At 37.9% G+C, this 68,404-nt stretch overlaps 5 protein-coding genes across 5 annotated transcripts in view; 1 reads left to right on the top strand and 4 right to left on the bottom strand.

Annotated features, from left to right (window-relative positions):
• Positions 1-7,066: 7,066 nt before the first annotated feature.
• On the bottom strand, positions 7,067-10,561 carry LOC105057467 (large ribosomal subunit protein eL22z). The gene is made up of 2 exons (XM_010940082.4): positions 10,222-10,561; positions 7,067-7,413 (listed from the first exon to the last, which is right to left on the bottom strand). Exons 1-2 carry the CDS (start codon positions 10,461-10,463, stop codon positions 7,269-7,271), a joined length of 387 nt encoding a protein of 128 aa, XP_010938384.1. The 5' UTR covers positions 10,464-10,561; the 3' UTR covers positions 7,067-7,268.
• Positions 10,562-15,923: 5,362 nt separating this feature from the next.
• On the bottom strand, positions 15,924-19,911 carry LOC105057468 (UDP-glucuronic acid decarboxylase 2). Its single transcript, XM_010940084.4, has 6 exons — positions 19,151-19,911; positions 18,255-18,402; positions 17,776-17,855; positions 17,567-17,650; positions 17,335-17,409; positions 15,924-16,583 (listed from the first exon to the last, which is right to left on the bottom strand). The coding sequence occupies exons 1-6, from the start codon at positions 19,766-19,768 to the stop codon at positions 16,260-16,262; spliced, it is 1,329 nt and encodes a 442-aa protein (XP_010938386.2). The 5' UTR covers positions 19,769-19,911; the 3' UTR covers positions 15,924-16,259.
• Positions 19,912-33,498: 13,587 nt separating this feature from the next.
• Positions 33,499-37,986, top strand: LOC105057469 (peter Pan-like protein). The gene is made up of 7 exons (XM_010940085.4): positions 33,499-33,675; positions 33,782-33,967; positions 34,050-34,280; positions 34,373-34,465; positions 34,566-34,753; positions 35,545-35,738; positions 37,492-37,986. The coding sequence occupies exons 1-7, from the start codon at positions 33,658-33,660 to the stop codon at positions 37,548-37,550; spliced, it is 969 nt and encodes a 322-aa protein (XP_010938387.1). The 5' UTR covers positions 33,499-33,657; the 3' UTR covers positions 37,551-37,986.
• Positions 37,987-39,489: 1,503 nt separating this feature from the next.
• Positions 39,490-54,169, bottom strand: LOC105057470 (putative E3 ubiquitin-protein ligase LIN-1). Its single transcript, XM_010940086.4, is given in 20 exon segments — positions 39,490-39,732; positions 39,832-39,948; positions 40,047-40,172; positions 40,244-40,390; positions 40,518-40,628; positions 42,707-42,829; positions 42,916-43,047; positions 43,458-43,577; positions 45,814-45,827; positions 45,830-45,934; positions 46,443-46,661; positions 46,664-46,739; positions 46,899-47,144; positions 47,752-47,893; positions 49,260-50,019; positions 50,022-50,437; positions 50,557-50,636; positions 51,284-51,550; positions 52,496-52,568; positions 53,280-54,169. Coding segments are annotated over 20 exon segments (3,999 nt in total). The 5' UTR covers positions 53,987-54,169; the 3' UTR covers positions 39,490-39,714.
• A 4,877-nt stretch (positions 54,170-59,046) lies between these two features.
• Positions 59,047-68,404, bottom strand: part of LOC105057473 (mitochondrial zinc maintenance protein 1, mitochondrial) — a 15,476-nt gene continuing 6,118 nt past the window's right edge. The window contains exon 2 of the mRNA XM_019854798.3: positions 59,047-59,451. Within this exon, the coding sequence (XP_019710357.1) occupies positions 59,375-59,451 (77 nt within the window). The 3' untranslated portion in view covers positions 59,047-59,374. The remainder of the gene's footprint in view (positions 59,452-68,404) is intronic.

Here is a 68,404-nt window from a genome sequence, read left to right as displayed (position 1 = left end):
AGGGGTGGAGCCCATAACAAATGAAAAATTTTTGATGCAATGCTTTCTCTTCGATGTGCTGAAGAATGACAAGGTCATCATAACTATAAGCGTGCAAACGCCTCTCTCTCGGAAATATATTATACGCTCTGCCAGGTTGATCAATCACCAGCCTTTGTGAAATACCTATACCAAAAGGTTGAGATATTTCCAAGAAGCTTATTGGGAACTCGTACGAAGACGACGAGTTTTGTGCCTGTTGCAAAGTTAAAGCTGTAATTAAGCATTTTCTTTGCCCCCCGTTCAAGTTTTAGCTACCAAAGACATGTTTTCCATGCCGTAATTAATTTGCTTGGGAGAATAACCATCTATTTAATCTAGCAACGAAAGCTTTGACTAGAAAGCACTATCGCTGTTTTTCGTGTAAAATATTAGTAAATTTTGTATAATGTATATTATCCTCCCTGTATCCAAACAGTGGATGGGATCAAGAATCTTAGGTTGCGTTTGGTAGCTGACAATCTAGTCAGATTGGTAATTTAAATAGACCCATCAGATTACTGTATTTGGTATGTTTTTTGGGTGAAAATCTCGATTGCCTTAGCAATCCAAATTATCTCCACATTGCCATGGGGAGAGGTAGCTATCCAGATTACCATTTATTTGATAATGTTGCAAAAAAAATTTTGAATAAAATTATCTTTCAAAAAAAAATCACACAAAATCATCCCTCTACTCCCTTTCCCCCGACGGCTCTCACCCTCTCCTTATTATATATAATAATATATTATAATATAATATATTATTATTATATTATTATTATATTTTTATAGTAACTATATTATATTACAATAATATAGATATGATCGTATATTATAATATATATTATATAAATCCTATTATATATAACAATAAATTATATTATATTATTATTATTATATATATTATAATATATATTATATTATATAATATCTTATATTATATAATATAGTATATAATATAATATTATTAATATAATAATATAGTATATTAATTATAATAACTTATTATTATATTATCATATGATATTATATATTATATTAATATATTGTAATATATTAATATTATAATATATTATAATAATATCTTTTATTAATATAACATAATATATAATATAATATTATTATATATAATAATATAGTAGAATATATTATATTATATTATATTATAGTAGTTTATAATAATATCATAATATAATATTATAGTATACTATATTAAAATATTATATATTATATTAATTATATAAATATCATTAATTTATATTATATATTATTATATTATATATAATAATATATATTATATTATATATATTTATATTATATTAATATATTTATATATATATTATATAAATATTATTCTATATAACAATATATTAATTATATTGTATAATATTATATTATAATATATTAATATTATAATATATTTTAATAATATCTTTTATTAATATAACATAATATATAATATAATATTATGTATAATAATATAGCATAATATATTATATTATTAAAATAATATAATATATTATATTATAATAATTTATTAAATATCATAATATACTATATTAAAATATATTATATTATATTAATTATATAAATATCATTATATATAATAATATATTATATTATATTATTACAAAGTTAAGGGATATTTTAAAATTTTGATTTCATATTACCGATAATCTGACTGTCATACTAAACATGTCAATCAAGATTTTCAGTAATTTTACTGCAACATTATCTATATGTACCAAACATAATAATCAACATTACTGATAATTTAATGGTGGTAATCTATCTTAAAAGCAATCTGATTATCTTCCAAGATTGCCTAACGATGCACCAAACGCAACCTTAAGAATTTTTGTTTATAAGATGTTGGTGTTCATGCAATGGAATGCAATTTGAATCTTTTAATTTATTTATCCTACGAGTTAACAATTCTAAATATCAAATATGCAAATAGCCCCTTAATTTTTTAAATTATGCTCTGATGCCCCTCAATTAAAAACTTTATAGTTGAGGTCCCTTGACTTGTAATATATGGCCTACGAAGCCCTTCCACCAACTCTGTCCGTTAGTTTGCTGACGTGACTTTATTTTAATTTTTAAAATTATCTAAAAATAATATTTTAATATTTTCTAATCGATCACTGGACTGATAGGATTGAGGATAAAATCATACTATATAAGCCCTTTAATCCTAATTTTTTATCCATTCATATCTCTCGCTCGACAAAACTCTCAGTCATTGCCCCAAGGAGATTCGACAATCGAAAAGGATTTTCCGACCCTGACGATCTAAGGAGGAGATCTCAAAGGTAAGCATTTTCATTTTATTGTCCGCTATTCTTCTAAAAATCGACTGATGAATGAAAATTTGCTGTCATTTCAAAATATTCTGACGACTGAATACAATATTCTGACGATCAATTGAACGAACACCAAAGAATGTGGCCCCCGTATAATAGGTCAGTATAAAGTATGTTTAGCACGAGCTTATTAAAGTATTGTTTGGAAATATTTTTTAAGTAATTATGATTAGTACGTGATTATAGTAAAATTGAGAATGTGGGTGGTCGAGAAAATTTTTTTTTAATTAGTTGAGCCCTATTGCACTTGGCTTCAGAGGAGGGTTGTCACTAACACTATGATTTTTTCACAAGAAAAATTTTGTCCACGAAGACCCATGCTTTCTAAAGTATGTGGATGACTGAAGCTCAATATGCAATGTTGATCCAGAGCGGCTGTCATATTTGAACTGTTAGATATGCTAAATGAAGTTACAAAGGTTACGGTTACTAAAGTGTTCTATCTCATACCTGGGCAGGCATTGAAAAATGGATTACGAATAGTATACAATGATACAACTGTAAATGAGCTTTCCATAATTTTAGAGAGATTGGGGAGTGTGGATGTATACGTAGAATATGATGTAGAGGATTCAGATGATTATGTTACAATTCTTAATGAAGCCAATACCTATATGCTCCCTGCTCCTCCTAGTTGCTCTGTAGACATATGCCCTCCTGTTAACGATGCTGATAATGTACATAGTGAACATGCAGATGTTTATGATGCTATTATTAATGATACTGATAATGCACATGGTGAACATGTAGACCTTCATAATGCTACTGTTAATGATGCTGATAATGCACATGGTGAACATGCAGATGTTCATGATGCTACTGTTAACTAAGGTGATGATCAACATAAATATGAAGATGAAGGTGTTCATGTTAAAGAAGTTCAATATGAAGATGAAAATGAAGAAGAAGATAGTGAAAATAATTTAGAGCTTGTAGAGTGTCATATAGATGATGATAATGAAGAGCTCATTTTCACTAAGAAGAAACTCAAAGCACATATGGAAAAATTGAAAAAATTGGAGGAAAGTGCATATGAGGATGATTCATCTATTGACAGTGATTACCATGCTGAGGATGATCAGAGTGATGATGGTAGTTGTGATGTTGACATGAAGATTGATGTTGTTTTAGTATTCAAATAAGCAAGCATTTTATTTTGGAAAGTACCATTCAAAATTCTAATACCGTTCAAAATCCAACCTGCTAGGATCATTGTTTGTTTTGGTATTCAAATAGGATATTTTGTTTCATGCCAATGTATCTGGTCTGAAAATCTTTTGTTGTTTTAAATATTAAACAAGCTATTTTGACAGTAAATTTTGTTTCAACATAGTTTGTTGTGCAAGATTGTTTCAAATATGATACTTTGATACTATGAATGATACATTTTCAGAACAGTTTATTGTTCAGAATCTTATAGGTTCAATGTGTAGATTAATGTTTCATTATGTTATCAATATGTTACATGTTCAATGTTTGCAATGAACAATTATTAAAACACATATCTCAATGAACCAAAACAGTCTGCATTGTTGTAATATTTGGAAATACATGTTCATAACATTGACAGAAATACTATTATAACCCAAAATAGTACAACATAACTAAACAGAATCAGTATTACACACCAACATCAGTTTTACTACAGTAGAGAAAGACAGCTCTCTGCTTTGTCTTCAACACCCAAGACCATCTATAACAAAATAATAACTACAAGTACAAACACCACATATACTTCTTCTTCTGCATCTGGCAACTTGCCAATTCCATTCTGCATGCCTCCAAGCTCTCTTTATAATATTCAAACTCATTATCAAGACAACTCTAACTGGACTAAATTGTTGAAACATTTTGTGTCATCCTAGGTGAAGCCTTTCTCATCGTTTGTAACCTTGAACTGAGATCAATATTCATCTGATGGAGCTCCAAAATCAAATTCTTCACACGATTATCTCTAATAGGAGGATCATGCCATCTCCAGAAATTACAATAGCCACCAGCTAACCAAACATTCAAATCATGAAAAAATCAAATCAATAAAAATTTTTAAAAAAATTAAAAATGATAGAGACTTCAGCATCTAACCGTGTGGTTGATGCACCGATAGAATCTCCGCCTAGGATTTTTCTCACTCCATGATATGATCCTAGCAGCTTTCAAACCATAATCATAAATTATTGCGGGCCGTAATCCAAATCCTCTGACAATGCCATTCTTCGCAGGAGCAGATCTTCGAAAGATTGTCGGGGTAAGAAAAAATCAGAGCTATGGGAGAAATTAGGGTTCGCTCTGAAAAAAAGGGTCTAAAGAAGCACGGCAAATAATGAAAAATCTTATCTTTATGACCTCCTCTTTGGTCGTCGGATTTTTCTTAGACTTCGTCGAAATCTTACAAGGAGATAGTGATTGAGAGGTTTGCCGGGCATGAAAAGTAACATGGGTTAAAAATGAGGTTAAAGAGCGGGCTAAGCACCATTTTACCCTCAATATCTCAGTCCAGCGATCAATTAAAAAATATTAAAATATTATTTTCGAATAATTTTTAGAATTAAAATAAAATTACGTCAACAAACTAACAGGTAGAGTTAACGGAAGGGCTTCGTAGGCCACGTATTATGAGTCAAGAGATATCAATTATAATATTTTAGTTGAGAATATCGAAGTATAATTAAAAAATTAAGAGGCTATTTGTATATTTTTGCCATCCATTAACTATAACAATTTCATTATTTGGCGAACTATCATTGTAACGTACATTGCTGTTAAAGGTTTTAGACATAGGATAATTTAATCAAATCCCAAATTTCAATGACGATCAAAATCTATTAATTATCATCCTTTAGGAAAAAATGATTGTGGTGAGTGAAGGATCATCCGTCGCATGGAACTTGCTGCTAACGTAGGAGCTAATATAGTTGATTTACAATTTGAAAGAGCATAAAATAAGACAAAATGTATATCGTGCGTCACTTAGACGACATCTTTTTGAGAAAAATTAACAGCACACTATCAAACCTTGAGAGGCTGTCTCAAGTGGAGACAGAGTCCAGCAGAAACCATCCAAGTGCAACCATATCCATGCTAACATACATTCTTTTTGATCCACAAAGATTTTCAGATCCAATATGAATCATTTTGACTACTATATATAAATTAGATAAAATTTAAAAAAAAATCTATCGCATCAAAAATCGAGCCATAAGCTAAGCTTCTAAAACTATAGATTATTATATGGTATTTGATGATATTTTTTTAAAATAAAAAATTAAATAATTTTTTGAGACCTATGATTGATACGCACTCTTTAGGGGTAGCATCTTAGGACTAAATTTTATCATTTAGGACCTAAATTTTCTCAATCTAAGAAGAATCAACAGATGATGAAAGAACATCTGATGTGTAAGTCAAAATCTATCATACGAAGAATTTTAGTTTTATTTCAAATTTATTTCTATTAATAATATTTATTTTTAAAAAAATATTCTTAGATTTAAGAAAAAAAATCTGATTCAAATTATATAAAGACAAATTTCACCGTAGCTAATATGCTTCAATTTTAAATCATCAATAAAAAAAAAATTTAACATCAATTTTCATAATTCTTCCGTCTCCTTCTAATTTTTTTTTTTTTAAGAGAGTAAAAATGAAGTGAACTAAAGAAATTATTCTTTTTCTCCGATCAAATCACTTCTCATGGATGTTGGGATGTTAATCTAGACTATATTAAGAACAAGGAGAGGCTAAACTGACAACTTTGAAGGTACAAATCCACAATTGCATTTCTCACCGTCTGATTCATGATTACCATACCTCTAGATCGAAAGAGTGCACTTATAAAGCAACGGTATACTAAGATCATAACACTGTTCGCATATTACTTTGTAATGGCTCTTAGCGGCCGACTTTTACGTACGGTGGGTTCCCAGCCTTAGTCATGTAGGTGTGTCGTCATACAGATCTCTACACAGGACTGTAAGCTAACGCTGATTTACATATTTGGCATATGTTCCTCCTCTATAACCCGAATTTTTCGTACCAAAAGCCATAGCAAAACACAATTTGGCTGGATACCAGGGTTGTTCTGTGAATCAAACACAGGAAATATAATGGACCCGGTTTTGCACCATGCGTTGGTAGCCATGCCAAGGAGGGCCTTTATCCGCAACATAAGAAGGTACAAAGAAACAGAAAATTTTTTATACCATATATGCACCATCTCATCCGATCAATTAATACTATATCTAATTCATATTTAATACTTATTTAATATTTATAATTTTATTTTTTATTTAAAATTTTAAATATAAAAAAAATTAAAATTTTATATCGATATTATATTATTATGAATCTAACATTAAAATTATGATTTTAATTCATAAAAAATATTTTTATCATTAAAAAAATATATTTTCATTATTTAAAATTTTAAATAAAAAAATAAAATAAAAAAAAAAAATGATATTAAAAAAAATAGATAAAATGGTACACCCATGCTAATTTTTACACCGTGGGCCGTATATAAAGAATTCTCCACTGGATGATGCTGCGCCCCAGTTCCTCGTAGTGCCAGACTAGCGTATGACTACACAGAATCATAATAATAGACCAGAACTCCGCATTCCACAATAAAAAGCTGCAAAAATAGTTCAAAGCCTAGATGCAAAATAGAATCCAAAAAAAAAAACAACAACAAAATACGATAAAAAGTACATATCCACAGCCCAAAGGCTTCAGAAATCCATGACAGCTGACAGCATTCATATCTATTACTCAAACAAAGAGAGACGTAGTAACGATATGCTTGTCTTGAAACAAAAAGGAACTTCAAATATCTCAGGACTAAATTCAAAGGGTGGCAGAAATAAAACAGATGACAGTGCCATCATTCTTCCTCCTCGCCCTCATTTTCGGCTATGTTGAAGTATCGGAGCTCATAAACACTGCGGTCTTTGTTGGAAGCAATCACACGCAACCAGTCTCGCACATTGTGTTTCTTCAAGTATTTCTTAGTTAGATACTTCAAATACCTAAGCAGCACAAAAGAGTTAAAAATAATGAGATCATATCAACATAAAAGCATACAAAGGAGAAAATGGATTAGAAACTTGACAAGAAAAGACCTCCCCTGAATGGTTGTCAATTCTTGAGTGTACTAAAATTCATGCATCTATTTCTCTTGTTTTGGTGTTATTTCGCTATTTGGAAAAAAATCATGAAGTAAAAAAGACTTTACAAAAAAAAAAAAAATGGTGTATGGATGTTTTGCTTCTTTGTTATCAATTTACCTGAGAAGCTTCATCAAAATTGTGTATGAGTTAATTTGCTATTGCAAAGCGTTCATCATACAAAATGAAATAAACCACCACATGTATTCAGTATATCTAAGAGGTTCTCTCACATTTTCTCTATCAAGAACTGACACGAAAATTTTCACTGGGCTCTCACGTAGTTCTTTTTCTTTTCCTACCTTATAATTTTTCACTTGTAATACACTTGCAAGATTCTCATTTATTTTTAATGCCAGAGTCTGATATGGCATCATTGTCTTCATTTTTTTTCTTTTCTAGCCAAAACAAAAGGCATGTCTATATCTCTCAACTAACTTCCTAGCAAGGATTTAAGTCCCGATGGAGCATTCCAAAGGACACCAAAAAAGATACCATCCCATATGTCAGGACAGAACCGTCCCATCATCATCCTAGCATCCCAATTGAGATGTCTTGGGACATCCCTTGTCCCAATAATCAGAGGGGACGGACATCGGCACATCCCATTCAATGAGAAAACCAGGACAATCCCCTATCATAGAATTTAAACCTTGCTTTCTAGTATAATATATTCATTGAGAATATAAACCAATACATCATATCAAGATTTTGTCCTACAAGCCCAAAAATTGATGATACGATACCACCGCTCAGGGTAGCATATGTCCTTCCTAGTGAGGCATTGTGCTATCTGAGCACAGGTTGGTCATATTAATAGGCCCTTCAAGCTTGCCACAGCTTGAGGTAATCTCAGTCATTTACTCAAGTGAACAAGTCCATATATGAGCTGTATGTATGTTCACGCTTCTTCAAGTTGGCGACTATTTGGGCTAGGTTGTTTTAAGATAAGTCTTAATGGCCTGTTTGGATGCGCTGATAATGAACCCTTGGAATTATACATTTATGATGGGGTTTGAGAACAAGTTTTTGGTGGGAGAAACAGAATTATTTCATTTTTAAGGAGGAACTCAGACTTACAAGCCTAAAAAATATGAATACTATAAAATCACATTTTAAATGGAATGCATAATCCCTATTTTCTCAGGATTGTGCAGTTTTGGAGCTCCCCCATTTGATCAAACTCTTATTTCCGATTGTGCTTTCTCTATTAAGATTCTGCAGTCTGTGTCCCAACAACCTTGACACTAAATCCAGCAAGCTTTGATATGGGCCCAATTTTGTTGGAATTAACATCTCAGTTGCAGCCCTGCTTTTTGGTCCATTTAAAGATAAGATTGAGACAAGCTGCAGCCACCAACATACCAAACCACCCCACCTCCCGCACCCTCACCCTCGGGCTGTATTCAACCTGATATATTTCCCTCTCTACATCAATTTTGAAAGAATCATCACAGAAAAGAAGACACAGGCAGACAACCTTAATCAATTCAAACATCTTTCATTAGTCTTTCCACCCTAGTTCTCAGAAAAGGGGGGGAAATTTTTCACAAGTCCGAAACCTGATACTTCTACAAGTTTCAAACCTTAAATCTCTCTCTAAACCACCATTATGTCATCAATGCCCCCACAGAATTCCTCACACTGTCCCTTCCACAGTATCCATCTGTCAACCTAATTCTATATTGTTTAATCCACATCACTGAAGTAGAAGTGTCCTATTAATCTCCCAAATTAATTCCAACACGACCAATTATGATATCTATCAAAAAAAAAAAAAAAAAAGACCATCAACACCCTGGGTAACTACCAGTCATCCACAACAAATCATTTGGCTCTTCTTAGCATAATATGCCATCAAAACTTCAAAAATGACCCCAAATTTAACAAAAAATGCTGGTTAAAATTGTTTTCTATGTGTAATCTTCCCAAATGAATGGCAAACGGGGGGAAATTCTCACACCTAATAATCAGTTCTTCAAACAACCAACAGGAACACCAAATCAATTTTCCCGAAATGAATGAGCTAAATATTCAAATGATTTAGTTCCAAAGCCCATCTAATCAAACATGGCAAAAATATGCTCTTCGCCTCCCCATTAGGGAGCTCATATCACACTTTCTAGGACATGGAACAAGTCTAAAAATTGTGAGTGGAAACAGAAACCAAGAACCAAAAACCAAAACAACATGAAATAAATTCACGAAACAACAAACGGAGTTCGTCGAATAGAAGAGAATTGCGTGCTTTGTAGCAAGTTCAGCTTTCATAATAGTTAATGTTTGGCCCTGTTAACCACTGAAAACAAACTAAACCCAATTTGATGTCACCCCACTCCTTAAGACTATTCTTGCCCAAAATGATTACGATCAGAGTAGCTGAAACAGAGAGCATGATTCACCAACCATGAACCTAAACAATCTTGTCAAAAATTTCAAGAGAGATGATAGATACTCCAAATAATTTTCCACAGCACTTTCCAACAAACTAAATAAAACATAGAACAAGTTCATCAATCAGCAAATAAAGCTGTTAAACATTATAGATCACCTATGGACAAACATAGCGCCCCAATCACAATCCACAGAGAAGTAGATCTGATACTAAAAGAATCCAACAAAAGTTAAGATCTAGTAAAATGGAATGGCGGTTAAGAGAAAGACTCGTACCGCTTAGAGAAGGGTCCCTCGGAGGTGACGATGATCTTGGACTTTTCGCGGGTGACAGAGACCTGGTCCCCGAGGGCGCCGGGCTTGCCGCCGGCGACCTTGATGCGCTCCTGGAGGAACTTCTCGAGGGAGGCGATGTCCATGATCTTGTCATCCACCGGCTTTGTGCAGTCGATCGTGAACGTCGTCGAACCCTTCTTCTTCCCTCCCTTTGACGCCGCCATGCTCCCGCCGCGGCTCATCTTCTCCCTTCTCTCTCCACCCGCTGCGACGACTGGGGTTAGGGTTTTGGCCTCTGGGAGAGGAATTGCGAGGATTTTATTTTATCCGGGACTTTCTCTTAGTATACTTGGAGGAGCGGTTCAAGTGTTCCATTGTATCAGACGGTCTTAATTTATCCAATGTAAAGGGCAACTTGGATCTAGGATGGGAATAGCTTGGATTCGGGTCTGGTGGAGTCGGGTCGCATGGAGTGCAGAGATATCAAGAAAAAACTTGTCAACCCAAATTTGACCCATTTAATAAATAGGTCAGAAATTCAGAATCTAGCTAGGCTATCTTTTTTTCAGTACATTGAAAAAGAGAAAGGTTAGTCGGAATATTCCACCGGAGGTGGCTGAGTCAGTTTGTGAGAGCTAGATCAGGAGGTTCGGCTTCCAGAATGGCTGCCGTTCGGGCTGTCCATATGGCATACCATGTCTGGCTGGTTTGGAGTAGCTATAGATATTTGAGGAGGGCAACTAGTCATCGAGATTTATTCCGGATATAAAGTCTTAACTCAAGCAATTGAAATCATATAATCACATAATGTTGCAGAAGCTTTGATCGCTAAAGACACGTGGGACTCTTATTCTATCCTTGCAGTGACTTAGATGATGTTCATCACTTGGGAGCTTCTACTTCAGAACTTTCTTAAGATTAATTTTATCTATAGTGTGAGAGATGGTGGTAGTAAAGGAGAGTCAGAGATTTGTGGTCACATACTCGGATTCCATATTTGGTGTAGTTGGTGGGAATTTGATTTTTGACACTTCAGATTTAGGTGCGGAATTGATGACAACATGGGTGGAGATGGTTAAGTCTAGTGTATTTTAGAGACTAATTCTATTTTTGTAGAGGGTGATTCGGCCATAATGATAGATTGGATTCATGAGAGAGAAGTGGGTGTCCTCTGTTGCGAATATTTGGAGTCTTGCGAGGGAGGGCGCATCCACTGTCATGAGGCATTTGAGAGACAAACAGTACTGTAGATTGGGTTACAGCTTTCATAGGTGAGCATTCTAAATGGTGGTCTAAACTGAGCTGGAGTCTACTCCGAAAGATTTTTTGATTTTTTTTATTATATTCATATTCAAATTTAGACAATAAGAAACCATCCAACTTTCAACACACATCTCCATATATAACTGTTGAACCACATAGTTGGCCGCTTGAAAGTAAACTATTTACTAAACAGCTAATTTAACCTGATGCATGCGATAATTAGAAGGAAGATGAGGGGATAATGCATTATAAGGAAGATAGATAGAAAATATCTATTTGATTGGTACTAAATCTTTTCGAGATTGGAACAAAGAGATAGCTTCTTGAGTGTGTCAAGATAGATCACATAATGTAAGATTGCTTCATTGGTGACATAAATGTTACGTGTTCAAATATAAAAACAATCTCTTCATACAAAGGATAAAACTACATACATTTGATCTTTTCTAGGTACGAATAGGAGACTCGTGCACTGGGACCCTAATTTTTTTATCCCATGACTAAATAAAGCATAAAAGTTATTGAGGCACAATTGATAAAGAGGATAGGATTGGAATAGATGCGACTAGGACCTATCGCCACTATACTGAGCATTTTGAGGGATTAATAACCAAACCCACCAATATTTTCCGAGGAGTCACAAAAACCTAGAAATTTTTGTGGATGCCATTTTGTAATCAAATTAGCTGCGCAGTATGTTTTATAGAATAGGACTATCACAGGGTGATCTAGTTATCAAGAATATCTTATTTCTAATCAAGCTAAGATTTCAAAAATTACCAGCAAATCAAAAACATAATAATGAGGGAAAAAATTAGCACAAATTCATTTTTTTTCAAATGAAACACAATATTATAGTGTAATGATATAATGGAACTGTAAATTTTTATCTAAACCTAAATTTCATTTTATCCAAAGTTCTCCCATGCAAACTACGCTAATTGAGTGTGAGTACTATTTTCTTTCATTTTTTGGCTCGCTTTTCCAAGCCTAGCTTCACTGGGAGCGGCGTTTGTGGATGTTTAATTTTCAGACCTCCTGATAGAACTATGGGGATAAAATGCTATGCACTGATTTTGTCTCATTCTCAGAGAAGTGCATGCAATATTTTTTTTTTACTTTTTTATTTTTTTAAATAGATCAAGAGACATCTAGGTCCTGCCTACCCCACAGTGGATTTAAGCCTAGGTTTTTTCCTGCGAGAATAATTGGATACAAATTTTCTTGCTGGAGAGCACCTATTTAGAGGTTTGAACTACCAAGCGTGGGTTTGCTACCATTGAGTGCGTAGATGCACTTCATGAATTAGGGCTAAGCAAATAATTGAAATTCAAAAAAATTCATCCAATCCGACCCGATTTCAGTAGATTGAAAGACATAAACCGAGTAGAATTAGATTGTGGTTTATAAAAAATCGTTATTTATGGTTGGATTTGATTCCTACACTTTTGATCCATATGAAACTAAACACAACTGATGCAGTATTTCACCAACTCATTTCCATTTTGGATGCATCGTTTAGATTTTAATACTTCAATTAGGAGTGGCAATCGGATCGAGTAATATCATAAACGGATCGGGTCATAACGGATCGGATCAGAAAATCGTCAATTCAAACCTGACCTATTTATTAAACGGATCAAAAATTCAAATCTGAATCCGATCTGTTTATTAAACAGGTAACCCGATCCGACCCATTTAATCCATTTATTAAATAGATCAAATTAGGTTAAATAGGTTAAACAGATTAAACGGGTTAAATATGTTAAACAGGTCGGATTAAATGGGTCAAAACGAGTTAAACAGGTTAAACGGATCTTAAATGGTTAAACAGATTAAACAGATCGGATTAAATAGATCAGAAATAGGTTAACAGATTAAATAGGTTAAATAGGTTATCTGACTTAACCCGACCTGAATATTAAACGAGTTAAACGGGTCAGATATCTAAAACCCAAATCTGATCCACTTATTAAACGATTAAACGGGTTGATCGTTTATGACCAAACCCATTTAGCCTAAATAAACCTATTTATGGCGGGTCGAACATGGGTCGAGTTTGCGGGTTGGGTCATATTTGCCACCCTAACTTCAATATTTGTTTAGATTCATTCTAAAGGTTTAGGTCTTTTTATGCATTAAATTAATAAAAAGAAAAGCAAATAAGTTTAAGTAGATCAATATTAGACTTAAAATTAACATTGGATCAATATTGAAGCTCAAACTGATACAACCCATCCATCCACTGAAACTATTTATTTCGGTTTCAAATGATTTATATATGATAAACGATCGGTAGCGGATTGGATTTTCTTTAATCTGATTGGATTTAGTCGAATAAAATTTTTTCTTAATCTGATCGAATCTGATCCGTGTTCAACCCTATCATGAATGGCTGCCATGAACTTGCTTATAGCTAGTCATATGCTAGCACATCAGTTTATCACTTCACACATTGCAAGCTTAGCACAGGGATACAACTTGTATAATTATTGTAACATTTACATCACTTAGTTTGTGCTTCTTTCCTAAGAAAATTTTCCTTTGTCATGGTCCCACACTAGTGAATAAAAGGGGTACCACATGGATTTATTGGGCTAGGCCGATCCTCCTTCCAACAATTTAAAATTTTGCGCGGCTACACCTTGGGAGTCTATAACTCATATCTTGTACATCGCTAAAAAAATAAAAGAAATTATTGTAACATTGTCTTCTCGACGATCACCGCTTGACTCAATCAACAACAAGCCCATGAATGGTCGCGACGGTCACCGTTGATCAAGAGTGATAGCACTGACGATGCCAGCCCCTCGCCCACCATCAAGAGAGCCTACTGAAAGTCTTCGCTTTGGATGGAAGGGGCGAGGGCAGCCCCACTCAGCCAAGTAAGGAGCAGCATTCGGCATAGAACATTTCAACAAACACTTGGGAAGGATGTGTATGGATCTAGGAAGTGGGAAAGGTTGAAATCAAAAGCAAAAATGTGACAGGGGACTTGGGACTTCTAATAAGAAAACAAAGAGATAGGGTTTCATAGCTCTTGCACTTGTGTTTTGTTTCTACAATAGCTCCAGATCAGATATGGTTCCTTGTCTGCCTTCAAGTCCAGTTGCTGTGATTGCTGCCTTTTCCTGTGAGCTCTAACAGTCATCCAAGTTTGGACGTGGCTATAGCTCAGAAAAAAAAAAAAAAACGAACTAAACGAACAAAACCAAAATAGCCATGAATTGAGGGGCAACAGTAGAGCTAGAGAGGGCATTGTTCAAGGACCTGTAAGGTTGCAAAGTAACTGAACATTTCATACAGTAACTCTGTAACTGGCTCATAGAACAGAAATCTCGAGTCATTGTTGAAGGTTCAATTGTTGCAATCCCTGTAGAGCTAGTGGCCGTAGGACATGTTCTGGCAGCTGAGAGGTCTCTGGTGAATTAAAAAAACTAACAGCCAACACAAGAATCAAACTCGACCACTTGCTCTAACTGTGTAGTTGGTGGGACTGCATTGCCAGTTACTGGCAACCAAAATTTACCTGTAATTCCAGCTCCAATTGCCTAGTCAGTGGAAGCTTAGCAGGATTGGTAACCAAACTATGAAGTAATAGAGCATGCTAGTGATCCAGGCACTAGTCAGTGGAAGCCCTTTTTTTTTTTTTTTTCCAAAACCACTGGAAGCAATAAGTGAGAGAGAAACAATATGAGCAGGATTGATAAACAAACACAGTTATGTAACAACCTGGTCAATCTTTTTGTTCTAATTTTCCTACTTGTTTCCCCACATTGCAGCTTTAATATGTAATAATTGGTGATGCTCCTTAGAATACTTGAGGAACAATTATTTGGCTAATTTCATGAAGCTCCAAATGTTCCTCAAAGGAATATGATTGTATTTACTTGAACATGCTGACCCTGCGACTGCTATCAGGTGGTTGCAGATACTCCTTCCATCAAGGTCACCCAATGAAGATGGTGAAACAATGCGTGAATAACTACTTTACATGAATGAATTCATGCATGCATGAGAAAGCTCATTTGAATGCTAGCTAGCCAACGATCAACAAATATAGGTGGCGATACTTATTTTAACATGCAGTAGTCTAATGTACTTGTACCCTCTCATCCATTTGTTTTGCTCCCCTGAGAGGGCATCTTTGGGCAAGCCATTTATCCTATTAAAACATGAGGGAGATGGGCTGTCCAAAAACTGTGCTGTACAAAATGCCATGGGGTGCAACAGTCCCACCAAAAAGTGCTGTCTCTTTTACTTTACCCTGCAAAAGACCAAACTTGAAGATGGAGAACCTTTTTCCCCTGTTCATGCATAGAATTAAATCTAGTCCTTTTACAGGTAGGCGCAGAAAAGGCTAAGTGGCATATCAACAAAGAGAAATGAAAAATTTGGAGAAAGAAACAAAACAACTCTGTTTGGAATAGAATAACAAATAACGAGAAACGCCTGCTTCAACATTAAAGAGGAAAAAAATACATAATACTGGGGGAGAAAAGAAGATGGTTACGAAGGTTATGGTACTACCGTTCTGCAGAGAGCTATCAGCCTGCAGCAGTCGTAACTGCAGGGCTAAAAATAAAGGAATAATAAGCCAAGTCCTCATTTTTTTTTTCCCAAAAAAAAAAAAAGAGCCAAGACATCAAGAATAGAAATGGAACTGGAGCTGTATCTCTGTCCTCCTATATAGATCTCTCTTTTGACCTCTTTCTTGGAGCATGACATGGATCGGGTCCTTAATTAACTACTGAAATGAAGAACGAAGAAGACTCTTAGGAGGCGCCAGTGCCAGTGTTGCCGGCATCAGATGTGGATTGGTCACCGAAGATTCGCTTGCGGAAGTCAGAGACCATGAGGGGAAGACCATGGCGGAGGGAGACCTTGGGCTCCCAGCCGAGCAGTTCCTTCGCCTTGGTGATGTCAGGCTTGCGCTTGTGGGGATCATCCTCAGTGTTGGGCCGGAACTCGATCCGGGCATTGGGATCGATGGTCTCCTGCACCACCTTGGCGAGCTCCAGCATTGTGAACTCACCAGGATTCCCAAGGTTGAATGGCCCAACATGCTCTCCTTCCATCAGCCTCATCAACCCCTCGACCTGTTCAAGCTCTCATTGTCAAATTCTCTCAAACAAATGTATTTGTGAGCTTCAATCTCTAGACATCCACCTCTTCTCATGAATCAAGGTGTATAAAGATCAAAGACTAGTATGCGAGGAAGTAATATGAACTGGGGTAGCCGTTTGCAAGGAGTTCTTGACAAGCCAGAGATTTTGTTAAGGATGTGCTTGAACAAAAATTAAAACCAGAACCCAGAAGCGAGTTTGAAATATGGGCTAACCTTAGACTAGATTGCAAGGTGTCAGTGGACTGGAAGGTCAACTTGTCAAACTTTCCAGCCTAGGAAGTAAGAATACACGTATAAGGTTCTTGGGCTGAGGACAGCGTGGGACAACCTCAAACATGGGTCCAACATAGCACATTGACAATGACAGCCTACTAGATCATGTTTGAATTCATCAAACTTGAATTAAACAGGAAAATAATATATATCATATATTATATTTAATTTATAAACAAAAACTAATGGCGACAATGTTTACCAGAAAGTGAACATAGCAGCAAATAGATTAATTCATAAAGACATGCAATTAGCTCAAAGTATGTGTGGAAGCCTAGCCTAAAACTCTCAGTCTCGCCAAACTTTATACTAATTATTCTTCAACAGCTAAAAGTTTCCTCGGAATTAATTGAATTGAAACCAAAATGGGCCTAGTGTAGTTCAAAACAGAAAACAGAAACGGACACGTAAATAAAAAGTTAAGCAAAAAGACAAGGAGGAAACCGTACCAGATCAGAGACGTACTGGAAACTCCTCGTTTGCTTCCCATCCCCGTAAACTGTCATTGGTTCCTTCCTCAGCGCCTGAAATTATTACAACCAACAACCCCATTTTTTATCACACTAATTAAACACAAAGTATCTTAAAATTATTTAATTAACACAAACATACTTTGTAGTTCGTACATATGTTATAATATTAAAAAAAGATCATAAAAAGCCTAGAATAAAGAAGGCTGACCTGGGCCACAAAGTTGCTCACCACCCGGCCATCGTCGATGCACATGCGAGGCCCGTACGTGTTAAAGATTCGAGCAATCCTAACCTGCATCAGAGGGAGGGGAAAATTTAGTTCTAAAACTAATTAATTAATAAATTTTACATTATAAGCAGATAATTAAACAATTAATCGGATAATTATAATTAGAGAAGAGAAGAGGGGAGGCCCACCTCAACGTGGGCACCACGATGGTAGTCCATGGTCAGCGTCTCCGCTGTACGCTTGCCCTCGTCGTAGCAGCTCCTAACACCTGCGGCCCCATCCAGGACACGTGTCAGTAGACAGGCAAGTTTGTCAACCTGGAAGTCAGACCTCTGCAACTGGTCCACTGGTCCGTTGCCACCCTACTTTTCTTCCATCGTCCCCAAAAGTCCCCATCGAAAAGGGGGAAAAAAAAAAAGGTATATATTTGATGCTGCTTTCCTTTATTCAAATTCTTAATCATATATTACAAAACAAGTGCTATAGTCGGGAATTAGTTTCTCGTAATTCTTGAAACCACTTTTTAATTAATATTTCATTGTAAAAGATTCAAATAATCTTATCAAACAATTGTTTTATAAAAAAGTAGCCCAATCTTTCACCCCTTCACAGGAATATCATCAAATACCAATAAAACAAAGCTAGAGATAGAGAGAGGGGGGAATACCAATGGGATTGACGTTGCCCCAGTAGGTCTCAACCTGGGGGTGCTGGAGGGGGTCGCCATAGACTTCACTGGTGCTGGTGAGGAGGAAACGGGCGCCGACCCTCTTGGCCAAGCCGAGCATGTTGAGGGTTCCCACCACGTTGGTCTTGTGCCAAGAGCCAAAACTGGATGAATTAAGGCTAACAATATAAGGCAAAAGTTGTCCCAAGAGAAGGGGAGATACCACATCCCCACACACAACTGCAAGCAGTAACAGGAGAACCGAAAGGGTCAATGTAAGCAAGAAATTGACCACCAGAAAGACAAGGAAGAAAGCCCATCGATTCTCGACCAAAAAGACCAATTTTGTTCTACAAGGAAAGAACACCGATTCTCGACACAAAAAAAAAACAATTTTGTTCCACAAGGAAAGCCCCTCTACCACAACAACGCGTGGAGTCATAAGGAAATAACTATAATTTTCGCAATAAAGAGTTTTTTTTGGTTTTCTACGGCAGAAGAAGATGCTCTGTGCTGAGAAACCCGAAACAGGGGAAAGCCATACGCAAAAATGAAGAAATTTTGAAGGGAAGACGGTGACTTTTAAAGTGAGGAATTGAAAGAAAAGAGAAACCTTTGTCACTGAGTTCACAGATGGGGAGAGAGATTCGAGAAATTCGTTAAAAAAATTCTGACAAAGGTGGAAAATTTTTTATCTCTTCGGACAAAAAATCGCAACTTTAGGAAGAGCACATAGAAAAATTGCAAGAAAGGAGAGGATTTTATCACAAAAGAACGCATATGGGTGAACGAACTAAAAAAGAGATCTTTATCGCGAAAACCCTAATCTAATCTATCAAACAGAAGAGGAAATTTTCCATGGAGGAAGAAGAGAAATCATCGATCGAAAAGGATATGATAGTCTTGACGGGGTTGAACTTATAGTGCACGGGAGAAGCCGGGCACGCGAGGTGGTAGATCTGGTCGACCTCGAGGAGGAGCGGCTCCACGACATCATGGCGGATAAGCTCGAAATTAGGGTTCCCGAAGTGATGCATCACGTTCTCCTTCTTCCCGGTGAAGAAGTTATCCACCACGATCACGCTGTCACCGCGAGCAAGCAGACGGTCCACGAGATGGCTCCCCACGAACCCCGCCCCGCCGGTCACTACGATCCTCAGCCCCTTCCGCTTCAGCCCCAGCGGCACCTTCCCCCCGATGAACCTCCTCACCGGGAGCGCCTCCCGGTGGTTGTAGTACCCTCCGCCGACGCCGGCGGCGGAGCGGCGGACGAGGTCGACCATGACTTGGGCACCGACGGCAGATCCCGCGGCCGGAGACGCATGCGGGAGGAGGACGAAGGCGAGGGAGGCGAGGGCCATCCCGACGAGCACGCAGAGGAGTCTTTGCTCACCGAGTAGGTAGCGGAGCGGCCACGAGAGCCAGCCAGACCGCTTCGGAGGCTTCGGCGAGTACCCGCCGGCGCCGTCCTGGGGCTGGGGCTCGTGGCCTCTATAGATGAGCTCCGAACCCATCCCGGAGATGGCGGAGGCGGAAAGCGAGGGACTAAAACGTAAAGGGGAAGATATTTTGAGGGGGGTATCCACAAAAGATCTTCGGCCTCCTTCTCCCCTTTGTAACTTGTGAGGAGAGAAGGGTAAGGGACGTTTCAGTAGACGAAAAGAACTCCGACGATCTAATTGCGTAATTTCCCCGGAGCTCGCTGCCGGGAGCGTGGATTGTGCCGCCTCCGCCCTTACTTTGGTATTTAAAGACGGGCAGTGTTCTGCTGTCCCGCAGGAATTAAAAATAGGTCATCCCATCCTTCCATCCTGACCCTGACCGTCCGATCGTTCATCCACTTCAGATGCCACCCATGTTGTATCTCATAAACTCCTAAAACAAAATAAACCCTTCTTTGCTTTGAAATAACGAAACTGACTAATCTATGTCAAGAAAATATAAATTATTTTTTATTTTTTTATGGGTAAAAAATTTACTTTAGAACCTAAATTTTTTGAGATAAATATATCTCAAATAATATTTAAATAAAAAACTTATTTATTTATATATTTTATATATTAAAAAAATAACTTCCAAATTTATTATTTATAATCTTTTACATTATTATTTTTTTAGATAAATTATCAAAATTTATTTATATTTTTTATAATATTTTTTAGATTTTTTAGATTTAACAAAAATAGATAATTGAACTATTGGACATTGAATTGAATATTATAGATATTGAAAATAATGATGAAATATTTTAAAAATAAAATTAAATATTTATTTTATTAATTAATTATTTTTTTTATATTTTATGGATAAATATTATTTATAAAAAATAATTTATTTATTTTAAAAAAATATAAAAATATAAATAAATTATTTAATCAATAAAAAATTAATTAATTTTTGTACTATATTTATCCGAAAAAAGAACGGAAAGGTTCCATTTGGTTTGTTAAGTTCGGACCCAGGCCTATAATTGACAAGTATGAGGGCTCTCATGGGATTTAGAATTTATTAGGAGTCGAAGATCCGCCGTTAGCGCCGTGAGAATAAACTCTGAACCCTCGTGTCGGTTGTCACGTTCCATTGGACCCTAATTTAATCAATACAGATGTTAGTCATAAAGACTAATATATAAAAATTTAGTACTAAGTTTAAGCTTGCACCGGGGAAAGAGACAGCTTCGTTATACATTAATTGGGTAGAGCCTACGTACTTGTGTAAAATTTTGTTTGACTTGGGATGTCTCACCTGTTTGATTTCGGATCCAACAGCTGTGAGACTGTCGGTGAGGTGATTGGTGACTGGTGAGTGCATGTCTGGGTGTGGGGCTGGTGAATGGCTGTGATCACGTTCCAGTGACTGGAATTATAAACACTGGGTTGTTATCTTTATTATTGGGTTGGCAGAGTGTAATCTTTATTTTATTTTTTAGTTAGTATAAATTGGGAAGTTGGACAGGGTCTAGCTCGGTCGGGTAAAGTGTTGGGTGGGCGTTTTCTGAGACGTTAGTCTAATGGGGGGGTGGCGGAGGGGTGACCGTTGGGCCGAGTCTACTGAGGCAACTCCCGGGAAGCTAGGTCGTATTTCACGTGGGGTCTACTCTTTTGATGAGGTGTACGGTCCAACGAGTCGGTCCGTTGGACGTTGGCTTCCTTGGGCGAACGAGATCATAAAACGGTGGCAAGAAGATATGCTGCAGTCTGTCATGTTACTTTTCCTTGGGTTACATCCAATGTAATTTAGTAATTAGGGAGGATTGTGTGGATGCGTTTTAATGCTTTGTGACGGGAGGACATATCTGTGCATTTATTTGTATAAAAAGGTGTAAAGACCTGCTAAAATTTGCAGTCTGAAGAGGAGCAAGAACTACCGGAGATAGTCATATGTAAGGGGAATGCTACTTTTCAGAGAATAAAATAGAAGTTAGGCATCAATCACCCAGCTTATAGCTTGTTTTGATAATTTTTAACACGGAGAAAATATGATACCAAAAAAGGAATGAAGATGTAGTCAAAAATATGTTCATTGAATTTAGATTAAATGTAGTCGGAATTCGGAGTTACGTGGACTCACGATAAACTTCATGCACGCCAATAAGAAGCTTTTTGGATTTTATTTATAAATGGCAACAGATCGAATATTGATCAGATTGATCAATATCTATTTTCATTCTATCATAAAAAAATTCATATCTATATACATTCCGTATCCATCTCGGATCAGACCAGATAAAATAGAGGATACAAGTTAGGTTGGATTGAGTCGGATATATGCATACCCGTCTTACCTCAAATTGGATCGGATTGGTCTCATGGTTTTTGAGAACACGATCGAAAATCCCCAAACCCACGGCAATTGGAAGAAATCCTCTGATCTTCCAATCAAAAGTCCCCAAACCTAGAAACCCGAAACCCCTCCAATCTCTTAGAGTGCTCTCCTTCCTCGTAGATCTCTGAAAAAGAGGATAAAATGAAAAAAAAAAAAGAAAGCGTACAACTCTCAAACCTTTAATCTCGTCGAAGCTCTCAAACTCCTACCACCTCGCTGCCCTCCTAGTCTTCAGCCATGGCTCCCGCATCATCATCGCCATTGCCTACATCTTCACTGCCATCACCTACTAGCCCTCCACAATCTCTTTTGCTGTGGTTAAGGTTCTCAATCAGGTAGGAGGCTTGGAGTGACTAAATGGGGAAGACGAATAGACAAAGGCTTAATTGGATATGAAGCTTGAGAGTGGTCAGATAGAGAAGACGATGGCTAGGGTTCTGATCGGGTGGAAGGCTTGGAGCGGCCAAATAGGAAAGATGGCAGCTAAGGTTCTCATCGGGTGGGAGGCTTGGAGCGGCCAAAATAGGTAAGCTTAGACAATGGCTATGGTTTATGTTGGGTATAAGAGTTTAAATATATATATATATATATATATATATATATATATATATATCAGATCAGGATGGAGCATATCATTATCCATATCCGACCACATCGACCACATTCATCATTCGTATTTAAAATCAAATTAGATGTTTGGTAGGTCGGACAAAAATGCCATCCCTAGTTTTGTTATAGCACTTCTTTATATTATTTTATATAAAAAAGTAACTAATTTTATGATTGTCTGATAGCTTGGGTATTAATGATATTCTATTGAAACCAATTACCAGCAAGTTATCAATCGCTCTTTTTTTTTAAAAAAATATTTATTTTATTATTTTTTATTCTAATTTGATTAAATCAAATCTAATTCGATCAGAATAAACTTAAGGGATAAAGCTAAACCATTGTGGCTTAAATCTCAATAGTTTAAATCTTAAAAATCTATAAATCAACGATGAAAATGAATCCCTAAAATCCATCTCTTACAGCCAGAGATATAGGAGAGGGGGACAATGGTAGTGTTGAATTAGAGGGAGCGCTATCAAAATTTCAAATGCATCCTAGGATGCAATGGTATCGAAGAGGAAGTGGAGGAGATAAATCTGACAATGATGCTCACAACGGAGTAGCAGCTGTAGATGGAAAAGAGGGATGTGATGATGATATCCTTCTCAGAGAGGTTGTCATTGATGGAGTTGATGAAGGAAATGCAGAGGATAAGAAGAGAGGAGAGGGGAGGGGAGGAAGAGGAAGATGATAAGGGGATGGAAGAATGGGGGGAGTGGTGAGGTATTGCTTATGTGTAGAAAGGGAAAGAGAGCAATATCCATCTCTCTCATGATCCTATCCTCATCTCTCCCATGATATGCATGTCGAGTCTAATGATCGACTGTTAGAGGATATGTAAGAGGGCACCCAATTGCCAGAGAAGGAAGACCACCTCCTCACCTTCCCTCTCTGACTCCCTCAACCACCTCCTATCTCTAATGGTTCCATCATTGTCGAGCATCGCTCCTCCTTTACTTCCACCTTCCTCATCGTGCATGCACCTAGTACTTCAGCTTTGAGCTTTCCTCCTCCTCAAGCAGCTCCTCTCTCTCCTCTCTCTCTCTCTCTCTCGCATCCCCACTAGCGATGGCAATGCATAGTGAGCAATAGTAAGCTGCAAAAGGGCTAAATGCAAGAAGAAAAAGTTCAAGGCTGAGAGGGTAGATCGGCATTTGAAAAAAGTCTCCAAATTCAAGATAATTAGGGTCTACCATTCATTTCAACACTAAAATGATCTTGATGTTTTTAATTAAAAACTGACTGTAATCAGTTGTCGATGGATAAATCCAAGCCATCCACATTGAATCCAACTATCAGAAAAATAGCAGCATTAAAAGAACTAAAATAAACTTTGGAGTACTATAGTAAAATCTTAAATTTTCGATGTTATTTAAATCAATATTTTAAGTGATATAAAATTTTGGCATGTAAGGCAAGTATTGCAAGGATGTACATGTTGAGATGGACCTTTGGCAAAATTTAGAAAGCCAAAAATTATTATATTATAGGAAGTTTGGTGAGCACTAAGTAAGTAGTCCTCTAAAATGCACAAACGAGGATGTGTACTGAAGATTCAAAGACAACGTGATTAGAGAAGAATTTATTTTTTTCATAATTATCAAAAAAGAGAAAAATACGTACATAAAATGAATTAGCAGGAAATTACTTTGGCTCAAATTGGTAAGAAACAGTGAGAAGAAACTTGAAGAACAATTTTGAAACGAAAAAGGTATAACAAGGCTTGTCAAGTTCGATTTAATTTAAGGATTACTTCAAAAAGATACAGAGTCTTTATTTTTTTTTATCAACTTTTTGAGTCAATCTACAAATAATATGCATGAATTAGTATATCAATCCTATTATAAATAATCTTCTACTAAAGATATGGGTTTCACAAAATGTGAATTTTTCCTTGTACAATTTGAAACCAACAATTATTTAACATTGAAGAACTTCATGTTTGCTTAAAAAAACATGCTTCTACTTGGTTACTCTGGAGGGAAAGAAGTTCCAGGCGCTTCTCTAAGCCAACCACCGAGTGGCTTGGGTTCTTTGCTAATGGTATGCTTGCCTAAAGAAATAAGAATCTACTTTGTTATTTTATTTGGTCTCTCCCCCTAGAATTTCTCATATTAAGATGTATTAGTTACTTTTCTCCCTTATCTCACATTAAAGCCCAATGCTAATTTCCAAGAGCCAATTTTCGCTACAAATAGTAGATTATCATCAAACTTCTAAAAGACAAATGGAGACATTTTTTTCCTCTACATCACCAATTACAGTAAGTACCATTATATCGATAATCTAATTCCTAAGCTCCCCAGTGTGTTATTTTATATAATTGGATCTGATTGTTGTGGACAATATAGCTTTGATAAGCTAGATTTTATTTTATATTCACAAGGTGTTTGGTTTGCAATCAAAATTAAAATCAGAATGGAAATCGGAATGATCAAATTTTTAAAATATTTGATTCGTGATCGGAATCTAAATTGAATCTTAGGAGAAATAGGATTGAGTTTTAGATAGATTAGGTCATTCTCATTTTATCTTGAAATCAGAATTAGAATGGAATTCCTTCCAGCCAAATGGTTGAAATGGGAGTCATCTATTCTTATTTCAATTCTAATCTCAATTCTCTCCAACCAAACATCCTCCAAAGATAATGACTATCTTTCCTAGAGAAAAGATTTATAAAGTGTCAAAATGACTCAACTTTTTTTTCTTAACCTTCAAGCTTTCTGCTGTCTTAAATGTCCTTTTATACAATTTTGAGCCAAATTTTGAGGAATCAAATCTAATAAAATCTATGGTATTTTTGTTTTTTTTAATTTATCTTTTGCCCAGTATTCTCTATGTGCTCGTATATTGTCATCATGCCATGCTTTATTCTTAGGCAAAATGCCACCAAGTTTAGGTAATATTTGCCAGGCATGCAGGATTTCTCTTGTACACAGGTGAGATTACGTTACTAACAAATAAAACCAATAATAAGATACTATGCGGACCGAAAATTTAATGTCAATTAATATTTTTATATAATTATAAATATCCATCAACCACTTATGTAGATGGTATATGCTCCAAATCAACAACTACATTGATCGAATGGACTCTATAAACTCATTGTCGCCTTTCAATTATAATTTGTTTTTTCCCAAGAACTTGGATAGGATTTATCCAGATGGAAGTAAGACAACTCATTGTCTTTTCCCCCCTTTTCCTTTCAATTATATGTAAGGGCCAATGCATTTTGATCCTTATCCATCCATTGTTTTTGTTATTCTAGTAGTTGCGATTGTGTTCCATTGAGAAGCCAAATTGGTTTAATAAGATCTGAAGGACGACCTTCATAGGCACTCAGTATGAATATATCTATATTCATATTTATTTTATCTAACGAATATGAATATGAATACGAATATTATTTAGATGTAAAAATTTATATTATATTTATTTTAAATGGATATGGATACAATTGGATATCGAAAGTAAGGATATAATTATAGATATAAATTGGTTAATTAAATTTTATGACCATAAAATCAAAAATATTACTAAATAGATGATAAATTAAATTAATAACATATTTATATATTATATAATTTTAAAAAAATTAATAAATATTATATAAAATTATATAAAATTACAGATAAATTCGGATATTGGATATAAATTGGATAGTTGACTATCCATATCCATATCCTTTTTTTTCTGATGGACATAAATACGAATACAGATATTACTTGGATTCTCAATTTATATCCATATCCGAATGAATTTAAATATAAAAATAGATAAATAGATATTATTCAATTATTTTCATTAAAATTATAAAATCCACGGCAGACATAACTAGCTGCTTATATGCATCCATGCTTCTTTTTTTGATCCACTGGGTGCAAGCAAATGAAACATTAAGGAAGAGCCACGTGCCCATTATGATTCCCGTTTGTGAATTCTATATTTCACTAGGTTGCACATCGCAACCAACGGGGAATCAACTTCCCTTCGATAGGCCGTCTTTTTCTGTGCAAAAGAAACAGATACACGAAAGTACACATCATTTTTAGGCCTCCTATTTAGGTCATAAAACTGTACGTCGGCTTTGGAATAAATTAAAGCACACAAAGTCTGCCACCTTCCACTGTCCCTGATATACATTTGTCATGTTAAATATATTTTCTTATTATATTGGTCTAAATATGATTGATATTTTTTTTATTAGTCTTGATACACTTTTCTTCATAGTGACATTGTTAAACTATATATTAATGTATATATTATTATAACCGTGAATACAACATACAGAGATTTCACCTTCTTTCCTTATTTTAACATGATATCAATATATTTATTATTTTATTATCATATTAGTCCAAACATGATTATTATTTTCTGATTAATTTTGATGCACTTTTCTTTATAGACATGTTGTTGGGCTACCTACTGATGTACATTCTATTGTAATAGTGAACAACACATCAAGATTTCGTTTTCTTTCCTTGTTTTAATATATTCAAAAATTAAAGAATCATACACCTTAGGAGTTAGGAGGATTATTTTTAACCTTTCTTCATTTTTTTTTTTCTTTTTCCTTTAATTTTGGCAATACTGCTCTTGCTTATGGAGACTTCATGTTCAAAAAGGACACATTTAAGTAGTGCTCTTAAACTAATGAAAATTTTTGAGGTCTTCGCTTAGAACACGGCAAACATGCTTGTAATGGACGGTGGATGGGAAGCTACATAGCCGATAGAGATGGCACATTCTCGGACAGCTTTGGGGGCTGTTAGTTCTACTCTAATGAATAAAAAAATGTGTCTCTGAACTGGCGTTTGTAATCAAATATTGCTGTTAGACCTCTAGGTGTCAAAAGCTAAGGTTCACATATTTTAGCTTCTTGGAATGGCTAGATTTAAGGATTGACTTGGTCTTAAAGGTTTCCATTCAAAAAAAAAAAAAAAGACTTGGTCTAAAAGGATGTATGTATTCCATGCGCTTAAGTCTGACTTTGAACTAGTTCTACAACTGGAATTTATGTTACCAAGACATTGAATTCATAATTATTGATGCTGAACTTGGTCCACTTTGGCATTGGTCAATAGAATTGAAAGGATTTGGAATGTAATTAGTTAAGCATGGTCATTCTCTAAATTAAAAAGAAAAAAAAAGATCCATGCCTGGTCAAATTCACCATGGGAAGAAAAAAAGTGAGAATTGAATAAATAGTTTGTCAAAATTGCAAGAGCCTGTCTTCTCCATTTTCTTGATAAAATAAATTGAAGAAAAAACTCACAAGAGCTGTATGCATTTATATTTTTCTTTCTATGTCGTAAAGTCAAAAATTATGCTGAGTCCTTCAGAATCCAGTGGCTTTACTTTGCATTATGTCTCCTTCCTCTTCTCATCAACTTCAACCATCCATTAGCAATAATTTTGCCTTCATCATCATGTTAATATGACCAAATGTTTAAGCATTAATTTTCTCAATAATTTTAAGAAGAGTACACCGACATATGGCCTCGATTTAATGCCAATTTAAATGTGATTAGTTGGTTCACTCTGATTCTTGGATATAGTATACTATACATCGATTGAAATCAGAAAGAATTGCAATAAACTAACCTTGCCATCTGGCTTCGCAAAAATGAAAACAGGATTTACAAGATATACTTTATAATAAAGGATGAGACCAGCATCTTCCATGTCAACTCAACAATTACCTATGTGTATTTTTCTCGAAAGAAAAAAAAAAAAAAAACCTATGTGTATGATATTTTGACAAAATAAAACCGTTCGATCTAGGGCTTGTTTAAGTACATATCTTCGCTCGCCGTTTGCATGTTGGCTAATCACCCAATTTTTACCAACATGTTCGGTGCTAGTAAAGATTATAATGAGTATAAACAATGACGAGCAGACTTCATCACAAAATTGTACAATGATGTTTGTGGAAGATATCCACCAACTTATTCACATTATCCCATCTAATTCCAGCAGAGGCTTGGGATCCACTCTCTCATATCACTTGAGGCCTCTTGCTATATTAAGAGAGGAATCTTACTTAGAGTCTCATCCAAGCTTAAATGCCTGTTTTATTTGGTTGCTTTCTTGTATCTTTTTTGTCTTCCTCCTCTCCTAGAAAACTGTAATGGAAGCCAAGAAAGAGATGGGGTTATTTGGTTGTTAACTTGTTATGCTACGTACTTTAGGAGGCAGCAGCATCAGGTCTTTTTCGGCACATAATATCTCCATCATGACGTTGGGACCTGGGAGCTTTACTCATTGTACCTAAGTACTCCATGCACTGGCTATTAGACCTTTCACTTTTATAGAATCATTTGAAGATGGGAGGTGAGTCCCCATATTTTCCTTCACCCTGTAGAGAGAATTCCTACTGATTGTGATTAATGTAGAAGGTGTCCAAATCAAAATCAAATTATAGTCTACAAAATTGATTCGGTCCAACCGATTTACTTAACCAACTTGTATTAGGTTAGCTGAAACCCTTCTCCAAAGCTTCTCTAGGGATGCGAATTAAGGTCTAAGATACCGATGGAAACACAACCTATTTACTAACAAATTTAGACTTAATTAGCTTTGGATCCAAATTTGGATTAGGTCTCATCCTTGTGGACAAGACTGAACTTTCTAATCTACTTCAGATGAAATTAGTTGGGTAAGTTCAATCCATTCATATCTGGCCCAGCTTATTAAAGGAATCAAAACCATCTTAGTTGGAAAGTCGAATCTAGTTTGTGACCCACTTAGATCCCTAAGCTTAGCTCTCGAATCAATTATCTGAATTTAAAGCGACATCGATGTTTTACCATCCATGTGGCATGTGATCCAATCAAGTCCTCATGTCCTAAATGATTCTGTTATCATATATTAAAGAATTTCTTTTTGAAAGCAGAATGGTGGTGCAAGGAAGCTCAGCCCTAAAATATTAACGTTAGTTGAAGTGACCTGATCCATGCAGGTTTAATGGCTTAAGAAGTTACCTAATATTGAGCTTAGGAGAAGAAACTGCGGCTTAAGGTGAGGGGGCACTCCAACTAACCTATTGTATATATAGGCAAGAAAAATGCTTAGTTCTCACACAATTTCCACTTGAGAACATAACAACCACCTTGAAAGGTGTGTTTGAGCTGTGTTTGAGAAGCCAATATTATTATTTGTCCTATTTTTTAGCTAATGAACATGCTAGTTTGATGAGACAAGGAGTGTTTTCGAAGCTGCCAACCTTCTTTTGTCTTTTAGCATTTGACTATTCGACTAGTTAGATTGTATTACCCACAAGAACTTATCCAGTTCACTTAGTTTTAGGCCACATCTGTCAATAAAGTTGACGGAAGAGACTCTACACAAGTGAAAGAGGTTACAAATTTACTACAAACTACAATGAAAGGCCCTACTAAGATATGACAAATATTTTATTTTTCTTCAAGATTCTCTTTTCACTTAAAATCAATTACCCCAATATAGTGGACATGGGCCCCAGAGTTGGAGAGCAAATTGAAACCTGCCACATGCGCAAACTGTAGGATCTCCCACAGGGAAGAGATATGTAGACATTTGCATCTTTGGGCTTCAGAAGTCATCCAAGAGTTTAAAGTAATTTGGACATGTACCCATGATTCAGGCATTGGGCCAGATTTCGGACCAGGTCGAAAAAGGTTTGCTTATACCTGCAAAATCAAATCAAAAGCCATTGTCCGAATTGTTCCACCTAAACTCAGCCCATGCACATCATTGCATCATTAGCAGTGCAAATAAGAAAGAATTCTGCACACTTTAGTGCTGAGAGATGATTAGCAGGACAAGTTCAATGATTAAACAAGCGAACAGAGAAATCGATTTGTTGTTCAGATTCGAAACAAGGTTTGAGACACCTCGAAATTTTGATGACAAATGTAAATATTCAGGTTTTATTTTTCTCCAATACTATTTGTAATTTTAAAGAAAACAAGGCTAGAATTAGATATCCTCATCTCAAATGAGACATCTATATTAGGCTTTATTAGAGTAGATTAAAAAGAATGGGAATACTTTGAAATCAAAAAAGAGCTTGTTTGGCTATTCTTACAGCATTGGATTGAAAATCCTGTGGCCCCCGTTGGCCTATCTAACTTCCATTTTCTAAAAGTTTTTTCAAACTCAACCCAAATCCTAGCTCTTAGTTGCAGAAAAAGGAAAAAAAAAAAAAATCTTTGAAGGTCTTTTTTTTTCTTCCAACAGGATTTGGGTTGGATGGAGTTTGGTTGATATAGGACTAGTTTAAATAGATCGCCCGATCCAAGAATCTTATGAGAATTTCAGCCTGATCCTATAGAATTAGTCAAATAAACCTGAAGTGAGCTTTAAATCCTTTATATACCCTAGTCATTTTACATCCATATTCATATCTAGTTCCATATAAAAAGTAGGACTTCCAGTCAATTTCACACTCTTAGTTTCTATAGAAAAGGCGGCCTTATCAGTGGTAGATTCAATCAGAGAAAAGGCTGGTCATCTTTATCACTGATCTCTAGCCAACATTCCAACTTAACAAAATAATAAACCTAGAACTAGAGCATCTACAAGCTGGGCAGCTGCATCACCAATCTCTATCATGTAAGGAAAATTATTTACAAGACTACACTATTTGACACCTCAAGCATATGATAATGTACTTAAACAAATTTATAATATGGCAATAACAAGAAAAAGGAAATGGTTAGACAGCAACATGAGCAGATATAAAGCTTCTCATCAAAACTAAACAATGGTTACATGAGAAAAAACTAACTTCCCCTTGTTTTCTTTTCTAAAAAAAGATATCAACAGCTATTCTCCTCATGTATATGTTTTACATACAAATTGTAAACATGTCATTTTGCAACAACAAAGGCAAGCAGTTGCTTGTTATAGCTTTGATCTTGCTGTGTGTGCGAAAACGCACACGGCCAAAAAAGAATACGCAAGGTCAAAAATTTGATAATTTTGAATAATTACAGAATATATTTACAAAAAAACTTTATACATAGAATTTATGTCACAATTAAATCATCATTTTTTTGTGGAATTAGGTGGATATACTGAAATTAAATCATGTTGCAATCCAATATAAGCAGCTGGAGGAATATCAGTAGGACTCATTCAATAATATGATCCCCAAAGGGTCATTATATGTAATACCATTGTTTAACAGGTTCTTTAATTTGTCAAGGATGATGTGGCAGTAATTAAAATAAAGTAAGCAAAATGGATAATCTCGATTAATGACAAAGGGAAAAATGGATTGGTTTCAACCAAACCTTTCATGGATGATATTAACACTGGATGTTTTATGTTTGGCCAAGACAATTGTATGCAATCGAGCTCCCTATTCTGCTAAACCACAAACCACCTTAAGACAAAAAAAGAATTCCACAATGTTGAGAAAAACAATGAAGATAGAGAGAGAAAAATTAATAGAAGGAAAATCAAAGAAATTATCAACGGTTTGAAGCTTGTGATGTGACCCACTTCCAGAATTGGCTCCATTGTGCTTGCGCTCTCTGCCATTTTTTTTTGTTTTTCCTTTTTGTTTTTTTGCTTTCTCTTCTTCGATTGAAATGCAGAGGAGTTATAATTTGTTGCAGCTAAGACACATAAAATATTGTCTACTGTGGTTTATGGACTTCACAATTTTATCCTTCAAAAGATGCATCACATATAGATATGGACATCAGATCGGACCACCCATGACACAATCCGATCCAACACGAATTGGGCCGTGCTTGGCATGGCCTTCTTGTTACAGTAATGAGCCATGTTAGGTACGGTCCATAAGAGCCTGAGCTGGCACAATTCGAGGGCCAGACACCATCCGGCTTGCGTGTCAGTCCAGCCCCCTTAAGATGGGCATGCCCTGGCATGGTTTGTTTAGGCCATTTCTGACACGATCTGTAATAATTTTTTTTAAAAAAATTATATAAATTTAAATATAAATTTTTACTACTCTCGGAGGCGTTTGGTAATGTCTCATTAGAAAAACAAAGAATTGATATGAAATCCAGCAAAGTCATGGAAGACTCTTTGTAATATGTAAATTGGTTATAGATCAACCAAAGAAATTGATTATAAATGGAAAACATGCATCAATCTCTTTTATGTTTTTGTAAAAAAAAAAACTAATACTTGTTCAGCTGAGCATGAAAAAATGAATTGAATTAGGAATTTAATTTCCCTTCATGATCATTCATTCATTGGATCAATCTCTTCAGTCCATACTTAGTGCTCTAATATTTTTCCTTTGCAAAACATTTTGAATCACCCAAGCAATTGGCCTACTAATGAAGTCCTTGGTGGTGCATGAAAAGATTTAAGATTATATTTATGTGACAGAGTTCTGCCATTTACGTAATTTTGGATCACATTAAAAGAACTGACTGATTTTTTTGAGCATTTCATTTACATTCTTTTGTTAAAGAATCTTATATAAAAGTAGGAAACTCTCTCTAATATGGATATGTGGTTTCTCCACTTCTCCAAATTGGAGGGAATTTTCTACTTTTTATAAAAAAAAAATCGTGCAACAACTCTAGTTTCTAGCCCATAATCAATGCATCAAAAATATTAATTGTAAACAAAAAATATATCATTTAAATGCTTTTCCAGCTAGAAAGTCTATCATTTTCCATGCTTCACAAATATATATATATATATATATATATATATATATATATTATATATATATATATATATATATATATAATTTTCCCAAGCCGCAGGGATGCCCTTGAACCGGGAGGGCTTCGGTTTTCTCAACTCAGAACCGAACCTTGCTTTCTCGCGCGGGTTTGGATCGAGGTCCGTCGTCTCTTATTCTCAAAACCCTACGCCGCAAAACCCTCGACCATCGTCTCTCAGCCCCTTCCCATCCCCTGGAGCTTCTCCGGGCTATTCTTGGAGTCCACAAGAGAAAGAGAAAGAGCATCGAAATTTTCTATAGAATATGGCTCGCTTCAAGAATGTAAGTCTTCGACCAAGCTCTCCTCTCCCTTCCCTCTCTCCCACTGAAACCTTTCTTCTTCTTCTTCTTATTATCCCTCTCGTTTGCTAAATATATTGAATCGCAGAGGAGGAACAAGAAGGTGATCGCCAAGCCACCCGTGGTGAAGAAGCAGCCAAACGTGGATCAGGTCACCGGCGATAAGATCCCCAAGAGCTTCGTCTTTTCTAGGGGCAAGCTTCCCGGCCCTCTCAAACAGCTCGAATTGGACCTCCGAAAGGTCATGCTCCCCTACACCGCCCTCAAATTAAAAGTATCTCCCAATCTCTCTCTCTCTTTCTCTAAAAAAAATCTTTTTTTTCCATGTGTCAAGTTTGTTTAATAAATTTTGGCAGGAGAAGAAAAGAAATAACATCAAGGACTTCTTGAACGTTGCTGGACCGATGGGCGTCACTCATTTCTTAATGCTATCGAATCCAAAAAGCGTTCCCCATTTGCGCGTCGCGAGGACGCCTCAAGGCCCGACGCTGAGCTTTGAAATCCGTGAGTTTGCGCTCGCAGCTGATGTTGCTCGGTCCCAGGCTCGTCCGAGATGCCCGCAAGAACTCTTCAAGAACTCACCTTTGGTAATTTCCTGTTAATTATTACAACCGTTGTTACTTTTTAGCTTATTTGTTGGTTATATATTAGCCCAATTTCTGATTTTTTTGTCTGACAGATTGTACTTTCTGGCTTTGGGGGTGGAGGTCAACATTTGAAGCTCACCACTATTATGTTTCAGAATATATTTCCAGCTATTGATATAAATACTGTGAGTGATGTTACCAATATTGGGTACTTCTTTAATTCTTCTTTTTGGGGACTACATCTTGAGGTCTTTGGAGTATCTGTCATCCTTTTGTCCATTGCAGGTAAACCTCTCAGCATGTCAGAGGATTGTGTTGTTGAATTACAACAGTGAGACGAAGCTTATTGATGTTCGGCATTATTCCATTAGGTTACAACCCGTTGGTGTCTCTCGTAGGATAAGAAAGTTTGTGCAGAACCATCAAGTACCAGATTTGAGGGGTCTTCAGGATGTTAGCGACTTTGTGACCAAGTAAGAATCTGACTTATCATTTATTTTTCCTGTATGACTTCTAAGAACATCTATATGTTGAACAAGGATGGATGGAAAATAAATGTTTAGTAGGTCGTTGATTAGCCAAAGATACATCAAATTTCTCATACCATAATGCCCTTTTAATGCCTTGTGATCATGCTTATTTATTATCTTGTGTGCTATAGTTGTTTATGACCATATTAACATGATGAAACTGTAAGTAGAATCGCCATGTTGATTCAACCCTTATATCCCAAGAAATCAGTGAAAACATAGCGAAGGAAAATGATCTGTAGTTGAATGTGCGAAAAAAGTGGGCAGGCCTTGGCGCAATGGTAAATTTTCTCCGTTGTGACCTGGGTGTCACGGGTTTGAAATATAGAAATAGCCTCTCCGCGTGCAGGGGTAAGGCTATGTACATCTTACCCTCCCAGACCCTGCTTTGGTGGGAGCCTTGTGCCACATGTTGCCCTTTTTTAGCTGAATTTGCTGAAAGAAAAGATCTTTATTTTCATTGTGTGCCATGAAGGCTAAAGGTTGTTATACAAATTGTTTAGATATGTATTGTGAAGTTTCTGGAAAGAGCCTTGTTTTTTTTTTAATCTTAATTTACAAGAACTCCAAGTCAATGCTGATATCATTTTCTTCCAAGTTTGCTTCAATTGGTTTTGCCCTATTACCTTTCAATCTAAATATATTGAAGGTGGTGTATTATATTATAAGGATATTCTACATCACTCTATGTGCTGATCAAATCAAATGTGTGCATGTTCCCATCACCTCTGAAGGGCTGGTTATGGTTCCGAAAGTGAAGCAGATGAAGAAGCAGCAACAGTAAATCTGGCAAGCGATCTGGGTAGAGTAAACCGTGCGTCTGCTAAAAGCGCTATCAAGCTTCAGGAGATTGGACCTAGGATGACAATTCGTTTAGTTAAAATTGAAGAAGGATTATGCTCTGGAGGTGTCATATTTACTGAATTTGGTAAGTTAATCTAATCTTAATCTTAATTGATATATGAAACTATAAAAGTTAATGCATTTTGGTTATTATTTGTCCAACATTATTAAATTATAATGAATTTCTAAATTGTTTTGGTCAGTAATGATCCAACCCTTCCTAATACACTGTTTAGATGCTTTTTGTTTGTTACGTGCTTATCAAAGTTGTCAATGGTTCAAGGTGCACTAAGGCTCTAAATTTTCTTGGAGCCTAGGTGCAAGATGCAATGCAAGGCACATGCCTCAATGAAGTGAAGTGCAAAAATATGAGCATAGATATCAATAATAATGAATACATGATTCTAAACGCATTTACCAATGAATTATCAATTTATGAATACAAATAAAAATAAAAGAAGCATTAGGGGGTAAGATTCTGATTGACCAGCAATAGGGGATGGAAGAAGAAGTGTCCCTTCCCCTGTTTCACATAGGTCAGCAGCAGGGGATGGAAGAAGAAGTCAGTTTATGAACACATATAAAAATAAGGAATCATTAGGTGATGGGGTTTCTGATGGACCAAGAGCAGGGGATGGAAGAAGACGAAGAGTGTCCTTTCTCCTGTTTCTGATGGAAAAAGAAGGATGAGGGAGAACAGAATGAGAAAAAGAGGAAGAGGAAGAGGAAGAGCAATGGCAGCAACCATGGAAGAAGAAGAAGAAGAAGTAGAAGAGGAGGAGGAGGAAGAAGAAGAGGAGGAGAAGGAAGAAGAGGAAGAGGAAGAAGAAGGAAAAGGAGAAGGATAAGGACAAGGAGAGGATGTCCGAACCTCCCCAGCCTCTTGGTGCATCTCAGAGTCCGCAAGGTGAATTTTCTTTTTCTCAGAGTGCAACTTATATAAAAATTTTGATAATTGAAGTAAAGGAGATGAAATATCTGAGAATGACATTCACTGCACCCTGAGGGGACGGTATATGACCCACTGAAGAGACATATCTTTCTCCAACCACTTCATGGAGAAAAAAAAGAGCGTTGAGCAGTGCAATTTACAAAAATTTATTTCTACATGAGTAATGGTGAAACATTGAAGACTGACCGGATTGAGGTCTGCTCTGTAAATGGCTATCAGTGTCGCTTGTCTCTCTTGTGGGATATTTGAAATGTCTTTTTCTTTGTGATCAATCTGAACAACTAAATTTGCCATGTACCATTGAAGAACTATAATTTAGTCATTATTTTCAAGGGTTACGTTAACAAATTTATCCTTGCCAACATTTCATGATGAAATCCTTGAAGCTGTGTGCTCAGTAATGCTGATCTGCTAGCAAATTTGATAAAAGTGTAATGAGATGCTTCCCTACTAAAACATAAGCTATGTAAATTGGATGCCTGATCTGCTCTGGAGCTTCCATCTCTCATAAAAAGCTCTATTGAATCAATCATGTCCAGTTTAATTTGACCTCGTGTTATCATTTTTTTCATGGATAACACAAGTTTACATGCTTTTGAGTGCAATGATGAGTTCATTGCAGAAAGCAACCTATTTCACTATTTTTGCACTTTAAGTATATATGTAGCATGTAAGTAGATGCAACTTTTTTTTTTCCCCAAAAAATAAGGTTCTGTTACATGCTTTGCATTGTAATGTTTTATTCTTCTTCTAAAGTAAATTTTTTTAGCTCATTTTGAAGCGTAATTATACTTTGCAGCATTAACTGTGGTCACTTGATTCTCTACTTCAGCATTTTTTTATCTGCTGATTTTTAAGGAGTTTTCTCCTCTTTAATTTTTTTAAGGGAAAGAAGCTGCTGAAGCAAATCAAGAAGCAGACGAAGAAGCACAAGATGAAGAATAGTTTCTTTGACGGGCCATCTTTGCAGATCAATGAATATTATGAGGGGTGCCTGAGTAACTCAGTATCCAGAATGTAACAAAACCGCACAATGAGCTAGCTGAGCCATCCATCTGTGATATGCCAACATAAAGATGTTTCCTTCATTTGAAGGAAGATTCAGTGTCTGCTTCATTGCTTTTCTTGGTGGAAAGAACTGGGCAAAAAGAGACATGCTGTAAAAAAATCCTTGTGGGTGGTTTTGGTCATTTTATTCACTTTTAGGTGCTAAAGGAGAGGTCTTTCCAACTGTTGGAAGAGAGGCTCAGAAAGCAGATGGCATTAGGTCCTTTTGGTGCACCATTTATGGCTTTAGAACACTGTAGCTAACTTTTTATTGTTCACAAGTTTTGCTTGCCGATTGATATTTTAATGCATGACATCATAGGGAGCTTGTCAAGTGCTGGCATATTTTCTGAATGATAAAATGCTGCTTACAACCTTTCGACGGTGTGGACGCTTTGTGCTGTTAAACGTGCTCATGTAGGTGGATATCTTGAGCACTGTTGTTCAATAACCAAGGGGAGTACAAATGTACATTGTTGCTTTGCTTTCTTTGAGAATAACTGTTCCTTTGATTTCAACCAGCCGAAATGGCTTGTCAAACAAAATTTCCAATTGGTGATGACCGTATCTTGTTGACTGGCTAATCACAAGGCCAACATATTGCTTGTTTAGTTTTTCCCCCCAGTCAGAAGGCAAATGGGCGGGTGCATCTTATGAAACAAATATTTGAGGCATGTCAGCAGGAAATTACACATGTTCCTTGGTGTTAAATAGTCTTGCTAAGAGAAAAAAATATTGCTATAACGACTTCTAAAGAAGATAGTTGATTTGGCAAATCAATAGGAAGGTGTAGATTTTGGATGGTACCTATCCAAAATTTTGAATCTAAATGATTATAATATTAATGTTTTTAAAAACTATTTTAATAAGCAATGCTGTATTATAAGAGATTTTTTTTTTTCTCATATTGACTCTTTTGCCGCAAAAAAAAAAAAAAAAAAAAAAAAGGACAAGAACTCGACTGCACAAGGACTCTACTCTCCACGCAGGTTACCCAGCAGCCGAGTGTGAAATTGCTATCAGGCTTTTTTTTTTTTTTTTTTTTAAAAAAAAGGTTTTGCGACAGTCTAAAGTCCTCTCCTTTGCTCTTTAACTTTTCGGTTCGCTTATCAAAAAAAAAAAACTTTTCGGTTCGGGGGAGAGAGAAAAATCGGGATGGAATGTATGATCCAAGCACCATCTTTCATCTTGGCAGATGCCGACTGCTCTAAGGTTCTTCTTCTCTCCCTTCCATCTTCCCTCCTTTGAGTGTATCGTTATTATCTATAGATTCTTTTCCAATATCATCAATCTTATTCACCCTCATTTTGGTAACGAGTATTATCCATTGTTATTGGTAGCAAAATTTAACTCACATTTCTTGGTCACCTGTTTAGAAGAAAACCAGAGACTTCTTTTTAAATTTTTTCCTTCTTGTTTTCCTTTTCTCAACATACAGTAATGATCCAACAGAGAAATGATATTTTCCTGCTCTACACTATTCTATCATGCACTGCATTGAAGGGAAAAGTAGCCAAAAGAAATCCTCAAGTAAAAAGCATCAACCATATCAATCAAAATTAGTAGAGTGTTGATGTTTGTTACATAGCCAGTTAAACAAGTATTCACAAGGTAGGCTTTGGTATAATGAAGTGGAGCATGTCGAGGTTAATATCATCATAGCAACAATCATATATTGTTGGTCTGATGAAATGAAGATTTTTCTCGCTCAACAAGCAGAGGCATGAGAACAAGTTTTAACTCGTCTAGTTGTCAACAACAAACCGTTCTTTTTCAACACATCCTTCAAACACATATAAATAACCGCATGTTTCAAGCTTCAACTATGATACACATATAAATCAAAGCTGAATAAATGTACATGCTCATTATTCATCAACAACAAAACATTTTATTTCATGATACAACCTTGTGACTTTGTAATTGCTGGACGTGAAGCACATTATTTTGGTCTTGTGAACTGAATTAACTTACAGTATCCTATCCTTTTTACATTCTCTCTGCCTAGTTGTTATGAAACATGTATAACCTTTAGCTTCCATATGCATTGTTCTAGTGTCCTTTAGAGAGGAATCCAGCCCTGTGATTCATGTGTAAAACAGGGTAAGAAACTAAGAATATTGGCAAGATACACTATGGAAGTTTCATTTGACAATGCTATGGGGCTTGCTTAACATACCTTTATCAATCCAGTTTCACTACCACAAAAAATAATATCATTTGCTGTTAGAAGGCTTGTTATCTTGCTACCTGCTGATAATCTACCTACTTTCTGCAGCATTCCTCTCAACCAGATCTGTTGCAAATAACCTTGTCTAATGATACCCATACAAGCAGCAAGTACATGGCGAGATTCATATGAAGATATTTTCAATAAATAAACTTGATAATCACCTGAATTATACATGGGGATGAGCTGCAGTGCAAGTAAATGAAGTCTTCCACCACTGACATTGCTTGCACATTTGTTCCCCTTTCCATTGCTATTGAAACTTGAGGTCGGCAGTGCTTTCTCCATTCCTGAGTTTTTCTCAGATTAAATTAGTTGATTGCATCCATCCTTTACTGTTCATATGATATACAATACATACCTTCATACTAGATCCTTCAACAACAGCGCCTGCACAGTAAACCCATCCGTTATATATCAGAATAGAGTTTATTGGTTTATTTTGCAATCTCCAGCTTTTTGTAGGTGGTCTGATCTCTGTCTTATTGTCTTCCATTATATCTACCTCCTGAAGAAAATTTCATTTACAGTTTCAGTTGGCCCCTTCTGATGAAAAAAAGGCTTGGATGGAACTAATGAGAACAAATCTTATATGCCATATATGATTTCCTATGAAGTCCAAACATTAAACTAACCTGTATACTTGAATCTGTGCACCCAAGGTAGATTTTGCCCTGGATTACTGATAGGCATTTAACATGCTTATTCTTGCATGTAGTCTGGATGCTCCTTGATGCATGGCACACCTATAAAACATTGCTCTAACACGATGTCAATTTGCATTTCTCAATCATGATAGAGTGAAGCACATTTTTAAAGACCAATCATTCAAAGGTACAAAAACAAAGAGATTTTTTGCAAATGACATGCAACATTTTGTTGAAATTATGTATAATCTTATCTTATCACTATTTACATATTGAGATGACTATGCACTTATGTAAGCACTTTGTCGATCCCAAATAACCATGTTCCCTGCTTAAGTTAACCAAGGATGCAAATGAATATTCTATCCCTAGAAAAGGCAACTAGAAAAAAGAAATGGAAGAAAAACTCTCACTAATTCAATTCTTAACCACCCAAAACTACTCAATTGTAAGCCTGCCTCTCTGTTTCACTCTTCCTCTCCTCCAAACCCTAGCTTGAAACCCTAGATTGGTCAATCAATTGATGAGGGTTGCGGCATTGTCTTCCATTAGGCTCACTAGGTTGGCTTGGATGGGCCAAAACCTTGCCCTTAACATTGCAAGAAGGTGGGTGCAGCTTTCTATGCTTTGGGATGATATCACTGTTTTCTGTTTTGGTTTTTAAAGAGTATTTTTTCAGTGATCTGTAATCTACAACACGATCAGCTCTCTTTAAATATCTTTCTTTTCTTAAAAAGATGGGTGGCTGATCTATTCCAGCCTCTCCTACTACTCAAAAAAAAAAAACATTACGAGAAGGGGTCCCAATCTCCATCTACAACTGCACTGCATGGCTTCCCATCACCATTCACCACTGTTCCTGCAACTTCATCGTCTCCATTTCCTATCCTTGCTCTATCATCGTCCTCATCACAGTCGGCGACCTTGTGAAGCATATACCATTGTTGCCCTTCCAATTCATGGACCCTGATGGCACCATCATTGATGTTGGCATCAACTGGTTATAAGAACATCAAGCACCACCTCCTTGACATTGAGGCTTTCATATAGCTACCGCTTGCAGCCTTCTCTGCCTCATCATAAGCATCTCTTGTTGTGAGTATGATCCCTTCCTCATGCTTGGCAACTACCTCTAGGCCTATCACAATGTCCATTACCTCCTTGCCCGTGTCGTGAATTAGGTTGAGGATGGCCTATCTCACCTTTCTCAATGTGGGTGACACAAGAAACTTCATCAAGATAGTCCACAATGACATCGAGTACGGCAATAAGATTTTTACCAAGATGCCTTTTGCAACATTAGTGGTCATTCTAACCATGAGCTCAAGAGCTTCCTCATCGAGATCACAACCAATATCTTCAAGCCTATCCCAATGAGCAGAGGGAGGATGAACTTGTGGATAAGATCCTCAACAAAATCAAGATAAGGAGACCAGGAAGTAGATGGACTAGGAGGCTGCAAAGCTCTTAATCATCACCTTCAAGATTGCCACATCCCTAGATTATCACTACTGTAGCAGATTGAGGATAGGGATGTTCCTAATGGGGTTTTTGAATTGGCCGGTATTAGTGGCAAGGCCTCAATAAGGTCATTAATTTGGATGATTAATTAGCAAGAAGCATCTAATTCATGATGTCTTTTAGGCTATGTATGCCTCCAAGACTTTTAGCTATGCCCAAGGTTTGAACTTGCTTCAGACCAAAAGCCAGAAGAAGGGGTGGAACCTCAATCTTGGGGAGTTGGTGAGGATCTGGAAGGCGTTGAAGAACCATAGCACTAGAAATGTAACATAAGAAAGAAAGGAGAAAGGAAAGAAAAGGAACCTTTGGGAAGAGGGATAATATTGTCTCCTGATTTATAACAATCGCACAAATGTTTGAGAAAATGTCTTTCTCTTAATCTGTTAGAGTCAATGTAACCCAAGGTGCTATTTGTGCAAGAAAGATCAATATTTTTTGGGTTGATTTGTACCTAGAGATAAGAAAAAGTTTTATGCATAATTTTGATAAAATGCTTCTGTGTGATTTGCAAAAAAAAAAAAAAAACTCAAAACCAAAACTTCTATGCATGTGGATATTACCACTAGCTTACTCTGGAGCTTGAATCTAATGATTGCAGTATCCCTGTAGTTCCAAGTTTACACTTAAGTAGCACTTAGAATAAGGCTGACTCTTACCTTGAGACCGTTGCTCTGTGTAACTATAAGAATTTTGTCCCCACAACTGTCTACTTTTTGAATGGGATCCTTCATCTCTATAACTTCAACACATTCTAATTTCCTTTGTATCATCTTCCAAACCTGTAAAATGATAAAGAGCTTTTTGTTACTAGTCTTTTTTTATAACAATAAATGATCCTTAGGCTTTCTGTTTGATGATCGGTTACCCTGACAGTTTTGTCAAAGGATCCACTTAAGAGGCTATCCCCTGGTTCAAAAAGTGTAAAGCAGGTTACAGGCCTTTTGTGCTCCTTGACCTCCAATACGAACATTGCTCTTTGTCCCTTGATGTCCCATACCTGATTTGATTCATCAAATATGTTAGAGTTTCATATTTTGACAGGCATCATAAGTTGAATTAATTTTGCTAAATGTAACCACAAATGAAATTTCTTGTTTATTATTTTGAAAAAGTAGCAAATGTTGTTGGCGTAAAAAATGTCTAGCTAGTATCATGCTTGATACAATTTGTCATCATTTTGAATTAATAAATTTGGATTTCTTTTTTCATTGTTTTATAAGGCAGCATTTTAATATTAATAAGATTATATGTCTGCTTCTGGTCAAATCTTTCATTTTGTGTAATGCTGCATATGACACAATTATTCTTCCATCCTTGTGGTATTTGGGAATATGTGATTGTGCAAAGTAACTCTGAAATTGTCAAAAATGATGGCTACATAACAATTTGTCTCAAATAGGTCTTTACCTTAATCGAGCCATCCGAGTATCCGGCACAAAGCTGCCCTTTATAGAAAATAAGAGCAGTTGCTGCTCCACTTCCAGAATGACCTACTTCCAGAATTTGTGTATGTACACAAGACACATGCTGCAATTGCCATCAGTGAGTCAATGTCATAAATTCTTATTACAGATCAAGAAAGAAAATAAATCTTTATCTAAGAATCGAAGAAAGAGTAAGATCAAGAGGAAAATTGCTGGTACAATTGTAGTTCCTTATAATGTGAAACGAGACTATTGGTTTCATGGCACACATCAAGATATTTTTGACCTAAAACTATATGTTTTAAGATTTTCATGCTAATTAGCAGATTAATCTGTGCTTCAGAGGACATTAATAAGGGTATGCTGCTAATATTTTTACAATAACTATAAAACATGATAATCATAGTTATATATATGATCTTCAAACAAATATCAGCTAAGGAGTTCCATCATTACCCTTTTTGTCAGTATGTTGGCACCCTGCTACGTGCTGTTCTGCTAGTATCCGGCGCTCCTTCTAGGGTACAATTATCCTTCCACAAGTTAAGAAGTCAATTATGAATTAATTTTGCAAAATGAATTTTTAGGGTTTATCTACATCCATAATTGTGGACAAGATTGTCTTTATCGAGAATGGCACAAATTCTTTGTAATTGAGCAAGGTTATAAATCCAATAGGGGCAGAGGTGTCTCGGTTTTTTCATGGAATAGGATGCTCTGCTGTCCTGTCTTGTCCCTGTAACAATCTGATCATGCATGCCAATTGATGTCCTCCATCTCTCTCCCTTTCTTTTTTTTTTCCTTTCTTTCCTTCTTTTTTTCTTGTCTTCTACCTTCCTTTCCTTTTTCTTTCCTTCTCCTCCCTTTCTTTCTTTTTTTCATTTTTCTTCTACTTTCCTTTCACTTTTTTCTTTTCTTCATCTTTCCTTCCTTTCTTGCTTTCCTTTTTCTTCTTCCCTCTCCACATGAATGGGTTTCGGAGTCCAGAACCCGTCTTCGTCTTATTTTCTCACAAGAACATGATGGGATAGCCCGGATGTCCCCTGCCCCACCAGGACGTAAAACCTTGATTCTAAGTATTGTTATCGCAATCCATTGGATAGTTGAAGGCTTGAAACTGATATTAGTGAAAGTAATTTGAAAGTGAAGTTCAACATGCTTTTCAAATGTGATATTCAAATTTCTGTGGTTTCAATGCACAAGTACTGTAATGCTTTCAAGTTCTAATAAAACTTGACATTGTAACAATGGTAAATTAAATCAAAATTACTTTGACCTCTTTATTGGATATAGAACAAGCTAATCTAAGTAGGCTGTTCTTGAATAAGCTAAAATCTTTCTGCTGGATCAGTTAACTCATAAAAACTGAATTGTCCTCAGAGTTAGCTATCCTTGCTCCAACACCATTTACTAATTCTAACCAAACTATCAATTTCAGGAAGTATTTTTCGTGTTACTTTTTTCCTACTTGTACTAACTGGGAACTGGCCATAGTTCCATGTCTAGTGCTCATAATTTGAGGTAATTGTATTTGCACAGAAAATTACAATTTAATTGCAAGGTAATCTTCAGATCTCACTCCATTATCATCACTGACCTATGAACTTAGCTTTAGATACTATAAACATTCTAACTTCTTTTACACTCTCGAGATTCTGTTGGGGGTTGTAAGCAGTATGCCAACTATTAGATTGTAAAGGTAAATTACTATAATTACCTTCATTAATTTAAACAGCTTTTATTCATTGGCATGAGGTATTATGTGTTAAGGAATTTATTTGGCTTTCTTGAACCACTGCATTGGATTTTCAAGTACTTATGATAATAGTCACAAACTTTGTCCCTACTGCAAAAACCTGCAGAATTTGCTGGGAATTGGCACCCATAGAAGCCCATATGAAAGAACTTTTTAGTTGTCTTTGAAAATACTTTTAGTCCTTCATGTCTACATGAAACCTGAGAAGTATAACATGTTTCCAGAGGATAGAAATGGGGTCCATATGGAAGGATCAGAACCTCTTGGCAACAGTTAATAGTTTTGCATCACTTGCTTAAAGGACCTAATACATCCTTAATGTTTGTTAGTAGCGGGAGAAGATTTGAATTAATTTGTTTCACCTAACTTTCTTGCACATATATGAAGTTAAAACTTGTAGCGGCAAGGTCACAGTTTGAAATGGAAACATCAGACCATTACAGCCCATCATCTGCGACGTTACTGCTGTATAACTGTCATCTCAGAGTGTTTATTTATTAAGTTTGCTGACAAACATTAGAAACATAATCTCGTCACATGTATGTAACACTTGGCAAAAAAGTGAACTGGCAACCGAACTCACTGGTTTGGTAGGAAGAAATAATCAGTAACTTTTAGTAATTCCTCGGCCATCCATGTGTAACCTGAGAGACGTCTAAGCGATTCTCGTAAACCTTCTGAGAAATTCATTAATTTCTGCTTTCCTGCATATAGAGAAAAATCCAGCAATACAGTTTCATATGGAAAAAAGATATGCTTCATCCAAACAAAAGCATGATCATTTGAATCACCAACATGGCGTTTAAAAATTTCAAAGGGATCAAATTTAGATGTATAAGATTTCAAAGGTATTTGTTGTATTAACTAAGTTGATCTTATTATTCCTATTAATGTATACTCGACTCAAATTTTTTTTTTTTTTTTGGTTTTGGTGGGGGTGGGGTATTAACTCATAGAATCTAGCACTATTAAAATGACCTAAGAGGAAGAAGATTTGAAAACTACATCCTAAAAAGGAGGTTTGTGCTTCTTGCTTTTAACTTTAAAAAAATATGTAAATATCAGCATAATAATCCAGAACTATTTATTTTATTAGAATTTTTTTTCCATAATCGGAAGTTTTTTTTCTCAGAAGTTCAGAACAACTGAGTTAATAAGACTTTGCTACTACTTTGTTTATGAGGGGTCTAAAACTGTAAGACATTGTATTACCTTTACCAGATGTGTAATTATACACAGAAAGACATGCCAGAATTCGGTCATCAAGCTCCGACCCTGGATGGAGGAATCGTGCTATTTCACTTAACAAAATCCCACAGGCATAATATCTGATGCTGCTAGGACCCATGACTGCCATTTCACTTCCAAGCCATGTGATACATATGAGACAGTTACGTGAAACACTCTTTATCCTGCTTTGAATTCCCCTTCCAAAGCATTAAAGACAGAACGCCCAATTCTGATGACACCTCTTGCAGTCTTGGCACTCCATGCATTTGATTCACCATCCTGCATGAATACTATGTCAAAAAATGGGGATATATATTCTATTTCATTTTAATGCATCATCTAATTGAAGCAACACTTTATCCATATTAATGCTACTTGGACGATATGATGGCTCATTCTGGTTCCAAATAGGATGATAAAAGCTGTCTTGACTAGTACCTGTAGACAGGGATCAAACCAGTCAACTTTTCTGATCATATGCCTATGATTTACCGATGTCAACCCTGCCCTTTTTACTAGCCATGCAGCTGTATATGGTTCCCCTGTCCAGGAATAAGTCCCTCCAAGGTTTGAAAGAATAAAAGCAGCTAGTGTCTGTGTGCTGCCGTCTTCTTCAGATGCAACTGATTCTAATAGGACTTCCATTGCCTCTTCTTTGAATACACTCTTACCACTTGAATGTTCCTGTAAAAGATTTGTCTCATTGATGTTAACTTCTGCTTTTGACATTAATTTTCTCTCTATTTCTAAGAAAAACTCTCTCCTTAATGTAAACAATCACAATGCTTTCATTTACAAAATAAAATGATATAGATATATTATGTGTTCAGTATATTAAATTGATAAGAGATCATATATATAGAGAAATGTGGGTGTAAATGATGGAAGAGGCACTTCCCACTGGTTCACTATCTGAGACAACACGAAAATGATTGTAGGGATCTTCATGATCATAATAGAGTTATAGTGGCCACGAACTGTCTGATGAGTTTATAGATAAAATTTTCAAAATACTTCATTCTCATCTAAATGCATGGATGTCTGCAATGTGAAAAAATATTTCTAGAATTTGATATGCAGAAGGCCAAGATTTTTAGTATTTATTGCAAATAAGTCTCAAGTAACAATGATGATTAAATTTTTAGTAAACTGATGATGGACTTTATACACATCGAACTTTCTTTCATTTTTCACAATAACCATAATCTATAATGTGTCAATAGAAATTGCATTTAAGTGCAATATATATCTTGGAGCATTGCTTCAAATTATGCAACTGAATAAACTATACCAGTATGTCCAATTGAATCAGAAGATTTGCTGCCAAAAGTCGATGTTCAACTTCAGCTTGTTGGATACAGGTCATTAATGTGTGCATAATGCTGATACTCCCTTGCTGTCGTATCTGATGGAGTAAATGAATGGCTGATGACCTGGAACATCAGGTACTAGAACTCAGCATCTTCGTTAGAGTCAATGTCAGTTAATCATAGATAAGTATATGCTGTTTCATTTTGTATTTTAAAGCCAAATGGATAATTTTTACTGGGTTTAAGTCTGCAGCTCATTATTTGTCAAAGATATATGAGGAAAAAAAACCAGCTAAAATAGCAAGAAACCATAATGGTCTAAAGTCATTGTCAGTCTAATAGCTGCACCACTTGTTTATGTCTTGCATTGGAATTTGGGACATTTAATTTTCTGTATGGAGTTATTAATTTTTGTTGTCATTGGGACAGGCAGGGAAACAATTACAAGTCATGTGGATGGAAGTGTCAAAATTTCTTTCCAAATATTTTTGGTTCTATGCCTGCTTTTCTTTAATGTAAACATTGCATGGTTTTGGATTTATGATTCATTTTGTTGAGGCCGAATATACATTGTTGACTTCTTTCTAATAGTTTAAGCTTTTGGGGTCTGGTGATAAGTTAGCACAGTATTAGAGCCCAAAGTCAGAAGTTCAAATCCCCATTCAGGCCATTTTTTTTATTATTATTATTATACCAACTGTTTGTTATCTTGAATCTTTTCTTCTCTTGGCTCATTCTCAGTTAAGTCATTCTTGATTTGTTTCTATCTTGAGTCATTCTTGACTCGTTCATGCCTTCATTTACCAGGTCTGGGCCACACGTACCCACTGTTTGTCATATTAAATCTTTTCTTCTGTTGACTCATTCTCAGTCAAGTCATTCTTGATTTGTTGCTATCTTGAAGCATTCTTGACTTATCCATGCCTTTGTTTATGGGGTCCAGGGCACACATGAGGGGGAAGGGGGGAGATTAAGACCTAATGCACATTGTTGAGCTCCTCCCCTAACAGCTCAAGCTTTTGAGGTCTAGCGGTCAGTTAACATATTTATGTAGTGATGCAAATGGGCCAACTGATGGACTGAACTTTACACAATTTCAGGGTTATCAGGCTGGCAATCGAAAGTTTCGGAAATCCATAGCCCAAGAACATCCTATTTGCATACCTACATTTATATGCAAAGGTTTGCTAAGTTATATCTATGCTGTTTGCTGCATGAAATATTTGATGTACCAAACTTAAAATGTTCTAAATGTGTTGCTATGTTTAGTGTTGTCATTCTGCAAGTTATCCGAGACAGATATTTCTGTTTATGGTTGATGATTTGGTTTACTGAGAAATAACAAGCCTCAAAAAGTAGAACTGGATGTGAAATAGTCAAAATCCAAGCCCAAATCATAGAGATAACATATCCATCTATTACATACAAGATCAGACACGTGAATTGAGATTAGCTATTTAAATAAGCAATTCAAAGCATATAAATATACCGTGGCATGCGAAGAATCTCATGGAAATATTCAAGCGCAGCAAACTTTGCACGCCTCTCATTACTTCTCAGAAGATAGAGAAATGGATCCACAGGAGTAACTTGTGACAGAAACTTTTTGCAATTACCATTCAGACGCATGCACCTAACAAGAATCGCTGCCAAAGCCACACCTTCTGCTAGATTCTTGTTCATTGCAACATTTACAAGCTTAGAGAGAATCTGAGGAGAACTAATAGCTGCCAAGTGCATGTTATTTGTTACATAATCAAATGCAGTTACTAATACTTCAATCAAGGCTATTGATGCTGATGTTGGTGTTAAAGGAAGTGACAAAGACCCCTTCTTCTGACCATCGGAGTTGCAAGCAACCTCCACTAGTGCTGGTAGAATCTCTAGACCTTTTATCTCTGTAGGAGATGGACTTAGTAAATAGATAAGAATAGCAGCATCTTGCACATTTCTCTTCAATGCACTGGCCAATTTACTCAGATGTAAATCCTTTTTCTTAATGTCTTCTATAACTGCTTTGTCTTCTGATATTAGAAGTAAAAGCATAGATACTGATGCCCTAATGAGTTTCTCCTTTTTAGAAGTTGAAACGATGTGCAGTAATTGGTCAAGAATTTCTTGCTTTACTGAGCCATATCTAACCTCTTTCTTAGTGTTGAGCAATTCCCATATAGTTGAAACTTCCACATCAGCATCTTCACATTTTCCTGGACCATCTGAGAAACATAGAACTGAAACTGCCTTTTCAGATCTTCCAGTAGTTCAGAGTGATTATCTTTTCCATAGTCTGAGCTTTCATCACTCCAGTCTTTCTCACTGTTTGAAAAGTTTACTTTCCTCTTGGCAATACTTCCTCGAGGAACCAATTCAGATATGCTATATTTCTTTCTAAATTTGGATGAGAAATTGCTAAAGCATCTTAAATCATGTGTTGGTGATCTTCCTGTAGGTGTCTCATCTTCTACAGAACAGTTAAATAAGGGATATGTCTCTGCATCTCTCAGATCCAAGATTGAAAATCTTAAATTGTTGAGCGAACTATGTGATCTGCTAGATAACAGACAACTTGCATTTGCTTCGCAGACTTGCACATGCATTGAATAGCTTGGACAATCAGGAGGAGATGTCTCTAGACACTCAGGAGGTGAGTAATTAGGTAGGTAGGTCCTGTAATGATCAGCTGGCTGAATGTAAGAACACATTACAAATACATAATAAATTTTTAATAAGAAGCTGGTAACAGTAATAGCTGATGGTAGATGCTATATAATATGTTGTGGACATACCTCTCACCAGTATTAGATGCTGAATGCTCAGCATAGGTTGTCAGAATCTTTTCTGGAATATCTTCACCCTGCATTCTCATCTGATTCAGAGGAATAGTGATCATTAATAAATGACAGGTCCAGCGACTATGCTAGTTTTTTCCAATTTCTGTTGCCTTTAGGATAGTTCTCTTTATTGAAGGCATGATGATGATAGTAAGCTTGGTTTTCTTATTGTAATATTAGTTGATGTAGGTTTATCATTAGATCCTAGAATCCCATCTTTTATAATACACGGTTTCATTGACTCTACTTGCCAAGTTAGATATATTCTTATTGCGAAATAGACATTGAATGGCAGGCCTTGTCGCATGTAGTTTTGAGTTTGTTATATGGATCAATTTGTACTATCCATCAAAAAATTTGAGAACCTTACATCACCATCTCTCAACCTGCCAGTTCTGACTTGCTTTGTTGGTCCTTGGCAAGGCACTTTCCACAAAGGAATAGCTGCTTTGAATGCTAGAAGACCAGTTGGCAGGACAAATTTTATCTTATTAGCCATGCGGTTTAAGATCAAGCAACCCAGGAGCTTGACAAAGCTACCTTATTAGCCAGGCAGTTTAGGTTTGTGCATCAAGTTATCTTATTGTATTTCAGTAGAGTAAACCAGAGAGTTCAAAAACAAAATTATGCAAATTGCATTACGCCTTCCATGTATGAGTATGTGGATGTCTGTATGCGTTACCTCGGAATCACTTGCTTCTGTAGATTCAACGTGTGAATAAAAGGAAACTGGTGAATCTGACTGGGACTCTTCCAGCATATCTTGGAGGCATCTGATGTCAAAGCTTTCATTGATTTCTTCATGAAAACCCTCATCCAAATTTTTCAGAAGGGAGTTATCATTTTTGGGTTTAGTAAAACCTTCACATGCCTCTGAATTGGCTGTGGAGGCTTTAATTTTTTCAACTTCTATATTTTCCTTCGAATTAGGTGGATATGCCATCTGAGCCTGCACAGCAAACATAAAAAGAAGTGTCGATGAGATCATCTTAGCAATTTTGCAGGCATTAATTGTGCAGTAGAACAAATTTTTAGCTGGCTTTTTTGATATGGTTGCTAAATTGAAGCAAGAGGAAGAGAATATAGGCTTCTTTGCTCCTTTCCATGAACTGGACAAGTCGAATAAAATTATTTTCTGGCACAACCTGCATGTGAAATCATTTTTTATATGGACACACAACCAACTTCTCCAACTAAAAATTGTAGGTAGAACAGTGAAAATGAAGGATAAGTTAGTGTAGCCACCTCCATGGAGGAGGCTATAGAACCTTAAACAGGGTATATAGCTACCTCTTATATATTGCCAAAAGAATGTTGACATTATATTTGAGTTAGGGGAGAATGAAGTACATGGCCTTGTCAGCATCAGACTGTCATATACCAAGTTTAAGGTTACTCTTGCCTTCTCCCTGACGAAGACATTTCCCATGATGAACAATTTTCTTTTGGAAACTAGCACCGAATGCTTCCTCTGGTTATTTTGCACCAGAAAATAGTGAATGAAGAACAAAGTGAGATATGCATCAACTTTCTGGAGGGGATCTTCTTCTGTTAGTATTTAGTGATAACTATAACACAAACTTCTGACTGCATGATCAAAACAGGCATATCTGGTAATTTCTAGGATCATAAGACTGACATTCCTGAAGGCAAGTAAGGAACATGGATGGAGAATTTTTCTTACTAATTCTTGTGTTACCTTCTTCCCTTAATAAAATTTGGGCCGGGTATCCCTTCCCATTTGCTCAAAAAGAAAAAGAAAAAACAAAAGAAACAGAAAATAAAAAAGTCCCTGTCACTATGATAACCTTAAATCATTGTGCAGAAGTTAGCAATCCATTTGTCAATTTTAATGTGATTTGAATACTACATTATTTAGAAGATTCATACTTACCATCTGAAAACTTGGCCAGGTAGGCACTTGTTCAAGGGAGTTCAGACATCTGGTGCTTGCAGAACTTCTGTACCTGTTTCAACAACAATGATCAAAGATAAGAACCTGCACGAGTGGTATGCTTCTCCAAAATCTCATTCCACCATTTTCAGTGCCTAACTATTCTGCTTGACAATGTAGTTATCAGAATCAAAAAAAAAAAAAGCAGAATTTAAAAAAACATACATTGTGAAATGTGAATGTTGGATTTCATGCTTTCAAACTTCACTTCATGACGGTAAATTTTTTCGAGATGCTTACAAGTAGCATTCTTCTGCACTACAAAACACCAATGCCAGGCAAATTATGTAACTATAGTTATGTGATGAATTGACGGTGGAATCTACTCATGCGTAACATATAGTACTTGTGCCTGCTTGGTGTCAGTATTGCAAGAGTATCTTAGGTTGTGGGGTTTGCTGCCATGAGAATTTTAATGCAGCTGCAGGCTTTAACAATTTGGCAGCATTGGAAAAAAAAAGTTATCTTTTTAACACCCTTTTCCCCAACAAATCTAAAGCTGGCAGGTGGGTATGACCATGCCCATGGTGGCTGTTACTGTCATCCTTTTGCAGCCATGCACATGTTATGTCAACAGAAATTATAACTTTCCATTTTAAATCCATAACCATTGGAATGACTTTTGTGAGAATGTATCTTCATTTAAAGGCCAAGCCCATACCTGAAAAGCACAATAAAGCTTTCAGGTTATGGAATGTTATTTATAGTAAGTTGGATCACTCACTGAAGATTCTGCAATTCCCTGCTACAGTTTTCGGCCACGGTGCATCCCTTAATCCATGGAGGAGTCTCCCCATACGAAACCACCTGATAGTACATCAACCAATCCTTGTACCTCCTCCCTTGCTGCTTCGCCGCCTCATCCACCGCTTCCTCGGTGTCTCCAATTGTCACCAGAGAGCCAAAAAGTGCTCGCCACAGGCCCGGCGCAAGCTCTGTTCTAACCAGCCAAGGGAAGACTAACACTGATTGAAGGAAGTGCATGGTCATCTGCCACTGGTCCCCCCGGAGCTTCCTAACCAATGAAAGGTAGAAATAGGAGCAGCAAACGATGTATCGGTTCTCGATCCCAGCCATGCTCCCATCCTCCTCCAGCAATGCTGGTACCTGGAGCATCTTCTCGGATGTCGCAAGCCGAGAATTGCCTTCTTCTTGGCGTTTGGATTGGATTGCAAGCTCAATGTTCTCAATTCCCCAGTAGAGGTTCGAAAGCACCGAATGCTCGGAGAATTCAAAGCAACCATGGTTGGATATGGTAATATTTGAGGTGCATTTGAGCTGCAGAGACTTCCTGGTGGCAGGGTCCGAGAGGAACCGGTGAAGGTGGCGACCAACCAAGGACACAAGGGACCCGATGGAGGCAAAGTCCAGTCTATTATCAAGATGGGAATTGGAGGTGGAAGAGAGTGAAGAATTGGAGGCAGGAGCCATGGAGTTGGGAGCTACAACCGCAGGAGAATTGGGAGAGGAGATGAACTTGGGAGATAAGATATGAGAGAGAGAGAGAGAGAGAGACAGAGGTGTTGTAGACTTTGTAGTATTGGAAGGAGGGAATGGAACGCGGGATGGAACATTCGCTCGTGACTGCCTGCAGACAAAATCCAAGACTGGTGTGGCCCCGCGAAGGCTACTTGACAAAAATGTGACCGTTCCTGGGCTGCCATCTTCCCTCCAAAAAAGGGTGACATGACTTCTTTATTTTTGTTTCTTTTTTATTTCACCAAAGAAGATAAGGATGGAAGGACGCAGCTACCCCTATGAAATTATTTCCTAATCATGTGACTTTCTGCTCTCCAGCTTTCACTTTTCTTAATTATTTCTCAATTAGGAAATCAAGAAATATTGTCTAAATGTTGCTGCTTCTGCTCTTGTTCTTTGTATTGCCTCTATTATGCTGTTCATGTTTTGCATGGAAGATAGTTATATGATATCCAAATATTTTTAATCTTTATATACTTGATAGTTATTTCTACACCTTATTTTTTTATTTTAACTTAGAATATTTCTGGCTTGCTTGGTTATCATCAAATATTCACTGGAGTTCTATATGTGGCTGAATTGTTAAGAGATTACATCGGTTGTTATTTTGCCAGTACCATCGCATGAAATAAATCTTCCTTGATGCAAAAGACATTATCAATCACAGTATGAAATTGCTCATCCAACTTCGATAGGGGAGGACATGAAGAAACAAGTCACTTGGAAGTAAGTCTCTTGGGTGTTCTTCTTGCCACCATACACTTCACTTTGTTATTTTGAAACCTGGCAGGTTCCCTCTTTGTTAATAGGTAAACAGGCATACAGCATATGATCATGGTCATACAATAATATGCTACAGCAATATAAGATATTTCTTTAAATTAAAATTTTCCTCTAAGCTTTTTCAGTTTACAGGGATGTTTTGGGAAGTGAAAGTGTGACAATAGCTAGCATCCTTCTCCTCAAAAAAAAAAAAAAAAAATGTGACAATAGTACAAATGGTGGCTATGGACGTAGCATCAGGACCATGTTTAGTTGTTTCTCATGGACTGATATGATCAAGGTCATCCACTAGTAATGCTACAGCATTCTACGATTTTACTTCAAAATTTTTACCCAAGGTTTTTACACTTTAGAGGATTGTTTGGGAAGTAAAAACATGCAACAATAGTACATATTCTCTTGGACTGACACAGGAAATCTGATAGGTTAGTAATTTCTGACTAATCTGAACAAAGAGTCCAGTTCTGGACGGTCAAATTTGCTTGGCACCAATCTCATTGTCTTCTTTCACATACCTCTACTCGCCACTTTTGCATCAGTTACTCTTTAATTCTCCGAGGCCATGCATTTCACATGTATTATATCTCTAAGCTTGTAGTTTAGGAAATGGGATCTTTAACTTACCTAGCAGCAGTTGGTAAAAATGAGATGTTGTCATAAGAGTTGAAACTTTTTTTATTACCAATCCACTAGGTAAAATATATAACTGATATTCGTGGATTCAGGGTTTAAAATAAATGCTGGCTTTGGAAGACACGAAGAAGGACTCTGGTTGCTTCTCAGTTTTCACATATTGCGAGCATGTAATTTAATGATGTAAACTGACATCTACCTACCATATTGTTATCATGCGGTTGATGTCTGGACGGTGAAAGCTACCATATTCACCGGAGCAATAATGAGAGAGAGAGAGAGAGAGAGATGGACGGTATATGCTCCCATGGAGTTATGTATACTTGTACTCCCCACACAAATTAGCATACAAAAAACAAGTCAAGTCTTCAGATGCATGCCTGGATATTTTTAAGGTTAATAAGGTTTGTGAGTGTGTTTTGAGAGAGAGAGAGAGAGAGAGAGATCTCCCTAGTTAGGTAGAGGAAGAGATATTGTGGACTCTCTCTCTCTCTCTCTCTCCCCCCCAGTTAGGTACAGGAAGAGAAATAATTGTGGAGGCTTCTGTTTGCTTCTCTTCTAAGACATGTGTATGTTAATTCAAAAAGAAAAAAAAAAAGCCACACGAAATAAGTCCTGCTACAAAGATTGCAAGAACCTCTCTTTTAAATATAGAGAGGGGATAAATGCCTACAATTTCAGGTGCTGATGGTAGTATGATACTCAGCAATCATCAAACAAATCCTGCGCTTTGTTTATAAACCAACATTAATAACTTCACAAAAGAATATTCATTAAAAAAAAAAGGAAAAAACCTCCACAACATTGGAAGTGATAGTACTTTACTCAAGTTGCATCAGGAATAGCTTTGAATATAAATTAACACGGTCTCATTCTTTATCATACACATGCCTTGCTCACGAGCTGCATAGGGTGGGTATTAGCACCACCCTATCAAATCAAATATTATTATAAAGATTAATAACCTAACAAATTCCAAGAAGAATCCACTAATAAAGCCTTCACAATGATTCTTTCCTAGTAATTTAAAAACCTAGAATGTTCCCCTACCTTGGCCTTTTGCTCTGTGAAAAAGTGGTTCACAACCTGTCCATTTGGTCCCTACCAATGCTTTGTCATGTTATAACACTAGGTGGCTCACAACAACCTGTACATAGGGTGTGATGATAAGGACATGTCGAACCCCATCATCTAACTTCTTTGGCACAGGAAACATCACATTCTACGTCAAGTAAAACCCACTCCCTTCCCTGTAGCCATAACATTTCAACCCATAAGAATCCATTTTGTGATCAGAAAAATCAATAGTCCTTTTGGAGAAGGTGCAGATATCCAGCACTTAAAAACATTATCGACAAAAGTGATGGCATCAGCTATGATACCGTTTGGATGGGAAACTGATCCGTATCTCTTTCACTAGACATCTAATTAGACGCTCTATGGGACCAGCATTGTTAACCTCCACTGTTCTAACATGAAGAAGTCACATGCTTAACAACAACTTGCAAACTCTTACAAATTTATAATACAGGACTCGTGGTATTGATTTTACTCCTAAGCTGTTTCAGATATCAGGCAAGCCAAAAACTAATTTTCCACAGCTACCATATTTGGGGATAATATCATAAAGAAGGAGTTGAACAAAGACAATGATTTGAAAGCACCGACATGGAATCAAGAAAATCTCTTTTTCACCACACATTCCCTTGAGCTGCACTTAAGTTCTTATAATCTAGCTTAAGGGTAACATTAGCTCCAATCTTTTTTTCTTATAAAAAAGATTAGAACTTACATCTGAATTCATGAGAACATATATTGCAAGGGTAATACATCCCACCACTACAGAGTGATTGCTCCATCGCCCTGCCAAAAATCTACTACGACTTTTTTTTTTTTTTTAATTCTCTGGTGATAAGCTGACGTCAAAGCTGTAAATATTCTTGTTAACCAACCAGGCTATGGGACAAAACCAAATCCAATGCAGCTCTCAGAAACAAGAGCCACCCCCTGACAAGGTCAGGAAAGTTTCACAGCCCAGAGCAAAATTTGTTCATAGAATGGTTAAAGAAAATGACACAATGATAGCCTATCAGAGAACAGCTCCCTCAGGTATTGACCACATCCAGAATTATGGACACTTTTGACCTCAAGCACAGTAACTGACCTACTTGATGAACAAGAAGAGTACACCTTGCAAGACCACAATTTCAATATTTCTCATCAGGATGTTCAGTATTTAGATATCGTCTTTGATTTTTTTTGTATTACTGCTTTTTTTTTTTGGTATGTACGTATGTACATACGTACATATATATACATATACATACATACATATACATATATACATATACATACACACGTACATACATATACATACATACATAAATACATACAAATATATACATATATACATACATACATATACATATACATATATACATATATACACACATACATAGATATATATATACATATATACACATACATACATATATATAATATACATATATATATATATACATAATACATATATATGTATATATAATATATATATATGTATATATACATATATACATATATACATATACATACATAATATATACATATATACATATATACATATATATATAATATATACATACATATATACATATATATATATATACATATATACATATATATAATATATACATATATAATATACATATATACATATATATATATATAATATATATACATATATATATATACAAAAAACACACACACGTATATATGCATGTATATATGTATATGTATATATATGTATGTATATGTACATGTATGTGTGTGTATATGTATGTATGTATATGTATATATGTGTATATGTATGTATGTGTATGTATATGTATATGTGTGTATATGTCTGTGTGCGTGCGTGTATATGTATATGTGTGTGTGATTGTGCCTACAATCGATTCATTTGATTTGTCTAATTTGCTTTAGATTTATTAGAGCAAGCAAGATTGCTAATAGTATATCATTTCCAACAGCTAGGCATTGGTATCTTCTGCATTTTCCACTGGTCCATCTATGACTTATCAAGCACATTATGATTTCTTTGTAAACAACGAAAAACAATCAAATATAATGATGCCTCAGATTCCAGATAAATTCTTGAAGCAATTTCACAGTGATTTGTATCAATATAAAATTTGATGATTTTCTTCTACCTCTCACTTGAAACCTGCCCTAGTTCGACTTTTAATTTCCATCGTCTTGCTATCATATGCAAGAATTAATCATGTTGCCTTGTGCAACAGATCTATCACCAGGGCCCTCAGATATGCCATATTATGTGAAAACTACACTCAGTGCATGCAACTGAGGTGCAACTGAAAAGAAAAGGTTTGATTATAGGCAAATCCCATATGACATGAATAAAATCCACTGTTGCACTAAGAAGCAACATGCAGAGCTGTTAACTGTGGGGCTTATGCAGCATATTATGATGGGTCGCCTATTCTCATTTGCAAACTTAAATGCAGCAACCATATCAGATAAGCTAACTTCTACACACACTTCAAGTTACTTTGCTTACAAAAAGCGAACACACAACAGAAAATAACCATGAGAACCAATTAGCTTCCCGAAGAACACCTCAGAAAATAGAGAAACCATCATAAGATTCTTCTCCCCGAACTTTACATTTTACAATGAAATATTAGTCCACACAGGAAATTAGACCTCCTTCTATCCTCATTTTCCGCTAGAAGAACAGTTGAAGATAATTGCAATGTTCAAGTACAAGGAAAAATGTTCCTAGTAACTTCCTTGACTAAACATAATTCAGAGGAAACACCTATTCAATAAATCAAACTTATCTGATGTTTAACCAGCGATGTTGATGGCTGATTACCTTTGACATTGTAATGAGCTCAATTTTGCTCATGTTGACTTAGACAGACTCTCGTCAGATGGAATCTCTAGTGTTGCTCCAGCATGTTCTTTACCAGGCTTCACAACTGCAGTAGAAAATATACACTAATTACCCAAACCGGAAATATTTTATAGCTGCAGATGTCAGGCTACAGAAAACTTGTTGGCTATAGTTTCAATCATCGATGCATAAAAGTATTCATGGAACATGAAGAGAGACAACAGATAGGTCAAAAGTTTTTCCTTTTACTGACTATTACATTTCTCTGAAGAATTTCAAGACATTGCCATGGCCTGAAGCATGCGTGATGTCTTGGATGACAAGTCCCAACATTCAGATAACTGGTGTTATACATGTGTATGCTCCATCCATACATGGATATAAGTTTCGGTGTTCAAATAGCGGACCATTTCCAACAAAGATGTACACTTACATCCAGTTCAACGACCAGAATCATGGTATACGTATGTATACACAGAGGTCCTTGTTGCAACTTGTTTTGCTTAAGTAGATAAAGGAGGAACCAGCATACATGGCTTAACAGGAATCAATTTTGTAATGGCAGTCATCAAGGATTCATTTCATCTCAAATAAATAATTCTAAGAAAGAAATACATCAACCAGATCATACACCTGTGGCATGCACACATGGTTATGCATTTTTCACATTCTTCCTTTTTTTACTATGTTTATTAGAAAAAATGTCGTTTCTCTAAGTTTAAGCCAAACAGACAATCCTAGAGCTGATTCAAGTTCCATCTCTTCATCTAATTTTTTTTGAAATTATTTTTGACCAAAAAAGTCCAGTAATATAAAGCAAAAATTACAAACAATAATAGTTTAATCCCCTTGTATTCATGCACAACCAAAAGATTATGCATGTGAACAAATAACTCCTCAATCTGTTGTTCTTTATGGCGCACATTATCTTTGAGCTTAACTATTATAAGACAATTACTTTTTAATTGAATCATCAAATTTGTGATAAAGAATATAAATAAGAAACAAAAGAGTGTTCCTGAACTCAGTAACACAAGGTTGCAGGTAGCTACACAAAATTTTTTTGCATAACGATCCAATATTGCAGGAAATATATGCGACTGACTTATCATGCTTTTTAACTATATGATATTACAAATAACATTTTATATTCAAAACATCTACAGGAATATCAACCAAGATTTTCTACAGCTACAAAGAAAGTCAAGTAACTGTTTGCATCGCAGCAAAAGTTTCTTCTAGATTAATTATGGATACAATTGGTATGCTAACATCCTCTTGATTCACAAATATTCTGTTTGTTGAACTGTGTAAGGATTAATAACATGGTTGTACAGCCAGAACTTAGTGATCATTAAACTTCCTGAAGAATGTGGCAGGGTATGGGTTGCCTTAAAGGAGAATATAAGTGGGAGTGACACCTGGCTTGATAAGGTGAAACCTTAGAAAAATGGGGCAAACATGAAAGAAAGCAGGTGACAGCAAAAGTACAAGCATGGAATGAGTCAATGAACTTCCCAAGATAGTCTATTAGAACTGAATTTCACAGGGATAACAATGCGATATAATCAACCTTTCCTAAGAAAAGATGGTTCTTTTATGGGACAGACAATGACGAAGACTCCCTCTAGACATTCAATGCTCGAGTCCCTCTATTCTCCAACTGCCATGCTCACAATTGCAACATTTGTGATTTGGGTCTTCTTGTGGTTTAAATGGCTATTCTGTGATGATTATGCAAAATAAAGCAAGTTTATACAGTACCTATTTACATGGTGATAAAATAATGTTAACAAGGATCCGGTGGCCCTTCAATACAATGGATGAGGTTTAAGAATATTAAAAGGTTGAAAGACACTGCTAAAGGAAATGACAAAAGGATTCCATAGGCCCTTCGTTATGATGGAAGAGATTTAAAACATCAAAAGATTGAAAACCACTATAAAAGGATATGATAAACTATATGGGAAAGGCAATTAAAAGCTCATATAAAATCAAATTCCAGAAAACATTGGCATACTCTATACTTCAAAATAATGATAGATACTATATTTATTTTAAGTGTAAAGATTTGATTTGCTGCTGTCAGCTTGTGAGACCAACAATACCTACTCGATAATTGGGAGGAGCACTTATAATGAGAGAATTTGAGCCCATACCTGATGGGTGGTTTGTTCTGACTTCTGACTATGAGAATTATCTTTAATTTCCTAGATAAATTGCAGCATGGCATAATCATGTTTTTCTAAATACGTTGATGTGTGCGATGTGCTGAACAAATATAATTATGAAGGAGAATAGCAAGCCCAAAGAGTAGGAAAATGATGAACTAGCACAACCACTCACATCGGGTTCTCTCAGTTGGTCAGTGAAATAGTATCATGCACAAAGATGATCAAAGGGATGGACACAAAAGCTATTGAATTACGTGAGAAGATATTTCCTTCTTAAGAAATAATCATGGATGGATGTTAAGTCTGATAAGGAGCATCATAAAAACTTGCATGATCCATAATGTATTATGTGTTACATCACAAACAACACTACCATCAAAAGCCTCAGTTCACACAAGTCAGATTGAAGAGAAGACTCAAAATGACAAGATAAAAAATTTCCTCAAAGAGTTTAAGCGAGAACTTTAGCATGTTCTGCTTTCCATATCTTATCTAAAATCAGGTTTAAAGAGGATCAAAAGATAGTCATTGATACCCACGATCCTGCTCCACCTTCTGTAACGGATACTGCGCGATTCTTCGCCCTCTGGCAAGTGCGACAACGGACGCCGCTCCACTCCCTGCGGCAGACTCCACGTGGCGGCTACAGTGAGGGCCACGGGTCCACTCCACTACTCCTCGCAACAAATTCCTCCTGACTGTGGGCGGCCCACTACCTGACGGTTACAGGCGTCGCTATCAATTTGTTACCCCCTCGCCTATAAAAGGGGACCCCAGATACGTTATTCAATAAGCTCTCGTTTTTACCTAAAAACTCTGCTAAAATTTTCGTTCGAGCACTCCATTCTTGTTGAGGCAGAGAACTGACTTGAGCGTCGGAGGGTCTTGCCGGAGCAACCCCACTTCCGGTTTAGACTTCTTTTGCAGGTCCTGGCGGCGACCGCGACTCCCTCGACTCCAGCTTCTCCGACGCAAGCGGATTTTTGCACCAACAGGATTGGCGCTAGAGGAAGGGGTCTGTGTCTTCGCAGTATCCTTGTTCTTAAAGGAGCGCTCAACGGGACCGCCCCCAGGCATCTCTTCCGGCGTCCCCTCCCCCCCTCCTTTCTCCGCTTGGTCCTTGCTTGATGCCTCCCCTCAAGGCGTCCACGCGACGATCCACGGCCTCCGCGGCCAGATCTCAGGCTCCGGCCTCCCCTCCTGTTTCTCAACCCCCTCCTCCTCCTCCGGCGACGGCGGTCGGTGCGGAGCAGTTTGATCTGCTAGCGCAGCAGGTCAGAGGCCTCACAGAAGCTGTGCAGGCTATGCAGCAGCAGCAGCCGCAGGCATCAGTGCGCCTGGAAAGGGTGTCCCCGGAACACCAGAATCCGGCGGCGGGGCGGGCCACTTGGGCCAGCCGCCCCATCCTTCTTGGGAAAACGAACCCGAGGGTGGAGAGCCCTCAATCGGACCACGACTCCACCCCTGGAAGATCTCTGCCCCCGTTCTGCCAGAGAACCCTCAAGACTCGAAGTCGGGAGGATTTCCTAGACCGGAGACTCCAAGAGATGAACCGACGGATCGAAGAACTCCGCCATGCTCCCCCCGCTTATGGTGAGGATATTTACACTGACCCTCCCTTCTCTCAAATGATCATGCAGGAACCGATCCCGCCAAACTTCAAGCTCCCCCAGTTCGAGAGCTACGACGGGACTTCGGACCCGGTCGATCACCTGGAAGCCTTCCGGACGATGATGCTGCTTCATAGCGCTCCCGACGCCATTCTGTGCCGAGCCTTCCCCTCCACCTTGAAGGGAGTGACGAGAAACTGGTACTCGACGCTGAAGCCGGGTACCATCTTTTCCTTCGATCAGATGAGCCACCAATTCGTGGCCCATTTTGTCAGCAGCCGGCGCCCCCGGAAGGGTTCGGAGTCCCTCATCAATATCAAGCAGAGGGAAGGGGAGTCCATTCGGGCCTACATCAACCGTTTCAACGTCGCGACGCTGGAGGTCCGAAACTTGGACCAATCAGTCGCAATGGCCGCTCTGAAGGGCGGCCTTCAAAAGAATGACCTTTTGTTTTCCCTGGAGAAGAAATACCCCAGGGATTTTGCTGATTTGTTGGCTCGGGCTGAAGGATACGCCCGAGCGGAAGAAGCCTTCAAAATGAAGGATGAAGAGACAGCGAGGGAGCGGCAGGCGGGAGACTCGGGTAAGCCCGCAATCGAAAAAAAGTCGAGAGAAGTCCGGCCGCGTTCTCGATCCCCTCTTGGGCACAAGCGTGCCCGTACTCCACCCCGGGTGCGCAGGCGGAGGAGTCCGGATCGCGGGGTTTGACGGGATTCTCCACCGGGAAGATTCCGCAACTACGCCCCCCTCAATGCCTCGAAGACCCAGGTACTGATGGAGGTCAGGGAGCAGCTCCCTAGGCCGGAGAGGATGCGCACGCACCCCGGAAAGCGCAACCCCAACAAGTTCTGTCTCTACCACCGCGACCACGGCCACGACACAGAGGAATGCATCCAGCTCCGAGACGAGATCGAGGAGCTCATCCGACGAGGTCGACTCGACAGGTTCATCCGACGTCGGCCTGAGGGTAGAGGAGATCGGCCAAGGGCCCTGCCGCAACCTGAACCGCCAAGAAGGGAGGAGCAGCCCGGAGATCGGCCTCCCATCGGGACCATTGACTCCATCGCCGGAGGGCCTCAAAGAGGAGTAGACCTCCCGCAACTGTGGGACTCGAAAAACCTGTAAATGCATCGCTTACGATCTCACCTTGAATTTAAATTCCTTTCTACTTGACATGCTCTTCCCATTTGGCATGGATTTGTCACGACTGGGTATAACCCCTTCAAACGCCTGAAACAAAGTTATGTTAGGAACGAGGGGAGAACCTCATCCTAACATACCTAAAATGAAAGTCCGATTATCTCGAGATCGGATTGGGGGAGAGGCCTTACAACGCCCTGATGTGCCCCCACGGCCATGTCAGGAACAGGAAGAGAACCTCGTCCTGGCATGAGCAAAGTTGAAGGCCCGGTTCTTTTAGATCGGATGGGGGGAGAGGCCCTACAGCGCCCTAATGTGCCCCCACAGCCATGTCAGGAACAGGAGGAGAACCTCGTCCTGGCATGAGCAAAGTCAAAGGCCCGGTTCTTTTAGACCGGATGGGGGGAGAGGCCTTACAGCGCCCTAATGTGCCCCCACAGCCATGTCAGGAACAGGAGGAGAACCTCGTCCTGACATAAGCAAAGTCAAAGGCCCGATTCTTTTAGACCGGATGGGGGAGAGGCCTTACAGCGCCCTAATGTGCCCCCACAGCCACGTCAGGAACAGGAGGAGAACCTCATCCTGACATGAGCCAAGTCAAAGGCCCGGTTCCTTTAGACCGGATGGGGGGAGAGGCCTTACAGCGCCCTAATGTGCCCCCACAGCCATGTCAAGAACAGGAGGAGAACCTCGTCCTGACATGAGCAAAGTCGAAGGTCCGATTCTTTTAGATCGGATTGGGGGGAGAGACCTTGGCGATGGCCCTTATGTGCCCCCGTGGGAACGGGAGAAGAACCTCGTCTCAACAAAGACGGGGAACTCCTACCAAACACCCCCGGTCTCTGAGAAAACTCTCGACACAGGTCAAGAAGACAGCGACGCCCCCGAGGTAATGCGGAGTTCGGACCGCCAAGCTCGAGCTCGCGGCCATGAACGACGAGAAAGGCAAGCCAACGTATCGACGACTGGGCGCCTCCCAACGATGTCAACATCAGACAGGTCGAGCGACAAGAAAAGTTCGGCGGACGACAATTTAATACAACGCGCGGACGAGGTAACACAAAATCCCCTCTTCATTCCGTTTCCGAAATACACGCTACAAAGCCCGGAAGGCCAAGGAAAGAAAAGCAAAACGACAAAAGCGGGACGAAACGACAAAAGGAAAAAATATACATGAAAAGACAGGACGAAAAGAGCCCTAGGGAAGCTCTGCTCCCTCCAACCTAGAATTATCTGCTCCACCCCTCATCCAGGACTGCCTTAGATTCTCAATTTCTTCTTCTAGTTCTCTCCTTCTCTGCAGCACGTTCTGGAGCGCCCGACGAAGTCGCTGGCTCTCGGTCTCCGCCTCTCGACGCCTCTTTCTCAGGACCTCAGATTCCGCCTTCGCATCCGCAACGGACTGCTGCTCGTATGCCAGTTGGATCTTCAGTTGTTGCAGCTCAGCCGTCTTTTCTCCGAGGGTGACAGAAATCCCTTCAACGATTCCTCTTAGGGACTGGAGCTCATCAGAATCCCGAGCGAAAGTAAGCTGAGCCCTGTCAGCCAGCTGCCTCCGAAGACGGGCAACTTCGTCGGTCGCCACCCTGAGTCTCCCTTTATATTCATCCACCTGCCTGTGCCAACCGGCCCGATGCACGTCGTAGCTCATCTCGGCGTCTTGAAGCTGCTGCTGAAGGGCGGAGACCCTCTTCGACCACTCCTGGTCGCCGTCGGCCCGGGCCAAGAGCCGGGATGAACTTCCTTCCAGCTGGCCGATCTTCTCCTTCGCAGCGGACAGTTCCACCCTAAGGGCGCTGATCTTGGCAGCTTGAGCCCAAATTCGGTCACTGGCGCTCTTCCTGCATTCCTCAAGCTCCTTCGCGAAGTCCGCCTTCCTCCGACTATACTCCATGATCCCTTCACGTGGAGATTCTGAAAGCGGGTGGCCTCGGCAGTGGCTTCAGAATGGCCCTCCCTCAGTCTGCGAAGCTCGCCTTCCATCTTCTTTGACTTTTTTGTCAAGTGAAGGACTTCCTTCTTCAGCCGCTGGATCGTCGACTTCAGCGGGATCCCCAGGGGTAGGGGAAGTGCTTCCGCAGGACACTGCCATCGGAAGGCAAAAGCGTCAAAACACAACTCATCGCAGGAAGAAAAGCAGAGAGAAGAAAGGGAGGAGGGAGAAGCCACCCACGACAAGAAATTCGACTTTATTGATTGGATGATTCTTGAAGACAAAAAGGAAAAGAAAAATTGCGATGAAATACAAATACAAGATCGGAGGTCTCAGACCTCAGGGGCAGGGGTTGGAGAACTTGGCGTCCCCGGCAAGGGGGCCGCGATAGCAGTGGTAGCGGGCGAGGGACCGGCCTCGTCTTCGGACTCCTCACCTAGGAAGCTGAGGTCGAGCTCCGAAAATTTTCTGGCCACCTTCTCTTGGCAGAGCTCGAACCCCTTGATGAACGCCTCCTGACCGAATTGGACATTCAGGTCCCTCATCTCCGTGAAGGTCTTGAATTCCTCTACCGCAAGAGCCCTGGCCTCTGAGACCAGGACTGGAGTCTGCTCAATCAAATTGACGACCTCGGCTTCCGCCTTCCTCGCCGTCTCCTCCAAGGTCTGCTTTTCCTCCTCCCGGGCTTGTTTTTCTCTTTCCAGGGCCTCTTGGAGGGCAACTACTTCGGCCGTCTTTTCTTGGAGGCGAGCAACCTCGGCCCGGCAGCGCTCCTCCACCTGGACGATGTCCCTCCTTGCACGGTTCGTCGCCTCGATATTGGCGAGGAGCTGGTGCCCAATCTGCAAGGGCGGCTAGGAGATCAGAACAAGGGCCGAATAGCCGGGTAGATGAAGATTTGCTTACCTCAAGGAAGGACCCTAAAGAGTCCCAGACCCGCTGCTCAGGATCGGCGTGGTCGATCCTCTCGACGACTTCGGGCAGAATGCAGCCGTCGATCAACCGCCTGATCAAGTCCCTGTCATTGAAGGGATTCTCTGGCCCCTCTTCGGAGCCGAGGGACTCGTCAGCAGCAGTTCGGCGGCTACTCACCCTGCGGGCCACCGACTTCCTTCTCTTCCCCCTCTCGGCTATGGGCACCTCCATGGAGCGAACCCCCGAAACGGGGGCCCCAGTCGGCGGACTCCTCGAGGAGGCCCGGGGAGCCGTTGGCTCGGTATCCGAAGGAATGTCAATCGCTGGAGCCGCCTGGACGGGTGCGGCCAAGCTCGACTCCTCCGCCCTCGCCCTCTTCGCCGATCCGGAGGTCGCGACACCTTTTCTTTTGTGGGCCCTGAGGCCCCTGGCAAGCATCCGCGCTGCTTCGGCGTCCATCCCTTAAAAAAATAAAAATAAAAAAAAGGAGGGGGCAAACCAATCAACCAGGAGTCAGAAATCGACAATGGGGTAAAAAAAAAAAAGGGGAGAAGAAAAGAAGAAAAATAGGAGAAAAAGAGAGAAGGAAGAAAAGTGAAAGAAGAGAAAGAAAAAGAAGAAGGGCGGAAGAAAAAGGAAAAGATGAAGTACTCGCAGGATCCTGGGGGCTCAGGCCGACGTTGAATAAAAATTGCTCCCTCAGAAGGTTGGGAAGAAAAGGAGCGGAATAGGCGAGAAGCTTCCGGGCAGCCTGGAGGTCATCCTCCCCCAGGCTGGGGGCCCGGCGGACAGAATCCCTCAGAGAGCCCCAAGGGGGCAGGCCCAGCCTCAGGGTCGGGCAGTGGACGAAGAGGTATTTCCCTTCCAATTGTGGATTGAAGAAGGGGCACCTTTCAGCAACCTCTTCTTGCCAAACTGAGGGGAGAAGTACCACCAGTCCTTCGCCGAAGGATGGCGCTTGAAGGTATAGAAGTGCCTAAACAGGGAGAGGGACGGTTGGACCTCGACTACGTGGCAAAGGGAGAGAAACCCTATCAAAAACCTAAAAGAATTCGGAGCAACAGAAGCCAAGGAGATGTCTAGGAAGTGGAAGAAGGCGACAACAAAGGACGGAAGCGGAAGCCGGAGTCCGGCACGGAACGCCTCCTGATACAGGCAAAAACGACCGGGTGGGGGAGTGCTAGCCCGGTCAGAGGGGCCAGGCAGCTCCAGATCGTACTCCGGAGGAACTCCATACTGAACCCTTATCAGAAGGAGTTCCTCCGG

The sequence above is a fragment of the Elaeis guineensis genome, chromosome 14, assembly GCF_000442705.2.
Source record: "Elaeis guineensis isolate ETL-2024a chromosome 14, EG11, whole genome shotgun sequence".
Lineage (NCBI taxonomy): Eukaryota > Viridiplantae > Streptophyta > Magnoliopsida > Arecales > Arecaceae > Elaeis > Elaeis guineensis.
Note: the sequence above shows the minus strand (reverse complement) of the source record. Positions and strands in the feature narration are given on the sequence as shown.

Coding starts and splice junctions, on each gene's coding strand:
- LOC105057467 (XM_010940082.4), bottom strand. CDS start 10,463: ATGAGCCGCGGCGGGAGCATGGCGGCGTCAAAGGGAGGGAAGAAGAAG. Junction 7,414..10,221: donor GAGGGACCCTTCTCTAAGCG/GTACGAGTCTTT, acceptor TGTGCTGCTTAG/GTATTTGAAGTATCTAACTA.
- LOC105057469 (XM_010940085.4), top strand. Junction 34,281..34,372: donor TCTTCAAGAACTCACCTTTG/GTAATTTCCTGT, acceptor TTTGTCTGACAG/ATTGTACTTTCTGGCTTTGG. Junction 34,466..34,565: donor CAGCTATTGATATAAATACT/GTGAGTGATGTT, acceptor TGTCCATTGCAG/GTAAACCTCTCAGCATGTCA.
- LOC105057468 (XM_010940084.4), bottom strand. CDS start 19,768: ATGGGTTCGGAGCTCATCTATAGAGGCCACGAGCCCCAGCCCCAGGAC. Junction 18,403..19,150: donor TCAACCCCGTCAAGACTATC/ATATCCTTTTCG, acceptor GGCTCTTGGCAC/AAGACCAACGTGGTGGGAAC. Junction 17,651..17,775: donor ATCGTGGTGCCCACGTTGAG/GTGGGCCTCCCC, acceptor CCTCTGATGCAG/GTTAGGATTGCTCGAATCTT.